The sequence below is a fragment of the Malurus melanocephalus genome, unplaced genomic scaffold, assembly GCF_030028575.1.
Source record: "Malurus melanocephalus ecotype Western Australia unplaced genomic scaffold, MMel_1.1 scaffold_111, whole genome shotgun sequence".
In the NCBI taxonomy this organism is placed as follows: Eukaryota; Metazoa; Chordata; class Aves; order Passeriformes; family Maluridae; genus Malurus; species Malurus melanocephalus.
The window spans coordinates 1,283,396-1,334,855 of NW_026623343.1; the positions used below are offsets into that span (position 1 = coordinate 1,283,396).

Below are 51,460 nucleotides of genomic sequence, written 5' to 3' on the forward strand. Positions count from 1 at the left end.
AAGCAAATACTAAATCATATGTGTGTGTCGTACATGCATTGATAAAATACATAGTGCGTATTTAAACTGAAGCTGAAACCTGCCTTTTTAAAGAGCAACTTTTTTGATTTGAGGACTGGCAGGAATGCCTCAAGGGAGGTGCATAATCCTTTCCAAATGTCCTGTGCAGGTATTATTCTCTGGGCCTGTGTGTACTGCAGTGAATTTTTGTCGTGAATGAGTGATTTGGCCACTTAAAGAAACACTGCCAAAGGTGTTGGCAAAAGCAGGGTTTAATACGARTTTGTGAAAATGTGACTAAAATAGTTTGATGGAGGGTTGAATCTATTCCTTATTACACAAGTTAAAACATCCCTTGGAAGAAAAAGTTAGAAGCAATTTGGAACAATTTACATGGAAGCCAGAAATGCAAAAAGAGTAAGAGTGCCAAAGATATGGATGCAAAGATAAGGTTAGCAGCACTTGATCATTTACTTTATGTACTTTAACATTTACAAAATGATTCAATATGATTCACTACAAATATAGCAATGGCTTAACTGTAGATTTGATATAGTAACATCTATACCATAATCAGTTCATACATGCACAGGGTGTTGGGTTGTTAAATGGGTAAAATACTAAGTAATAACCAGAATTCTGATTCATTCCCCTCATTTTTAATACCSTGAAGGAAGAGGGTCGATGGTAGGGCACCAGCCACACTGGCTGACCAGCAACATCCCACAGCAGTGGGGCAGTGCACTGCCATGACAATGCTGTGTTCAGTTTCCAAGTCTGTGTTTCACACCCTTGCARCTCCTGACCAGACCTTAACCTTGAGCCTGGCAGTGCCCTCATGAGAACTTGCAAGGGATTAATGATGGTGTCTGTAGATTCCCTGGCATCCCATCCTGCAGTTCCTCTCCAAGCAAGAACCATCTTGTGCTGGCTCTAACAGTACAGCTTAGCTTTTCTTTCTCCACAAAGGAGAGGTTATCTGCAGGCAGTAGAGGGATTGGATTTGTTTTTGCTRCTGAACTTCAGTATTTGTGATTCTGAATTCAATGCCAGAACAGAGGGAACGGAGGGAACAGAGATTTGTGCACCTCTAAAACCGGTCCCCACAACCCAAGTAACTCATGGGCATGCGACAATGTTTCTTAAAACTCCCTGTGCTCATTTGTGACCTAGAGCAAAACTTGTAGGATTAACATTTGTTGCAGTTCCTGTTTCCAGACYGTACAATGGCTGTGAGTGAAGTTGGAGTGATGTTTCCAAAGCTTCTCATTATCTAGCTGGGGCCTGTTCATGTTTCTCAGTATAAGCATGTATCCTCAGTTACAGATTCATTTTTGTAGTTACCTTTAACCTTGTATGTTATTGTCCAAATCCATAAATATTTCTAAAAAGATTATCTTTTCCTCCCTTGGCTCTCTTTGCCTATACAGTACTAATGTAGATTGAATCTTTCAGTTAAACCCAGGTACTGTTTGGTTTTGGTTTTTTTCATTCCATATGTGTGCAATCTCCATAGCTATTCTAGTAGACTTTTAAAGGCGTCATTTACTAAGAATTCTTCCTAATATTTTGACTGCTAACCACGGATTTTTTCCCCTTAGAATAGCTTTTCTAATGGAACAATTCAGAAAAAGCACTATCATCATATCATAATGTACTGTGACAAGAGCTGTTCAGCTTTATGTTTTGGCACTCAATGTATTCTCAGCTCTTCGCTGTGTCTGGCAAGATGTTATAAAGAAGAAGTTGACAAAAATCTTCATAGTAATAAATACAAGACAAATTGTAGCAGATCTCTTGCTGGTTTTCAATTGTGAAATTGAAATTTGTTTTCAGTTTTTAATGTGAATGTTTCTGTCTGACATCTTCCAACAGAAGGACAAGACACCAGCTGAAAACTTCCATGACTTGCAACTCCAGAGTTTCTGTAGACTTTTCCAAGATTCAGTAGAGCTTGTTTCTGTCCTTGGAAAGTAGGGACCAACTAACTCACAGAGAAACCCAAAATGTACAGAAATCATGGCTGACAGTAGAAGGATTTAGTTGTAAAACTTAGTTCACTTCCAAAAACTTAATTGAGTTGTTYGAATATGAATTACTTTATGGGTTTTTATATATGTCACAAATGAAGAATTTGTAAAGTTGAAGAACCTTCTGAATTTTCAAGTGCTGATGAGAAACCTTCTGTAAAGTGATCAGTAGAAATTATAAAAGCTTTTCTCTGAGTCTAAAGTGCTTGGAAATAATTGAAAATACAAATTTATGCTGTAGAAGCTTGTTCCTCTTGCTACATATTATTGTCGCTGCTCCTGTTTGGACTCTGCTGTAGTGATCCTTGCAGGGTGGATTCCCGGGAGGCCTGAAACCTTTCAGATCTTATTGCGTACATGTTTTCTTTTCTTGACAGAACAATATGAAATATCTGACCTTGCCCAGRGCAATATCATTAAAGCTAAACAAGATGACACTTGTTCTTTGTCTTGGTCAGGAGCTGTCTGAAGCATTTTCTGGGTTCTTGTGGAACAAGAAGAAAAAATTCAGACAGTTGAAATACATGTGAGGACAGATACCCAATATTTCTTATTTTAACACAAGCTACTATTATAATAGTATTAATATTATATATAAATCAATACACATGTTTAAAACAAAGAAACAGGGGTTTTTATAGCTCAGAAGCTCATCTTGATTTTTTTTTTATTTTTTTTTTATCATACAGGAAATTAAATTCAGACCTAGTATTTTGAAGAACCCTTTTTTGAGGATCTACTAATGTGCTTTGGGCTAACATCAGGTGACCAGCAGAGGTCTATCAGGATGTGTTTTTCCTCATATGAAGCGTAGGAGAATAAATGGAGCCTGGCTGATTTTACCAGCTGACACCTGCACATCTGTCAAGGGGACTGGGGAGCAGGAAGGGCCAGTGAAAGCCCACGGGTAAAGGGAGTACACAACAATTTTCTGCATTGAACACCAGAAGACAAAAATTAATTTTTGACAGACAGTAAATCTAATCTTCTTTTTTTTTTCCTTTACTTGTGGAGGAGCTCAAAACACTTCATACATAGGTCCTGTTCATGCAGCCATTGTGTCCATATACTTAACTGGGCAAATATTTTAAAGTCATTGTTCTCTTCCCCTCGTTTTCCCCTGCTTCAGGGGAAGTCAGTGCTTTGAGGGTGCATGCAAGCACTGCCTCTGGTGTGATGCTTGTGCCATCCAGTGACCTGGTGAATGCAGCTGCCAGTTTCAGCAGGGGCAATGCCCTGCTTTGGGCAGAGCTTTCCTTGCTTGCCCATGAGCTGTGTGGAGCTCCTTTATTTCAGTTGTCCTTTGTGCTTGCACAGGATCGGAGGCACAGAGAACTGAGGAGGGCAAAGAGCCTCATAAAAGGATTATTCTCCTTTCTGGATCACCTTTTCCCCTGCTATAGTGGCTGCTGTGTACTTTTCCCCCATACACCAGAGTTTTACGGGGCTGGAGTGCCATTCACAGCACACTTCCCATCCTGGAGATTGTAGTCGACACAGATGGCTCTTTGTCGCTGAGTATATGTGAGAGCTAAATTGAATGTGAGCTCTTGTCTAATATTTAACAAAGCACATATTGAGTTAATGACTAATGTGTCATTATTGCAGGAAGCTTTTAGTTCCAAAAGGTTAAGTGGTTCATTTGAATATTGCCCAAGTATCTTTGCCCTGTCRGGTTWTTTTTTTTTTCCCTAAAGTTAATTTGCTATTGTTGTGATCATGTCTGACAAGTGGTGGGTAAAAGCAAAGACAGGTTATGGAGGTCTGTTTCCATGACATTATTTTACTGGTTTGATTTATTTAGCTGAGCATTTCATTTGCCTGGGCCCTTATTCAGGGATTAAAAGCCAGCTTCGAGCATAGAACATCTTCCACTAGGAATTATTTGCATCAGTGGTAAAGGACCTGGGGAGAAGTAATAGAAAAGTGGCAAAGTTAATGGATCTAGAAGAGGTTACCAGAGTTACAAGAAAGGACTTGCTGTGTGTTCACAGGTAGAGGAGTAGGCTTAGGAATTACTGTTAATATAAAATTGGAGTGGTTGAGTACTAGTAAAGCACCACAGAAACAAATTTCTGCTTCACTGGTATTAATCATACAAGCTGTTTGTGACATACAGTCATGAAAATGGAAAAAAATATTTTTCCATGTTATTTTGCTTATGCTGAACTCTCCATTATTTGAATGCTTTTTTTTCAGTGAAAAGCAGATTTCTCTAAAACTAGTTCAGCACATATTTTTCTGTTAGTTTGTTGAGAAGGGGAACACATATACACATCAAACACRCACTGTCCTACTTTGCTGCTTTCCAGCACAGGAGCAGTATGTGAAGCTGTCACCTGAACCTTGCAGGACAAACACAGCTCCTGCAGTCAATCAGCCCTTCTTTGCCACAGTCACTGTAGTGACTTGGCCACCCTTGTGCAGAGTGTGACACCAAAGGTTCTCCTTTGGTAACACTGGCATTTTTAGCACGGCTTCTTCACAGGTCTGTATGCTCCAGCTGTATTTTGAACAGATTATGGGTATTTCTTACTCTAAATCTTCAAAATCTTTTTATGCTATGAATTAATGATAACCTCCTATGGCTCCACCTCTCTGGAAAGGAGATCCAACTTAATAAAGCAATGCAAATGCAGAGGAAGAAACAATCTTGCTTTCAAGATAGTGGGTGTAATTTTTTTTGTTTTAATTAGTTCATTTATTATTGTTTCTATATCAACTCCTTAGATTAGGCAAGCTTCTTTCTTTTAAGTCATCTAAACAATTTTTTTCTATATCATTTTTCTAAAGGCATCTGAATTAAGTTAGCTATTTAATTAAGACTTGCTTGCAACTGAACGTGAAATGTAGATAAATTGAGATACCTCCTGGATACACATTGTTTTTTAATTTGCAAGATAGAAATGAAGCTTCTTTTCAGTTTTCAATTCAATAATATGATCTGCCTTAAGCATTTGGTAGGGAGAATATCCAGGAACTAGACTGAGAACAAATATGTCTGTGTGCTAGTAGGGGGATCTAAATTAACAGTCATAAATTACTTGACATACTTGCAGGCTTCTTAGTCCAAACACCAAAAAGCTTGGACTTTAAATTATCTTTTAAAAGGATCTTTAAAAAAAGAATTATCTTTTAAAAACTTTTAAAGATACTTCTGTGGGCCTTTGAGTAACCTGCTGGGTGTTCTTGCAGTGGAGTGACTCTTCTGTCCCAAAGCACGTCTCTGCAGTGTTAGAGTTAAGGAAGAATTAYTAAATTCCTTCTTTCTCAAGAAGCAAAAGTATTTTCTCTTTGTTTATAGTATAAGCTGAAAATGTTTCTTCAAATCATTCTCAATGGCTCCCTGTGCATATTTTCAGCACAATYACTAGAATGAAAATCAGCTTCATATTTTTAACGTTCCAAGAATCCAGAGAACTTTGACATAAAAAATAACTTATTCTGCATTGTTTAAAGTACTCAAAGGAAATCTTTTCTTCAGGAAAAAAAATGCCAAAGTGTGCACTTTTGTCAAAGCCCTTCCCTTCCCAAGTCCAGATCTTGACTGACCTCCCTTTTTAGCAAAATCTCCATTATGGTTATCAAAACACTACAAAATCATATTTCTTTTCCRTGTAAGTAAGCTTTTCTAAACCAGAGTTCTCTGACCATCTCAGCATCGCAGTTCTGTAAAAAGATCAGCCCTCTTACTATGAGTTCGGTCCAAAAATAGGCATGAGGAAGTATTTTTGTAAATGTTATCTAATTCATCCAAAGGCATTATTCTGTAAGACCTAGTGAGCAAGATCTTATAGGAATGACCTGATTTCACTCCTTGTTCAATATCATCCTTTTTTCTGTTCGGTAACATCTTTTCCTGCCCTGAATCAGTAGATCCCTGCTTGTGGTGGTATCTCATCCCTCCTGACATCCAAAAATGAAACACATCATCTGCAAACCTCAGAGCAGGGTGTTTCACAGTGGTTTGGGCTGCCAGGCAAAGCACAGAGCAAAGTGAGCATCACAAAATGAGCAGTTCATTACCTTGGGCAAAGATTCTGAGTTATTCAAACAACCAGGGAGCAAATGTTCCTTCAGAACCCCAGGATCACTTCAGGAGAGACACCGGGGAAAGGTGACCAAAAAGTGCACCCACATTGGAACACACACYTCCTGTGCTTCAGAGCAGGATAAGAGAAAGGGGCTCATTTCAACAGACACCTCACATTTCAGCAGAGTGCCTCAACAGATGGATAACCCTGGGGATCATTGCTCAGGGATGCAGGAAGGTGGGCACCAGGGCAGCAGCTGTACCCACATGTGGGAAGTGAGGTGTGGGGGAGCTTCTTTCTTGTGCCTATCTTGCCTTGTGCCATGGGGCCAGACAATGCTGTGCTGAGGTGTGAAGCAGAGTGGCATCTGCTCTRCTTCATGGATCTGAAAATGTTTGCCCATTGGCATCATTCTGCACGAGGTTACGGGGTCGTTAATGGGTTTTACAGACCTAAATCCCAAATGTATWCAGAGTAAACGCAGCAAGCTGCCCTCAGCTGCTAACCTCAGTGAAAAGACAACACCCTTCTTTTCATGCTCCTCGGTGACCTAAAAATCAGGTCAGTTTTTGCGAGAGGGAAGCAGCAGAAGGTGAGTGGCAGAGTGAAGCTGCCATGCCCGTGGTTCAAGGCTGGCTGACACTGCTTTGCCCACAGCTTTCTCYGTAGCATCATGCTTGATTTTCCACAGGCATCTGTCCAGCCGCAGCGTGCTGAGTTTGCCTCTTACCATATGCTTCTCCCCTGTAAGCTCCGCAATTCCCACAGGAGCCGCTTCCAGACCGATTTCCAATTGCTTTGGTCCTTCTCTGCCAGCCGGCGATGGACGCGGCTGCTGCGGGCGGAGATGCTGCGGGCGCTCCCGGGGCAGGGCTGGCTCTGCCGGGCACCGCCCCCGCCGCTCCCAGCCCGACCTGGGATCCCGCATCCTGCATCCCACATCCCGCAGCCTGCATCCCGCACCCTGCATCCCGCACCCTGCATCCTGCATCCCGCACCCTGCATCCCGCACCCTGCATCCTGCATCCCGCATCCTGCATCCCGCATCCTGCATCCTGCATCCCGCATCCTGCATCCCGCATCCTGCATCCTGCATCCCGCATCCCGCTCAGCCGCTTCAGCACATGTGTGTGATTAATGGATTATTTACCTTTCGCTGCCTGATTATTATTTTTCTGCCTCTAACCTTTTCACTTTTGCAAATATATTTTGGCTTTGAAATTCTGGGGATTCCACTTATAACCTTTATGGTTATTGGTGAAGTAGCTATTATTGGACTGTTTTTCCCCTTCTTTCTAATTCTGGAGTTTAATTATATTTTTCCTTCTCTCTTTTAAGTACAGGTGCAGTAATTAATTGGCATTAAATCTGTTTCACGATCATTAAGTAGGCTCGTTATTGTCCTTTTTATATCTATTTTGGAGTTGCAAATARGTCACCTTTCTAATGAATCTGCTTGGGATAACTTTGCTGTATCACTGCCATAGTGACTCTGCTTGTACAGTCCCTGTCCCTTCCCAGCCACCAGCAGAGGGGTCAGAGTGACAAGAGGATCCCTTTGAAGTGCAGCCCAAGACTTGCACGTGGGATGAGGCAAAGGCAAAAGGGGAGAGAAAGACRGGAGAGATTTCACTTGGCTCTTAGGACCACCATTCTCAATGCCCCCGGGGCTTATGTGGGTGCCTTCAGCCAAGAGGGTAGTCCAAAAAGCTGAGTGGGCACTGTTTTATCTTATTTTTCCTCTTATTTTTCCTCTGCCTTTTCTTTCTCTTGCTCTGTTGTGCCTGTTCTGCATTCTCTGTGTAAAAACAACCAAATTGTGCTGAAACTTAAATAATAAGTTTAAGTCCTTAGAGCACTGACACTATTCAGATACAAGTTTGTTTTTAAACTCAGGCTTGTAAGCTCAGGACACCTGGATGACATTTTCTCTGTGTGTACTAATTTTTCAGAGTTTCTGAAGTACTATTGATGGCAGAATTTAGTGTGACCTTTTTTTAAAACACTGTTTAGAGGGTGAAACACTGGAGGTATTGATGCAGTGTGTGTAATTTCAGAAAGAGTGAATTAATCAGCTTTTGTGTTGGCTGTGCAGGAATGCAACATGCATGATTACAGACCACACASTTTAAAAGGTGGTAGTGGGAGACAGCAAACGGAATAGAAATGTCCCAAAGGTGACTAGGGCAAGGAGCAGGGAGGAAGAAGAGGGGATTCTTGGTAGCATAACTCCACAGTGTTAGAGCTCTTTTCCAGCTAAGGCTGGAAATTTATTCTCCATGATTTCAAGAGAGAAAAAATGTGCTCATCCTTTGGGCYGTATATCAGGTTTTAAAATTTTCTGGTAAGAACTCACCGAGTGACAAGCACGACCTGAATAAACATTGCCTCTGTGTGGTACTCACATCCTTATGCCATGAAAGATAAGGTCAGTTTTTTCTAGATGGTGTGGATTTGTTCAGTCTTTTCTTTCTGCCAGTCTTTTCTAGATGGTGTGGATTTGTTCCATGACCTTCACTGGCATCATCAGAACATGTTGCTTCTAAGGCCAGGTTTGATAATTTGATGGAGGAGACAGCTCAGGTGCAAGAGTAGTTGTCTGGGGCATCACCAARTAGGCTGAATGCCTACTTGGCATGTCAATCTTTCTTTTTTCCTATAATATTTTTATTTTTCTGCTGTAGGGTGCGTGAGGCTAAAGTTGATGCCCCTCTTTGGTGCGTCTCTTGGTCACTGTACATTAGGAAGATCAGTGTGGGTACTGTGCAGGTCTCCTGTGGGGTGCCCAGCCTCCCCCTTGCTGCTGGGGCTGGCTCAAAGCAAACCTCCATCAGAAAAGGCCGAGTAAGGGACAGCCTTGGAACCAGCAGGTTCTGCTGCACAGCTGAGCACGTGGCACCTTKGACTCTGATTTATGTGCCCACCACAGAGCTGGAGCTGCTTCTCTCTCTTCACAACACTGGGCATCTGAGGGGACAGAGTTAYACTGGACAGGACTGGTTATACTGGTGAGGACTCACAGTAGCACTGGTGCTGCCCGCTTTTTTTACACTGTGGTTTTATCACCTATTGGAAAGCACAGTCAGCAAGGGCACAGTTTTATCACAACCTCTATCACTTCACAGGGAGGGCATGAAGGAGAAATGAGGTAATTTTCTACCTTGGGTACAGTTTTCTTCCCCTTAAATGTTACAAAGAACAGCAAAGAAAGCTCTTTGTGTGTCAGAGCTTTCCCAATGCACTGACAGGAGGAGGACAGTTGGGTAAAGCTACAGCAGGTAATGATACATAAAATAAGCATATCAAAGCTGCTGTTTTTTGTATTATTTTCATTGCTGGGACTACCTGAAGAGGGCATTTTATGAGTTTTCTGGGATGGGGCTGAGCCCGTGCTACACGTAGCACACCACACTCAGGTGCTGGGTTATGCCAGCACTGAAGTATCTGGATAAGACATGATGAATAAATATGGAGAGGGCTTACCTGTTCCTCCACATCCCCCAGCTTATTCCCAGCAGATACTGGTTATTTATTGTGTGATGCAAGTCCACAGACAGCAGGACTGTCCCCTTGGCTTCTTCCGACCTCTCAGAGCTGGATAGAACGTAGCAGGACTGCTTACAAATGCCTTCAGGCTCCTTTTGGTGTTAGWGCAGTAAGTCGATCTATTAGATATTGTTTCTGTAGTAAAATCATTAAAGGCCACATTTCACCATAGAGAYTTCATTCAAGTAGTAGGCATGTGAAAATATATCAGCACAAAAAGATATTGCTACCAAGTTAAGAGATCAGGAATTGTTGTGTTAGAGCACAGCTTTGCATTTATTTAATGCAACATTGTTTAATAAAGTCAGGAATCTCTGTTTATTTTTACTTCATTTTTATCTCCTATCATTTTACTAAAGCTTAATATCAAACTGCACCAAATTGGTACAAGACTAGAGGTGAAAAGTCATSAAACCCAGGCAGAGGGAGCCCCCCAGGCAGAGCCCAGCCTGCACTGCCCCAAAAGCCACACAGCTCTGCAGCCAGCAAGGCATGGAAGAAGGTGTGGCCAAGTAAGGGAAAGTGGCCAGGGATGGACAGAAACCTGGACAGAGCAGTCAGACAGCCCTGAGAGCTGGAGCAGTGTGACTCAGTCCCAAGAGGGTGAGAAGGGGCTGKGTGTACGGAGCTCTGCAATTTAGGGAGTCATTCAAGTTTGCTCTGTGTTGACAGAAGACACAAGGTGGGGAATTTTCTTGCAAACCTCTAAAACCTTCTTCTTACTCAACCCCAGAGCTCCGTCCATTTTAAAATTGTTCTAGCTCATGATTTCACAAGGCCTGGCTTTTGCATTCAGAACCATCTTGGTACTTTTAAGGGCACTTGCTTTGAAAAAGGCCCTATCAGGTCGTCTTTTTGTCTGCCTTTGAATCTTGTCACAGCACAGCGTCAATCAAGAAAATCTTTCCCTTTTCCCTTCCAAATGGGGGAAAGTTATCAGCACAAGTGATTACTTGTATGAAACACTACCCATGTTTGTGATTTGACATCAGGCAGGTGGGAAAACCAAAAGTGTAGTGTATCGAGGCATCGATAATTAACAGCAGCTTAACAAAAGACTCCTCCCTCCTCTGGGACTCAGATTTCTTTGGTTTGTAGCTTTTAGTTTTGACCATCTGTCTGGTTTAGGATGGGACAGAGTTAATTTTCCTCACAGTGGCTGGTATGGGGCTGTGTTTTGGATTTGTGCTGAACACAGGGTTGATAATATAGAGATGATTTTGTTAATGCTGAGCAGGGTTTGCACAGGGCTGGGTGGAGCTTGGCTGCTGGCTGGGGTTGAAACACAACACAAACACGGTTGTGTGGCCATTCAGCATTACAGAACCAGCAAATGCAAGAAGTGCTCCTGACACACTGACTGGAGTCACTGGAGGGGATGTACTGAGCAGCTGCTMTCCAGAACAAGAGATTTCAAGCTGGTTTTGAAGCAAGGACACTAAAACGTSTGCTTGACAAATCAGCGTGTCACAAAAGGCCACAGCGATGCTTTGAAATGAGATATGACAAGTTAAAACCTAAAGATGGATCAAAAGTGTACAGAAATGAAAACCTCCTTTCACTTTGCAAATACAAATCCCCAGTGAATGAYATCTTTTTAAAAAGCAGATACAAATCCATCCTGTTCTCCTCCCTCCCCATCTTCAACTGCTTGTGATTCAAGTGGAAAGCCCCTACTTCTGTCAAACTCTGGGAGCTTTCTGGCATGACACTGCAGAGTAACCTTGTGTGTTAGAAGGACTAAAGGGATTGAAACATCTTTGCATGCTCTCTGTGACTTTCAAACAGATATAAAGAACTTGCATTTTTTTTAATATACTTCTCCAGGTTAGAGAGGCACCAAGTGCATAATCTTGAAGCTGTCACCATTAACTTGCTAGTTTTTAGAAACTCCCTGCTTATTTAATCTTTCTGTAATATTAAAAAAAAAAAACAAAAAAAACCCCAAAAACTAACAACCAAAAACCCAAACTATAGAACAAACTAAACCATTTTTTCAGGACAAATCTACCTTCTAGCCTTTTACCTTTCTTTACCAGAGAGTATTTTGGATGTTTAAGCAATATATTCCTCTGGCAAAGACATGGCAATAAGACACTTGGACCCTTCCCAGACTGGATTCAGGCTTGTCAGCACCAGTCTAAAACAAGACAAGTAACCTGACACAGGATGACCCTGCATCAAGTTGGGCTTGGACAACATCATCTCTGAAGAACCAGCYAGCCTAGATTTTTCTGGGTTTTTAGCATGCATTGGGATGGTCAGGCCCCACTCAGTGCAAATACCATGTTATGGGACAGTATCTTCAGGGTTTATTGGCAATTACAGGCATTGGTAATGATGTTCATGACTGCTATTGGATTTTTAGGCACCATAATCAGCCTTGTTATCTACTGAAAACCTGCCATGTGTTCAGCCATCAGCTTTCTGCTGGCAGCCCTGGCCCCTTTGACCCTATGCTGTCCTGCAGCTACAGTTGTTGCAGGGAACTGGACCTTTGGGACTYATTTCTGCCTAAACTCAGCTATACTCTATTGATTATTTGTCTTGGAAGGAGTTGCTATTTGGATGATTAGCATGGATCATTTTCTAACCACTGTCTAGAGGCAAAACTAGATGAAATCCCACTGTGCTGGAGTCACAAATGGGTTTTTAATGCTTTATGTTTTACCTGTCCTCCGATGGATGGATGGATGGATGGATGGATGGATGGATGGATGGATGGATGGATGGATGGATGGATGGATGGATGGATGGATGGATGGATGGATGGATGGATGGATGGATGGATGGATGGATGGATGGATGGATGGATGGATGGATGGATGGATGGATGGAGAAATGCAAACCAGGGCTCTCCAGCGTGTATTTCCTGCTGGCTGAGCTAATAAAGTCATGCTTGTTGTGGTTATGTAAGTTTTCCATTCCTTTCCCATCGTGCTGCACTTGCATCCCAAGCACCGTCTGTAAGAACATCCTGAGCACCCTCCAATGTTCCCAYAGCCTTTGCTTCAGCCAAAGGAACAAACTTCACCTGATAGGGCTGAAGAAACCTTGCCAAATGACCACAGACCTGAACTTCCAAACAAAACCCCTTCCCTGTAGTTGCCACTGAGCCRGATTTTTGGCACAGTGGGGCTGGAGAGCAGCTGAATCAGCTCACACCAGCATGTCCTGAACACTCCTTTTCTGCACTTCTCCTTTGTATTTCTTTCTCATTCCACTCAGAGATCACACCAGTTTCCTTGGCTTACCACAGACCCTTTACCAGCCCTTGCCCCCTTTCTCTCCTGGGGTTTCCTTACCAGCAGGTTCTACAGTGTCACTGTTGTGGCTCTGGTCCCTCCTGCTGGAAGTGGGGAGCACCTGGTCCCTTGGCCCTGAAGCCACAGCCATTAGTCCTGAGCAGTGAGGAGGAAGATGATGAAGACCTTCTGCACCTTCTGCAGAGTATGTAAGCACCAGCCTCACTTCCACATGTTAGGGATATGGACCAACTCTGTCAGTCATCCTGATTAATCCTCTATTTACCACTAGAGAATATTTGCTTGGCCATTCACACTCCAGGGTTTATGTATCTATGAATCCATGACAAACATAATTAAAAGGTTTTTTTTATTAAAAATCAACATATTTATACATTTGTACATTCCACATACTGCTGTATGTTCACCAATATAACCACTAAGTCCAAAAGCCTCAGCAGCACAGATTTCCATCTGAACAAATTTACTGCAGGGGAACTTCGGTTTTGCAATCAATCATACATTACAGAATGTTATTAACTTTTTTTTTCTTTTCCCTTAAAAAGTAGCAGCACATTTAATTACCAGTGTTCACAAGGCATAAGCCCCAAAGTGTTGTACAGCAAGAGAAAAATTAATTAGCAAATACAGGCAATAGGAAGAGAGCTCACAATGAAAACGTATTAGTTGCTGCCTGTTACGAACAGCAGGATGTTAATAAAACACTTAGAGCCATGCTGAATAGAGACTGCAGCAAACTGGGAAGAGTTATAAAACAAAAAATTACTTCTTGGTAGAACCGTATAAAACAAAATATTTTAATGTCGTTCAGGACAGGAGTCCTGCGAAGAACAGATGTTGTTATAAAGACCCAGCAGTCAGGATAATGCTTGTGTGTTTAAACATGTAATAAAGTTCTCAGAAAACATACACATACTCCACCCCTACCACCGCCTTTCCACAGCTCACATTAGCAGAGCTTCACATGGCTGATGTAATAAAGTGACATTTTACTCAAGACAGATGTGCTCAGGGGTCCCCCAGACCTCTCAAGGTTCACACCCATGTGAGTTAAGTGCTASAAGAGTGACATTATCAGGTAACAAAGGCTGGAAAGTTTCTGGAAATGGGAGCAGGGGGAGCAAAGAGAAGAACTCTCACTGCAACCTGGACTTGTCCACACCTGAGCCACCCCAGTATGGGCTGCCTGGRCAAGTCAGTTCATAGGTACCTGAGTGTGCTCTGTGTAACAAATCCCAAATGCTGATTTTCTCCTGGCTTTGACAATATTACATGAATACTGACCTTAATGTGACAACTTATTCATTTAAATAGAAGAAATTATTTCTTATGAATGTACAGCTGTGAATCTTATTTCGAGCAGAGTGCCAGATTGTGAACAATTTTTCTCATTAGGATTTTTCCTTTTTGACTTGGGAAAACCATGTATGATGACATACACACATCATAGGTAATTTTTATGTGAGGAAGTGTGGAGATATGAAGAAGCTTTAACAAGTGCTTTTTGTATGTACCATCAACTGTAGCAGTGAATGGTTAAAAAAAAAAGTCAGAGCTGCAGTATTGTGATAACTGGAGGCCACATGTTAGACAAATGTGTCTCAATATCTGCAGTCGTCAGTGTGAGAGACTAATCTCATTATGTCCCAAATCACAGTTACAGTGTCACATAAAAAAAATTGCACTTCTGTTTTGGTTTTCACACCTACAAAGTTGGAGGAGACTCATTGGAAAAAGTGAGAGATGAATTACAAATGATTTAGCAAGAGCTAAATTAAGAAGAAATATTCTTGCAGAATCTCTWCTCTCCAAGGGCAGGTCTAAGACACCACATTCTCTAAACCAGAGATAAAAACATCAGGCTTGAACTCCCAGAAAGCATTCAATTTCCTAACAAGAAGAATAGTCAGAGAAATATGTCTCTTTCCTGCCTCTTCTCCCTCACATATGCAATCAATTAATAACCAAATCTGGTTCCTTCTCTGTTCACTCCCTCCGTGCTGCTGCAGCCACACCAGAACTTACCATAGGAGCAATGCTGGCCCAGGATTTCAGGTACATAAACCAAGAATATCAGACTGACAATGCCAAAAGAAAGGAAGGAATGAATTCAGGTTCTCCAGAATGAAGCTCTCTTACCCAAGGGGTGTTGCAGTTATCCCACCTAAGGAAATTTGAATGCAGACCATTCATAAATTTCCTGGTGACAAAGCACAGAACCGCTCTGAACWGACATCTCCAGTWGAGAACTATCCCAGTTGCTCATGTRCTGGATACACATGGGAAGAGCATCATMCACCTGCCACTTCCCTGCTGAGATCTTGCTCTGCCTCTGCCTCACATGGGTTTTCTTTGCTTTATCCTTTAGTTCTCATGGGATTTCCATATTAATTCATTCAAATGAGTTCTAGTATAAAACATTATAGTAACAAAACAACAGGGAACAATGTATGAATCAGTATTTCCAGTCCACATTTGGGGGGACAGGGCTTAAAAGAACAAGGTGCCCCCAACCTAAATATTAACCACACTTTTGATTGCAAAAATGCTACCTTGCATTATTCTGATTTCTGTATTTGTTCTGTATGTACTGTTTTTGCTGCATTTTAGCCAAAGTACACATCTGCAAAAAGATATTGACTATTAATGAAGAATTGTTTAATCTTTTATAGACATATCTTTTCATGAAATAGCAAGTGAGGACTTTCCTGAGGTATGGAATGATATGATCTTTATTCCATTGCAACAGTAGTTCATCACTACTTCATGGCTAGAATTAGTCTAAATCATGGAGAGGGGTCCTTTTTTCAGTAAATACTAACTAAATAGAAAAATAGAGCACRCTGAGGATGCTGGCAGCAAAAGGAAGTATTTCTTATGAAATGCATGCTAATGTACACGAAAGGTTTATAGGGTCTTTGTAAAAATCACTTCCACTCCACAATTATTTTTAAGACAGGGGACCATTTTTCTATATGATCACAGCCAGTTGTACACACAACGTTCAAAACCCATGACTACAAGATAGAGAATCTGCTTATAGCAGTGCCACAGCAGAATCACTCATGCCAGAACYGAGTCAGAAATGCCCACACTTTTTTCTAAGTGCCTCTCCCTACATGTGGCTTACAAAGAATACAAAATTCCTTACTCAAGCTTTTAAAAACAARTAAAATTCAACACAACAGTTTTATTTGCCTCGTTTCAAAATCAGGAAGGAGAAAGATTCAAAGATCTTTTGCTTTAAAGCAAAGTACTCCCCTTATTGAGTACAGCTCTGGGACCCACAGTACAAGAAAGATGTTGAGCTGTTGGTATGAGKTGAGAGTAAGGCCACAATGATTMCAGGGCTGRAGCACCTCTCCTAYRCAGAGAGAGGCTGAGAGAGCTGGGGCTGTTCAGCCTGGAGAGAAGGCTCTGGACAGACCTTACTGCACCTCCCCAGTACCTGAAGGGATCCAGCAAGGGAGCTGGAGAGGGACTTTCTACAGATGCATGTAGTGATAGARCAAAGCTCTATAGGGCCTTAAGCTGAAGGAGGACAGATTTAGATCAGCTATCAAAGAAATTCTTTACTGTGTGGGTGGTGAGGCACAGGCACAGGTTCTCAGAGAAGACGTGGACACACCATCCCTGGAAATGTTCAAGGCCAGGTTGGATGAGGCTTTGAACAACATGTTTTAGGGGAAGATGTCCTTGCCTAAGGCAGGGGGGTTGCAATGGATGATCTTTAAGGTCCCTTTCACCCCAAACCGTTATATGTTTCTATGAGAAAGAGAAGGATATCTTTTTCCCCTGGATGAAGTCTGGTTGCCCCTTCTTGGAGGCAGCTTCCTAAGCCAGCCTTTGTGTACAAGGAGGCTGCATCTGGACAACACTCTGAGGCACATGGTGTGATTCTTGGGGTGTCCTGTGTGGGGCCAGGAGCTGGACTCCATGATCCTATGCATCCCTTCCAACTCAGCTTATCCTCTGATTCTAGAAACGAGCATGKGGACACTCCATTTTGCTGAAAGTTTCCACTGATTTGGGAATTCTGAAACAGGGAGCAGCCATACTAACTCAACTGCATGCTGATCAGTAAGCTTGGAATTTATTAGACCTTTACAGAATTAAAAGAAATGCTTTCACTTTGAAATACTTAACTTTTATTTAAAGTTGCCATTTTTTTRATCTCTCTTGGAGGAAGTTTTTTCTTTTAAATCAACCGCTTTAAAATGTTTAAATAGCAATGTGAATACATATGAGGGCAGTTAAGTAAGGGGTTTGTGTTATTTGAAAAACTTTAATTTACAGAATATTTAGAATATAACAAACCCAGTACCCCTGTAGTGCGCTTTTGTAGATTTCTTACAATTTTATACCTTCTTTCTGTGGTTTTGATTGCACAAAGTCATCCATAAGCACTAAAACCTATTTCTGTGGAGTTCCAACCTGCCTAAGTTATGTTATAGCAAACACTTAGCACATAATCTGTACACTTAKGTATCAGCTACATCTTAATCCTCCAAAGAAATGCTAGAATAGTAAGATCAATTTATTCAACTGTATGTACAATGTATTTGCATATTAATAAATAAATCAATATTAAAGTTAGGGTCTCTTCCCCCATATAAAAGTGACTACAGTCTGACCAGACAATCTTTCTTTTTTTTTTTTCTTCCAAGTTCACCTGTGTGATTGAGGCTATTGGCTTCCACTCAACATGTTACAGTAACTGCAGGAGCAGAAACCTAACAGAGCAGTGCTTACATTTAAATTCCATATAGCAGGTGGATGGGAGGGAGGTACTAAAAAGTGCATCAAAAGCAAAAATTTTGTAGAGCAAAGAAAATAATGTGTTYATAATGTGAAGTTCATAATGTGATCCTGGGGAAGAGAATCCAKCCCAAAAGAAGACATGCTGCAGCAAACTCTGTAATCGATGCATGTTTCTGTCTTCGTAGTAAGCTGCAATGATGCCAATCTTGTCCTACCACWCTTCAAGAATTCCAACTCCAATAGATGCCATCTTCCCCTCCACAAATTTATCAACACCACGGTCAGTGCAAAGTGACAATTCTTAAAATAACTGTTTGCCTTCACTCCATAACATTTGTCCTCACTGTGAAGAAAAGGCTMCTTTTCTCTTAAGTGTTTATTCCTGTACACAGAAGAGCCCATATTTGCACCTYTCCATGTCTGGTAGTGAATTTTCTATCTACATTCATTAGAAATCAAAAAGAAAAGTAGCAGTAYTTCATATTTACTGGAAGTCTTCCCATTAACCCAAAAACTAGCTGTCCATCTTGATTTACACTTAAAGTAGCTGCACTTTTTTCTTTCCAGCCCACTTTCAATGGGGTATAAGTCATGGGARCTGTGGGAATATTTCAAGTCTGATTGCTGGAGCTGGGAGAGTGAGGAGTCACATTGGAATTGAGGTGYCTGTTTGCAGCACAGTGCGTGTGGGCCATACTCCCGTTCGGGTATCTTACAAACACAGGCTCGCAGAAAGGATTTTGGCACACCTGACACACCTTTTTGTCGGAAAGAAAAATCGGGGCTCCTTTTTGTTTAACCTAAAGAGAGGGGAAAAAAAATCCAATGTGAATCTAACAAGAAAGAAAGGCAAATGATGGAGCATAATTGGAACTGCTTCAAATGGATAAAACAGAAACAATTTTAAGAATCTGCTGTGAACTCTAAGCAACGCTGCCCTATCTAGGAATAGAAGAAAGCTTCACAACTGRACTTACTATTAACAAAATCTACTACCAAGTTTCAGTTAATACTAAGTACTGGATAATTTCTTACAAATTTTGACAGGTGATGCTGTAAAAAAACTGAATTGGAAATTCTGACACTCCCTCCTAGTGAAAGAAATGCTAATTCACACTTGTTACAAGTTTCTGCAAGAACTTTGTTAATCTGAAAATCCCAGATTCACTTYAATTCAGCCAGAAGCTCACCAAGGTTTTTCCCATTTCAAGGCCCCAAGGCCCCTACTTTCTCTTTTGTATTACAGAGGAAACATACAATTAATTTTGAGTCTAGTAATCATGGCAAAAAAACCCTAATAAATGCCAAAGACATGAAGACAACTTTTGTGCTAATTCTTTAAACTTCTTTTGATTACTGTATATCAAAGGACTCAAGTTCTAAGCTTCAAAGTGCTTTTATTCAAAAACAGCCCAGCAACCTACCTTCTCGTACTTGTAGATTAAGTTTTCAGCTTGTGCTAACCCAAGTGCCACCTGAGYCATTCTTTTCGTGTGAATGCTTTGTCTCATTGCTCCAGCCAGGAAGGGAGAGAGAAGCTGCACTGACCAGCTGTCAGGCACCACCTGCAAAACCAGACCTGCATCAAATTCCGCAGCRTGGTTATTCAAGAGATCCACAGCAGCCATCATGAGTGCACAGTCYGAAGTGCCTGGAGTTAAATACACTGACAGCAGCATATGGAAAAGCCTCCGTCTGTACTGCACATCTTTGTTCTCAGAGTTCCATATACAGTATTCTTCAGCAGCATGGAAGTCCTTTAACTCATGGACRAGGATATGCAAAGCCTTCTCATGTTCTTCTAGTTTCCCATATAAAATCGCACTTTCCATATGAAGGTCTGTGCCCTGGATTTTGTCTGTTAAAYAAGAAACAAGGCAAAATTTGCTCAGTGGAATAAATAACTATAGAGAAGACAGATGCTTTTAGGTATAGCAATGTCCAGATGCTTGGAAACACATCTCTAACAAAAGAGTACCACAAAATATGGGACAAAGAAATTACTAAAAACAGGTAATAAACCGTTGTCACTGTCACCTTTTAAATTCTAGCAGACACTGCTACCATGTATRATAAACTGTAAGATGAAACTGCAATATTTTTAATCTCTGCTTCTCCCACTGTTATAGGAAGTCACAGAATAAAGTCCACAAGAGACAATAAAAATCAAATAGTACTTCCATTYAAGAAAAGGGCACTACAAACCCTCAATCCAGTTTAAAGTTTAAGTGKCAGCAATAGGCAGATAGAGTGACAAGTTCATCTGGCATGTCAAAATAAAGTAGAAAATCATCTCATTACGTATAGGTAATGAAGATTTGGCATCGGCCTATGTAAAATATATGGAAATACAATGTTTTTCTCACCAAAATATTTTTGTTGCCAGGGAGAAGCACACTAGCTTGCACTGATCTCACTTTCATGTAATRTAAGAATTGTCATGTAAGAAATCCTTTACTTTGGAGTACATGGATTTCAACAGAATAATCAATTTGGTAACTTTTCTCTGAAAACTTTGTTCGCAAACTAACAAAAAGGTGAAAAAGAACAAGAGTTTCAATGATGGTGCTATACTTGTACGTTACCCATCATATAATATTTTGCCGCTTGGAAAGGTAAGGAAACATTTAAAATTGCTAAATTTAGTTGCTACACAGCTATTTTTATTTCCACATACACTGAATTTTTTCCACTGAATTTCAAAAAATCATTTCWCATCTTTCAGTTCAATAACAAGTCAGTTTCCTTTCATCCACTATTCCATCCTTCCTTCCATTCTTCAGCCATAATCCTCYATACCAGAGAGGATTTAAACAAGTRGCTTGCTTAATTGCACTGCATGYTTGCATTCTAGTGGATGAAACATTAAAAATCAACTATCATAAGCACTGACAAAGGAAAATATTTAGCTCAGCTGTTGCTTGCCTTATACCAACAGTAACATGTATGTTGCTTTTCATTTAAAAGAATGCTCTTTTTTTTTTTTAACATGAACCCCAGACTGAGTTTCAGGATTATGGAAAACAACTTCTTGGCAATCAGATTCTTCATTGCTTCACTTCCATTTACTAGAAACAGGTTGCTTACAAAATAAACTTGTCTTTCATTTGCAAATGGTTGTCACAAGTTACATGCTCATCATTAAAAAGRAGGTGACTAAGAAAATTGTATGCAGATATTTGTGCTGGCCACTTGGTATTCTGTCTCTGCAGCAGTGGCAAACACACCCTTGGAGCTATGGAGACCAAGGACAACACCAACAGATTTGCTTTCTAAATTAACCTGTGTTAGAAAATACAACCTATCAAACAAACACACATAAATAGTCCTTGCAAGGACTATTGTTTTGTTTCCAGCTGGAAATAACACACAGCATTTATAACAGACAACATGCAACCTACCCAAAATAAAGCGAATTCTATAAAGATCAGATTTCTGAAGCAGACTGCGCAGTTTCAGCAGCAGTTCAGTTGYTTCTGTACAATTATCTGTGGTCATGGATTTCAGCTGAAGTATTGCCTCCAAGTACAAGACAGCTAGATGAGTATGGTACTTCTCTTTCTGCAGATGAATAGAACAATGTTAACTCAGTTTACAAAGACAATCTCTTCTTCCCAGCAATAACAGTGATGAGTATTTACTTAATTGCATAGAAGTATGTTTTAAMTTATTTAATTTGAAATAATCACAAAGTTTTCTTCCATGCAGATAGACAACTTAATTCAGAGCAGCCTCACAAATKACATTATGAGGAATCCCATATTTACATTCAGTTATGTCCTTCAACCTTTTCTATTTCTGCAATAAAATCTTACCAAGCCATCAGAGGTGGACAAGCACTCTGAAAGCACAGTGCTTTTTTTTGTTATCCACTATCCAATATTCATCAAAACAAGCYGATGATTTGACTGTTTTAAACAGTCTCACTAATTCATAATAATCTAAAAATTTTTAAAGACCAAATTGATTTATAACCCAGCCTTTACTAGCAGGTAGATTTAATTGTTAATTACTTTCATTACAAATATTTTAAAAGGCACCGTGTTTAAGTCAGAAAGTGTGTTTGGAAACACCTATGACACCAGACACTAGCACAATTCATCAGTCATGGTGCAAACACACCTGCAATACCAACAAGGGGGAACTGATGTGCATTTGAAGAATGTGAATTAGTGCACTGACCATCAGTTTTGCAGAGTTCTTTCACTGTTCATTTCCTGTTCATTCCAGGTTAAAGTAACTTCTCCTGTGCTTAAAATGTCTCCTATCCAAATACAACAGTTGGCTGCTTTTGTATTGAGCTAAACCCCCCCAAAGGTATAATACACTGTCACTCAGGGACCTGTGAATACATCTTCTGGGCATTAAACATCAGGACCTGTTTGGAATTCTAGTGAAGGGTGCCTGGTTTAATATGATTGTTAATTGTTCAAATCTCTCCAGAAAGACAGAATAAAACATTCTTACTAGTGAAACACTAAATTAGCAATTTTAATATATTGCTGCTAGAGTGCAATAGGAYCAGCAGTGCTGTTGATAATTTTTCTATGATCTTACCAGTAGAAGGTTTAAGCCTTATCCGTGAAATAGAAAAGTAAGCAACAACCAGATGTAAGAAACCACCCAAAGTAAGGGTGACATAAGCAACTGTCTTGCCATCACAAGTGTTAAAAAATTCAAAATCATGAAGTTGTCCACTCCTCATCTTTTGCTTTAATCTTAAAAACACTCCTACCCCACTCTGAATACATTTGAAAGACTTATTATGCCTATTTTCCAGATATTGCCTTTTYCAGGTTTGTTGATCATAATCTGCATTCTGAATACTATGCCTATTTTTAGCATTCTYACAGAACTCACCTCTATTTTTCTTTCCAGTACTAGATGTTCTAGATATCTGACACGTGCTTTAGGATATTTGTTAAGGCAACTGATGATATCATCTGGATTAATGCTGTTTTTCTCCTGTTCTTCCACAGGCCTTTTAGTGAAAATCTGTACACCAACCTAGAAAGAGTTAATYGCATTTAGGAACTCAATGGCAACCACTGTATTAAATAAATATTTAAAATGAAAAAGGAATATCACTATTGTTAATACRTTAYTCAGRAAGATAAACAGAAAACCCTRCCCAGCACCACAGGATTATACTACYCTGTGCTTATCGTGATCTCACTCACTCCTATTTAAACTACCTCAATTTGTAGTCTATATATTGTTCAGCTTATAAACCTTGGCTTGGGCACAACTCCCACAAAAAGTATTCAATGGATTTGCACAATAACAGAACAAGAGACTTCAGCCTTTGCAGCAAGAAACCTTGAATCAGAGACCAGAATGTTCTAAGCTTTTCACACAGCYTTTTCACACAGATGGAGCAAGAGACTTTTGTAATTACCAAACCAAAAGTTTAGAAATCTGCCATTACACAAAATAGCTAAGCTTAAATTAATATAAATTAGGCAGTGACAAGTTAGAACAACAAAGACTGTCTGACACAGCAGCAAACATTCAACTTAACTGCCACTGATGTCTGCCACATCCCTACTAATGGATGTTGCTTTTTTTTTAATTTCAGCAGATTAAGTTAATTCTTCTAGCAATGAAATTTTGTCTTGAATGAAGGCTATTTATCCCATGTCCTGGTGTACACAGATACCATCCATCCCCTTTAAAATAMGGAGCAGCAGCAACAGCTAACATGTCAGATGATTTATTTTAGATTTGAAAATTATTATACTTTTTGAAAATTATCTAACTCAATAKGAAGAAAACAGAAGAATTGCTGTTTTTCATGCCCTAAACTTTKTTATCAGAATAAAAAGAGGCAATTATGACTAGCACTTGCTAATAGAGGGACTTGGAAGAATTGAGAAACCTGGAAGTTTTCTTCTGCTGATCACTATTTAACTGGTATTAAATATGCTACAAAAAGTCCAATCAGCTATCAAGAAAAAACAGCAAATTGAAAACCCAAACAGCACTGCAGAGAAATACTGATGTTCTGTGAAAAATCTATTAATCACAAACCTCTTCATTTTTTTGTAAAATCCATTCAGAGTACTTCCACACTAGGTCTTGGTCTGAGCAGAATGTAAGGAAGTCTACTATGTACTCATAGAGATCTGAACGTGTAGAATCTTGAATGTCTCCATCAACTATCTTCACCCACAACTGCAAAAACATACAGATTAAATTGCTTAAAACACATCATAGGTATTCCACCTCAAAATTTATGTAASCTACTAAAAGACTTAGTACAAGACTCATGCAATTAGAAAGAGTTGACAGGAACACCAACTGCAAAGAACATCACTGGTCACTCACTTTTGCCATCACACCCTTCTCTTGCCATATTCACYCAATTCAGACCCCATACCACATGGGCTCTCATTCTGAAAATGACTAAAGRAGGTACACTAATCACAAATAAAATTTATGTTAGAAGTAATTTTCTCCAATGCATGGCATACTTTTCGTGTGTTCTACGTGTGCAAGATTAAAAGCAAATGATACAAGCAATTTAGAAGAAAAACTGGTTTTCTGCTTCTSTTTCATTTTGACTGAAGAGCTACAAATGGTACCACATGGTAATGTGGTATTATTTTTATGTACATTATAACTGGAATTAAAATATGCCACACCTAGCAGACCAGTTTAGCAATAAACCTTGTTTTTTTTCAGCATAAAGATTCTTGAAGATTTCTTGCACATGACAAATGTACATACTATTTTTGTTGCCCTTACAAAATTTCTGCTCAGGCCATTATTACTATTTATRTAACTAACTTGAATGCATCTGATGGAGTTATTGGGATTAATGTGCTCAAAAAGTCACACAATAAGGCAAAGATAATGGATATGGTCTGAGACACACRTTATGTACTCATCAAGAACACTTTAATTTCTCTAGATGAAGTTTTKCAGACAGGAACAACAGAATCATTCAGTCTGCAGTGGACAGCCCACTGCTAGTATTAGTGACATCAGATGGAAGGTGCCCAAAGGGATTGCTAACCCAGCTGAAACACACAGGTCTTGCAGAATGTGTTCACTCTTCATCACCAGATAAGGAAATAAATTCTCTGTTGCTATCAGTGTCTGCCATGAGATTGCAATGCTGTTTTGCTGTGTGCAAACTGATAAATCAGCMGAGTGCATACTTCCAGAGTCCCATAAATACCTTTTAAAGTGTTTGCTTGATTATTTTAGCACTTCTGTCCATCTTTAGGAGTACACACATATGTTCTGGTATGTATAGTTTTGCTTTTAAAAAATAGCATACAAGCATGTAAATAGCTGTCAACTTCAGTTAGCTCTTCAGACTTTCCACATCTAGTATATTGATTTATYCAAGGAAGTCTTAGTATAAGTTTCAAGTTTCTCACATACACACATATACATATATATACACACACACATACACATGGCAGCTTTTCAAACAGATAAATTAAGTTTTATCGAATTGTTAAAACACTTTGGAATGGTTTACAGATTACACTATAAGTTTTATTCTAACCTGAAGTGCTGCAGCATCCTGACCATTGTAGTGATACAGGAGACCAAGTGCAAAATACCTGTAAAGAAAGAGAAAATAATATTAAAATTGCTAGAACTTTCCCACTGATTGAATTATAGACTGATTAGCACAGAGGACAACAAAAAATGGCTTACAATGACATATACATGGCCATGCTTACATTGAACAAGTCTCTGTAGGCTGTTTTCATGAATCAAAGGAGAGAAGTTCTGCCCTAAAAGTGTGTCTCTGTCACTCCTGTCCCCAAGASAGCTTCCGCTCACTAGATCCAACTTACACAAAGTATGTGCCCAATTAGAGATGTTTCCCACACTGTTCTGTCAATTTTATGTACAGACTTAATGCACACCTCCCAGTACTATACCTCCAATAGTTCATCAGCTGTCATTAAACAGAATTTTATTAGGTGTTTATTTAAAATTCTGTTTTACTATCAGAAACATTTTTCTTTACTGTGGCATGGAGTTAAGTCAGGCAAAGAAGAGCTTTGTACAGTGCCATTACAGAGTGGGTTTTGTGTACTCTAAGAAAAATATAGCCAAGCTCTGTAATGGCTGTCCTCATGGAACACTGTCCTAACATTCATTCAATTCACATATGAACAAATTTGTCAACCAAACCACACTTTCCAAAAGGTTTTAACAAAACACCTGAAATAACCGAAATTACCCTAAATATAACTAAAAATAACCCTTAAATACAATGAAAGRCTCTGCCTCACCACTGCAGTTGCTACAACTACACTACATAGTTGAAAGCTAGAAATGAAAACCAGGACAGACACATTACCTATCTACAAACACACCACACTACTACAYACACACATTGGCCTACCTGGAGTTTGTATTTCACACATTTACTATCTAATGTTTCCTCCTTAATGAGAGACAATTTTCTGCCTGCTGGCATTTCTCATTTGAAGTCATTTGCAGTCACCTTAAGGAACCTCCTTTTGGTCAATCAGTGGAACACAGAGTTTGCAATTTAGAAGTAAGAGCTCCATCCCTGAATAAACAACTACCATTTAAAAGCCACTAACTGATTAATACCTTCTCCTAACGTAGTGTATGTTTTAAGGCATCTTTTCATTTTGTCTGTGTACAACTACTGCAGCTATTCTACTCYCCCCTTTATCACAAGGGCAAACAATTCACTTTTTTATCCTCAACTTGTACCAATTCTTTATTATTGTGTTGGATACAGAAACTTTAATGGAGAACTCTGCATCTACCAGGATAAGACAAAATCCATTTCCTTTACCTCAGACTGTCAGTTAGACTCACTGTCTCAGACTTCTTTTCACCAATATTTTTAGATGCTAACAATGTTAATTCAGACTGAGTTGTCTTTTGGACAAGTATAAGCACAGACACTACAAGTACTTGAACACATTGTTCTTGAAGCCAAGAGCAACTAAGACAATTTTCTTTCTTGTCTCCAAGGTGCAATAACGAAAAAAATCCACTCACTTTTTGTGTTTTTCCAGCCARGCAGCACTATCCGTTAAAAGACAGAAGTTCTCAGAAACCAGGAGATCCAGCAGGCTTTCATGATTTGCCTCTGCATACAGCTTGAGTAACGCTGTGTCGATATCCTCCTTGTAGCCATTTGCAACCTCAGTGCTGCGRACTTCATTCAAATAACTCATGAGGAATCGTTTGCATTTTGTCATCTTCTCCTGGTCCCCTTGGGTCAGCTGGTTCAGGTCCGCGTACTCGTGCAGAGGGGGATGAGACCGGATAAATGAAGAGGAAGTAGGCAACAGGAAGGGGTAGAGAGAGATCAGCTCCCGGACATCAAGCTGGCCGCTTCTGCAATTACAGTGTCAAACTAGATGAAGCAAAAAGAAAGAAAAAGTATACATAGGCACAAAAAAAAAGTGTGCTCACATATGCTTAGAGTTAGGACACTAACACAGTCAGTTTCTGAATTTCTTTTTGCTATTTCTTTGTTTATTTATCATTCTTTTTCCTCCTCTAGACATTGAAAGCTCTCAGAATTTGGAGACTGGTCAGCCTTTTGCTTTTGACCTTCCACAGTTGTTCTCTGGCATATACAAAAATCAGCTGAACAGCCCTACAGCAGTCCTACGACTTCAACCATGCATTATGTGAGTTAGTCTTCTGATGGCAGAAAAAAAAAAAAAAAAGAGAAAGTGTATCTTTCAGGCAAGCCACAAAAGACTGTGTCAGTGTAATTCTGGTAGAAAACGGCAACTTCCTATACAAAACTTAAGTCTTCAGACCATATGTTTGGATGATGAAAACATTCTCCCCAGCCCTGAAATGCACCAGATTTCGCATTTGGCTCTCTTCTTACAGAGGTTCTGTAGCAAACCACAGATAGTGTTTAAATGGATGCATAAACAGTAAGTCTGTTTTACAGGCAGAGGCCTTGAGTGTACAACTATGGAGGCTCCTCGGGAGTGGCTTTTCCACTTCAGGTGTGAAGGACACCCTGTACATTTATTTAGCAGCAAGTTGTAATATAGATAAGCCACAAAAAAAAAAAAGTTAACCGTATTTGAAGAAAGACTTTTTTTCCCTCCAAAGTTCTTCCCTGATTCCTTTTAGAACAAAAGCTAACTCACAACTTGAATAATATCCACAGGCTACTCAAAATTTGTGCAGAAACAAAGCGTCTTAATAAATCTGGAAAAAWTCAAGTATAAACATTGGTTCCCTTGCTAGTTATGCTGTCAAGTATTTGGAGATGGCCTAAGTTTGACTTGGAGACTATGACTGTTGAGATGGATGAAGTTAAAAAATGCCATATTTAATATGYCACTTTTAATAAGTTTAGTAAGTTTTAGAACAACTTCTACAGTAGGTTCTGTGTCCTTTCCTTACCATCCAAGTTTTTCTAGATGATGTAGTAGTCAGCTACTTTACCTCTGACTTCACAGATTCTGGCCTGAATGATGATCTGTTTCCAAATGGAAAACCAGCTTTCAATCTGGGCTAGCCCAAAGCCTGGGCTGTGAATCACCTTGGTTCTCCCAGCAGGTCTGACTCAAGCTCAGTTTTTTACAGTTTGCTCTCCTCACAGCAGTGGTAAGTAGCAACCTAGCAGCCTCCTTAAAAGCACCACATGATCCACAAGCTTCTTCYGAAAAACACCAAATACTAAACAATGACCCCACCTGCACAAATGCCTAATATTCTGCTCAAGGTTTATGGCTCCTGGGATTTGTGGATGTCTTGTGGATTTTTCCATCACATCCAGACAAACCCATTTTAGAACCGCTATGAAGGACCTCATCTCTTTCGGAAAACATGTCTGAGCCTTCAGCTTCTAGGAACTCAGGCTCACCAACATGCAGACAGGAATTTATGACACAGTAGAAAACAAACTCTTAAGTTGAGACATCAGTGTTGTGAAGCAACTTCCCTTCAACCACTTCTGCATTAGTTCTCTTTGGGCTTCATATATACAAACAATGCAACAGGCAGAATCTACAAGTTTTCAGGAAACTTAGGTCTAAATTCAGACCCTCGTGTCTACAGATGTCAGAGATGCCAAAGAAGCCTACAGTGCTGTTTTGCCTAAATTACCACTAGTTGTATTGGAAGCTTATAGTCTTGAATCACATTTAAAATGCAAATCCCACATCATTCCTACTTCTTATTTCTCCAGGTTTAAGTACCAGCAACTTTTTTAACCTTTTCAGTGGAGGAGAGACTTACATTTTAAGTCTCCCTACAGGTTTTCCCAGGTGAGAAATACTGTGTAAAGAGTTAATATTTTTATTTGTTAAAAAGAGCAAAGTCTAGAGAAGTTCCAGTATCTGGGGTGAAGGGAAGCAATATCTAACTAGTAAACACCAAAGATAACTGGTTTCACTGTGACATCCGCCAAACATTCCAGTAAGGCACCTAGAATTCAGCAAATGACCTCCTAAAAAGCACTGTTTGCTATAACTCTAATGATAGGAACGTGAAATAGTGTAAGTATAAATCACAACTATATAACATGATTAAAATTCTGTTATAATGGTTTGTCAGACCAAAGAAGCCCTACTGCTGCTTCTCACTCAGTTTTAAGGTTAATGGATCTAGATGAGGAAAATTATCCTCCTTTYGTTGAACTATTTGAGTTTCAATAAAGCTACCCCTTTCTTCCWTTTTCTCAACCTTCTTCAGTATTCAGAAGCATGAGCATTAACCACAAGGAATTTGGCAAATTATTCTTCTTGAAAGTTCCAGTCTTTTTAAGAACTATGAATTTAAGCATAAGATGTAACAGTTTCTTGCCAAGGCTATCCAAGAAGAGTAATAATGCAAGAAAATGAAGACCTTTAGTCCAATGTAATTCCCCTGCTAACTTGTAATTGTCAGATGTTTTTCAAATAGTGAGACAATCTCACTTCATATTTAGCCAAAAGCGGTCCATGTACCACACCAAGATCTCTGAGGTACTGCTGCTACCCTGTTTCGCTGCTTCAATCTGTCTTTTCCCAGCTAGGTACCAAATTTCCCTTTGACATTAAGACTGAAGTCATGTCTAAGACAAGGCTGAAACATCTGCAGAGCAATACACTGGGATGAGAGGAAGTGATTTCATAGACTGCCACTATCTTTCCCATTTTTCCTCTGATCAYCAGTTAGTTTAAAATGAACAAGACTGATTGAGACTGTGTCAGGACACACACAGATATTACTCTAACTGGGTGTGCTGAAAATCACAGGACTGACAATCTGGCTGAAAACAACAGGGCTGAAAATCAAGGAACCTGAATTCTATAACAAGTTTTTTCAGAGTCACCAAAGTACTCTACTTAGTTTATGTATGGCTGGACAGAAGAAAAGCACAGAAACTTATTCTGGCTTTCTTCCCTGAGCAGACATCAGCAATTTGTGAACTGTTGTTCTGCTTTGGAGTTGCAGCTTTTAGAGGAAGTGAACATCCTGGGATGCTGACTCAGTTACAAAACTTGTGGCTGGACAGCACATTTTCTCATGAAGCATGTTTGTTTCTACAGAGGAGTTCCCACAATCCTATTCATTAAAGCTAATTTGTAAGAGGGACTGGCAGTTGGATGGAGGACGCATAGATATTGGCTCCTTCTACAAGGTGGCGCAACACCCCACAGGATACCTTTCCCTCTTTTTACTGCTTTTAAAATACAGTTAACTATGTATAGCTTGCACTCCTACTTCAGATACACAAGTGTCTGAAAGATTATAAGGGTGAAGAAAGACTGCAAGCTGCTCACTAATGACAAAAATTACTAGGTGACAGAGGAAGTGATTGTGGCCAGAACAAATTCTCACTAAATGCTTTACAGGCCTTTCCTGTCATTCCCTTATGTTCATTCAGTGCACACTGCTTATCCAAGCCCAGTGTCTCCCATTATACTGGCGAGCAGAAGAGAAAATGGCAAAATCCCTCACCAGTAGCAACATTCCTCAAAAGCTTTCTTTCCTCAATGCATTTCCATTAACCAAGGACAAYTTTTCTCCTACACTGCAAATATGCTTATGATATACTGAAAATTGTCTAACCTTAATCCTATTCCATAGACTCTAAACTGATTTAAAGTGAATTTCAGCAGGTAACAAGGAGAGTTATTTTATGTGGTCAGCATGCATTCCACTAACTACAGGGAGTGCTGCATCACAGAATGAGGCATGGCTAGCAGAAATGAAATTATCAGGTAGAATAAAGATAACAAGCAGCATTTTTTGAATGAAAGTGGAATATCAAGGTCAATTTGTAAACAWGTGACTGCTGAAATGGCTAAATCGACAAGGTTAGTACAGACTTCAAGAACAAATCTGTCTTCTACAAAAGGTTTAGCAGAACAAGTGTTAAAGCAAATTCAGTATCAGCATTCTCATAAAAAATAGTGTGATTTTGTTAATATTTAAGTTGTAACAAATAGTTAAATCATACCTTTTCTTAAAAGTATTAAAAAAGAAAAGAATAGAGCAATGTTCACGCTGTAAATCACAGCACAGACTCAACAATAAAGCCTTCACCTTCATGGGCATAARGTAAAAAAACCTCCATACATATAACTCAAATTCTTAATGCTACTCTATGCTAGCATCCAAAAGAAACCCAACCAGTTGCATTAACTCTTCAGTGATAAAGTTGCTTCAATGTTACTCTGTTCTTAACCCCAACAAAACCATTTTATTACAGTGAACCCACATCTACATCAAAAAACATTAAAACAACTAAGTTTTTCAAACCAAGAACACTACCTCCTTATTTAAAGAAAGTAAATGATTAAATTTCTTGTCACACAATTACCTGAAGAGTTCTTTTGCTTCAAGGAACTGAAGCTGTGCAAACTGTATAAAACCTGCTTGCTGCAGGATTCGTTTGTACATTACCTACAAAAAAGAAGGGGGGGAAAGGGTTTATTATATTTGTATTTATGTAGTGCCAGTTACTACACCAATAGCTATCAGCCAAAAAGCACAGAACATGATCTTCAACCACACCTGTCAAGTCACAGGCAAAATAAAACTCGATCCTCTACATTTTAAATTATGCACCTGAATATATTGAATCTGCTGCCCAAACTCAGTTTCTTACACAAAYGTGTGAACACAACACTTCTCACAAGTGCTCACTAAAAGCAAAGTCAACAAACAGCAAGTTTAAGTTTTCTTTTTCAAATAATGACTCATCTGACATCACACTGACTTGCCTAAAATTTTTTGAATTATTTGCAAACATAAAAGCCAATGTTTATCTTTGAAGCTYCCCATGATTCATTCAATGTACCATAGAAATATGGTTAAAAACCAAGTAAACCATATGGAAAGCTATTTGTTATCAAGCTTTACCGTTACGGTCACACCTAGACAGAAAATATTTCAAAGAAACTCACTAGAAAGAGAACACAAAAACTACTTTAAATGATAGGTAGTTATTAAATCTGAATGGTCAACCAACTACCAATTACAAGATTAAATTAAATCCTTGTGCTTAGAATATTTCCAACAGCAAAAGGGAAGTACTAAAAKCAAGCAACCTAAACTCTGCTCTGCAGAGCATTCCCATTTGAGACAACACTGTGCTTTGGCAAATACAGCCAGCTACCTTCACATGTCCTCAGTTTTTTCCTTCAACTTGCTCAAGTGTGCACAGCTTTCTAAAGTTTCACACTGTACATGAAGGCTATTACTAATAGCACACTTAAAAAAGTATTTCTATGAAAATACCCAGAGAAACTACAATACAATAGGAWCATCTTCCTGACAGGAAGTGCTAAGAACAGCAGGCCTCAAAGTACAGTGGACTGATATAACTGATGATTTCTGATTAAAGGTCATGGATTTACCAACAGAAAAGCTTGGTTTCAGTACATTTAGTCTGTGCATGCTTTACAAATGGTTTGTCTTAAGGAAATCCATAATCTCTGTTGGTAGCAAGTCACTAAAATGATTTGTAAAGTAATGTGACTTTTCTTGCTTCCCCAGGGCACAGAAGAAGAGGGAAAACAGAAAGAAATGTTATCAGGCACACTTTTTCAGAYAAATATAACAATATAAAATTAAATGAACAATACTACATGACATCTTTATATTAACTAGTGCTTTACATTCAAGTGTAATAATTAAAAATACAGTTAAATAAAAGAAAATTATAGTCACAAAGTAAAACTTCTTTAGGTGATTAACTCACAAAATAGCCAAAATATTTTGGATTTCTGACAATGGTATTACATCAATGCACAGTAATCTGATGAATACTCACCTGGTCACATTCCTAAGGACACTGTTGAAGGATTTCAATCTGCAAATATTTGCATCTTGTGGCAGAATAATAACTTTAAAATCCAGCCTAACTTTCCAGGGAAAGTCTTCTCACCCTGCTCACTAGTATTAAAAGTATCTAGGCTAGGGCTTCCCCCCCACCAGCCTGTTTTCAATTTTTGCAATGGAATGATCACTAAAATTTACTTATTTAGTCAATTATGATATTCTAATAAAGTTTGAATTAATGTAAGACATTGAAAGCACTGCTGTAATTACAGAGTGTAGTCTGTACAGCATCTTTTTAACAAAAAGTTGAAAAGAACTCATTGATAGTGTAACTATAGCCTGAAAGAATCAGTTTTAAATTTGATCTAATAAAGTGGTATTCACTTTCATTTAAATGCTGACATATCTTCAATTCTCCCTTAAAGACRTGCAACAAAAAGTTGTAGAATACCTACTGACAGACACTATTCGAACTTTTTAAAGATGCAATGAAGAGAGAGGCATCTCCAGATAAATTTTTAGTTGACAAGATACTAAGATGTCCCAGTGTAAAGATTATGGAAGGAAACAGAGCAGACTGTGGAAAATCCAATATTTCTTTTCTCACAGATTTTTGAGAGTGGGCTAGACCTATATGTCAAACACACACAGGTAACTTCTGTTTAGAGAAGTTTACCTTCAGTTCTTCCAGATCTGTTTGTCAGAATACTGCAACAGGCTTCTTAAAAAGGTATTAAGCTACACCCAGTTGAAATTCAACACATGGTTTAGTCCTGGTTTAGTCCTTTGTAATTTCTGAAGAGTCACCATAGGACTTGCAATTCTTTAAGGGAATTCTGCACTGTTGACTGAATTCAAATAAAAAAAACATTAGCTACAAAAACGTGATTTTTTTTTTTAATACAAAATTAATTTGTATTAATTCACATCTGAAAAAGCAATAGCAGACAGAAAGATGACTGCTGAAACTATGGTTGCTGTAGTGAAGCTTTAATTCTCTCAGCTGCTAAAAAAACTACATGGTCCTAAAGAATTTTTCTAGAAAGCCACTTTCTCTTTTGGTCAGATTTGGATGCAGTTAATATGTTTGAAACAAAAAAAAAAATTAGGAAGGGAAAAAAAAAAGAAAAAAAAAAAAGAGAGATACCTATGAAAGATGTGTGTCAATCTAACCAAGGTCTTCACTACCATCAACCATGATTTCTGCAAACGTCAGCTGTCCTGAAAAATTAATAAGTAGTATTCAGTCATTTCATGGTAGCATGGTAGAAAGGCCTTTGTATTCTTCTATCAAAAATGACATCCAGCAAAGCCATCTCCTTGGAACACTGTTGCTTAGCATTTTTTACCTAGCAGGAATTCCTGATGCTCAAAAACAAAGAMATTTTCCTCTGGTATGGCAGAGCTAAATTTGCAGTCTGCAGGGACCACAGGTTAAACAATAGGTTAGAGCTACCAAGGCATGACCTGCTATTTTCCAATAACTAAATATTGACTGTAGAAATAATTCTAAGAGTACACTACTTCATTGTTGCTATTCCACCATGATTCTGCATTACCACAATATATGTATATATTTAYGCTGATATACAGAAGGTGTACACGTGCAATGACAAGTATTGAACTGCGGGSACAAAAAAACCCCATGTCCTCAAGATCTACCCTACAGTGCCCTGACTGAGTTCAAGTCACACATGAGATGGCATCAGTCATTGCAAACTGTAAAACTAAAGCATCATGTGACAAAGGGGACACTATACTTCATGAACCAGGCAATAATAATCACTATTATGTACGGATAAATTATAGTGGCTGGATGAAGTGCCTAACTGCCAACTGTATGCACTCCTTCCTACTGCTTGCACCAAATGGCAAAATAAGGCCTTAAAAATGTCAGCTGCTCAGGATTCAGTAATACTTGCAAAATAGGTACATGAAGATATCTATCAGAAGATACCTATTATCTAATAGGTATCTATTATCTGAGGATAACCGTCAGAAAGAAGTTAGAAATGAGTGACTGTGTGATCAGGTAAAGTATAGCAAAGGAATGTTGCAAAAAACACATCTAAGGCTTTTAATTTCATTGAGGTCCATCAGATTTATGCTACACAAGACTACAGTAAAAGAAAGTCTGAGGTGCCTGCAATAAACCTGTAATGACAACACCAGGTATCAGAATTACTTTAGAAAGCAAACTCAACATGTTACATTTCCAGCTACAGATAAGCTCTGAAAAACTGGACTAACGTCTCAACAACTAAGACAAGTTGAGTCATTTTAATAGGAGTCAGTGGGAGACTCCATCAATTCAAATTGGTTAATATCAGTTTGCAAATATGCTCCAGAAAGAGAACATGCTATTTGGCTTGCAAGTACTATGTTTTCCGGTTTTCAGCTGTAGCATTGACTTAAAGTAACTGAACACCCTTAAAAGCACACTTAATTAGAAAGAACTTGCAATATTCTAGGAAACTAATTTCAGGAAGATCAACACTGTGCACTTAAGATATTTGTGGAAAGAAAGTAACTTAAAGACTGAAAAATTCTAAATGCATGAAAACTGAAGAGGAATGAGATTCYACATCATGTATTTTAGATAATGAATTGTAGTTCATGCTGTGGCAAAACAGAGAGAGTCATCTCCCCACTAAATCTACATAAACTGGAAAGAAGTAATTGGAAAATTATAGGTCATCACACATAGAAGACATTGATTAGATCATGCATCCTGCCATCACAGCAAGATTTTTGTTTGCTTCTTCAAACAGATTGGAAGGGAAAATTTGATAGTGAAGATGCAAAGCAAAACATACTGGAAACAGAACTCTGTATTTGCCTTTTCAGCTTCAAGTGCTTTCAGGTAGTCGGACCTTCATAGAAGGATGGGAACACTTTTTGCAACAAGCTATTTAGATCCATCAGTCTCCCAGCTGTTCGTTCAACAGAGGAGTTAAGGATCAAAATGAAAGCTGATGCAAGTTTCAATTAATTTAATGATTGCCATTCAAGAGCCTTGACCGAAATTGAAATGAAAAGGAATTAGAAGCTTCTTGAAATTTTTGAAAACAAAATCTCCTGATAGTCTGAATTATTTTGAACCATTGCAATCCCATATTTTCCACAGTTGGTTCCAAACTTTACACCTATCTAAACAAACCAGAAGTAACACAACTGTTTTAATGGCAACAAAATGTACCAAAGTATGTTWAAAAAATGAAAAACATAGATTTTCTGCAGGTTACAGATCAATTTTCCTTTTACAATAGGAAAGAAACAAAGTCAAATATTCATTTACCAACTCGATGAGCAAAGATGCCATGCTGCTTTTTCTAATTCTCTAAATGAGAACAAATACAGTAGAATATGTATTGCAATATAAATAAGAGGTAGAAGGGAGTGAGTACAAATCTCTAATCAACACTGTAATCAAAGAGTTGTAACACACTTCACCACACAAAAACCTTTAAATTGGAGTTCCACAGCAGTACAAGTGCTACTTGTAAGAGCTTGGAAGTAGGATGTATTTGCTTAAGATTTCCCATCACTTAACTTCGAAGTTRTATTACTGTGTAGTTAAGGATACAGTGAGAATCTTCGATTAAAAAAAAAGTGAAATGTCAAAATTCTAATTTGAAATAAAGTATACATTTTTGAACAGCAATAGCAAATAATAACTAAATCTAGTAATAAGGAAGCATCCCATTGGATTTTCTGTCACTAGGTTTTTGGTTTTGTTTTCAATTCTCTCAAGTTACACACTTGAAAAAATTCATCAAGACCCCAGAAGACCAACACCATTCAACCCTGCCCATGTCACTGCCTCTACAAATATAAACCAATTTATCAGAGTATCTATTTCCTCAGGCTGACATCATAAAAATMAAAAAATACATATCTTCAATGTAAATTCCTTCCCCACCCTCTCCAATCACTTGACCAATGGAATACATGACCCTACCATGAAATTTACTTTTTCATGAAAATTTTAGGAAGGACAGACCTGAAATTTCTCTTTTGGAATATTCCTTCGAGCTCCTTTTGCTAGAACAAGGGCTTCTTCCACTCTGTGGCTAGCTAGAAGATCCTGAATCTGTTTTTCCAAAGGTAGTGGCACCAAGATATACACACCCTTGTTAGTAGCAACAATCACCTTTCCTRGACAAAACAAACAGATATATTCAATTTACAGCCTCTACAGAAAAAAAAAAAAAAGCGATTTCAGAAATAAGTTTTAAGATACACAGTTTAAGATACAGGAACCTAAATAGTGTTAAAGTCTCAAAACTGACCCTTGCTGCTACCACATTTACTAGACAGTACAGTTCACCTGTAAATTCCACCTCAAAAATACAGTGATAATGGTAAATTTATTTAGTTACAGCAGATTTTGGTTCACTCTAAGTAAGAGAAAATGGCTATAACCACTCATGATGAACTAATCTGGTAAGGCCATTGAAATTATTGCCAAGATTCCAGAGAGTAAGAACTTTKAACTAATTGATATTTCCCCAGGCTTGCATTTGAAAATTGTAAGCTGTACATCAAATCTAGCAAGTAACATACAGTTCACAGAGTTACAGTTCATAGCTTTTCTCAAGAAAAAAAAAAAAAAGTAGCATAGTACATTCCACACTTTACAGTTCTCAATTGAGGTACAGACCAGTAGATATTTTTGTGGGTTTTTTAACAATTACATGTAAAAGATCAAATTTTAAAACTCTTGCACAGATACTTTAAAAATTATTATTCTTTTGTATTCCTTTTCAATATTTTGAATTTTGTCAGAAGAGTCAATGGACAAATATGTGTAGGTCACAATTATTGAGTTGTAGCATTAAGTCAACATTGCTCCTTTGAAAGAAATAAGTTACAAGAAAACTCTCCAACTCCACAGACTCCTACCCAATAATTAGCTTGAAAATTAGAACACATGTAATAAGCATACATTTTGTTAGAAGTGTGGAATTTTGTACTACTGAAATCTTCAAGGAATCTAACCAGGAAAGCAATTGCAATAAAAGTATCAACAGTCAACACGCTTGTTAGATACTTTGTTTAAAAAACAAACCCAAGTGACTGCAGAGGCTGTTCCAGAATTACTGATGTGACAAAGTGTCCTTTTTAATACCTTCAAAATCCTGTAGAATRTGACCTTCTTTAAAAGGCAGGGTTTGCTTTTGCTGCTGGTCCAGCATGCTGTGCACCGTAATGAACTCCTCATCGAGAGCAACCACGTAAGGAAAGCACAAAGCTGCCCCAATCACATTCTCTGACCAGTGCACTGGGGCKCGCTGTGAAATCCCATCTACAGTAGCAAACATGCCTACAAAAAGGGGAAAAAAAAACCTGAGGCTCATGCTAGTTGAAGACTCTTGTTTTCCCAACACAAAGCATGGGTACCAAGGTACAGCACTGGAAAGTCTCAGAGCAGATGCAGTATCAGGCAGCATAATGACAACACATCAACCTCCCTGGACCTGACAGATACATTGTAATTCAGCTAATTCAGTTCAATTTTTTTTTTTCTTTCTCCTTCAGCATAAGGACAATAACAAAACCTGAGCAGAGATAAATACTGAAACAAACTAGCAAGAATTATTCAAGTTTAGTAAGTTTAATGTTGCAGGAATTATGCCATGTAATCTGAATACATTTCAGAACAGCAAAACGTATTGAGACACAGATTTCAAACAATCTTGCMTTAGTAGGAGCTGCAGACCTGTACCACCTGACCTATCTGGCAATGCAAATGTGTTTGTTCTTGTAGTGTCAAATGTCCAAAGAACATTTTAGTGGACACAATAGCTTACTGATACTTCTTCACTTCTGCTACAGCCAACATTTTCAGAGAACAAGGGCCCAGCTCCTTGGGATGAGTCACTTCCTGCGAAGCATCTGTGTTTTCAATCATTTGAAAAAAAAGCAGAGGCTGTGTATAAAGCAGCACAGAGTAAAGACTTTATTATCCCAGTGATAACGCCTATGCTGTCTTCAAAATAACCAGATTAAAACTTCAGTGAATTTGCAAGGAGGGTCTTTTTTTGTCAGTACCTTTCCTCAYGTCTATTCTGTCCTCCACCCTTCTCCTACCTTAATGGACTTTGAAATTGCTTTTGGACCACGTGCCACTGGTTCTGTTCATGCTATTTGGTATTTCCCAATCCTGAGACATTAACTGAAGAAAAAATTTCAGGCAGAATTTTCAGGCCTAGTTCAGTAACCATTTACCAGTTGAGAAATTACCAGTGGAAACTTCTGTTCTAAATATGAATTCATACCCCTTAAAACAAGTATTCTCATGCCATGAAAAAAGACATGACCACAAAAACTGATCTTTGGCAGCAGTGAGCCACTTGACAGCTGGCAGAATAAGTCTGAGCTCTAAAGAACTGAAGAGATTAAAAGATTATGTTATTCAATTTACAAAATCTCTTCCAAACAGAGGATAATGAGGCAAGGCGAGCTGGGTACAAGGACCATCTTGGAATGAAATAAAAAAAAAAAAAAAGGGAAAGCAGAGAAAACAAAACAGAAGGTTGTAGACTTTTACAGAACTACAATGTGGAGACTAAGCTTCTGGATCCCACACAGCAGCTTTCAACGATCAGCCCTTTCCCCTTGACTAAGGATTCTTTTTCACTACAATGATCAGCTTTTCAACCAGACTACCTTACAGAACATACTTCCTGGGTGATAATACATAATGACCCTAAAATTTCTCTTTAGAAATTTCTCTTTTGAAAATACTTTCTGGGTCATAACAAATAATTCCTAATTTGTTCTATAGATCTTGATATTCTTRAGGCTCAGAAGTAAAATTTTATGTCAGGCAAAATGTACTGTCCACTTTTAAAGGCTTTCAGTTGTTACTCTGTGCTATAATCCCATTTCAATATATGGCAGAAAACCTGAACTAATTCTTAAGCTTTTCTATTTCTATGAAAACCTGAACTAATTCTTAAGCTTTTCTATTTCTATGATGTTCTAATAGAAATAATTATAACTTTTTCTTTTAAATGAAAGAGCTCTTTTTTAGGTAATTTTAAACATCATTTTTTAAGTGAAAAGGGTGAAGTGAAAGGGTGTGCATTTAAATCAGTATCCTTCTGCATCCCTCTGCCCTCAGTAGCTAGGGCTTCTGTGGCAGAATGATGCATTTTCTATCTTCATMCAGCTCTCACCTAAGGATAACAATAAAAATCACTACAGCCAGAAACCACAGCCTTTTTATAGTACAGGAATGCATCTGACGAAACTTGAGATGAGGCTGACAATCAATTCTGTATTAAAAATTGCATACCCTACCCAAGGTTTAGAAGAATTACTTAAACAAAGCTACACTGTTTTCAGCATCAAGAGATACAGAAATGTTCTGCTGCATCTGCAGACTTGTTGAACATGCGCTCTTCCCTACCATCCATGTTGTTAAAATTATGTTAGTATTGACCTCACATTGGCCCCCTGGGGTACAAGACTAATGACTGTCCTACAGCTGCACTCTGTCCTGCTGACTAAAAATCTTCCAGGCAAGCTTTCAATCTACCTCAACTGTTTCTCCAGCTCATTCTTCATCTGTTTGTCTGCARAAGATGTCATGGGAGAGAGCATCAAAGCCTTGCTGAACTTCACAGGAACACTGCTCTCCCTTCATTCACCTAACCAGCATGTAATCAAGAGAAGACAATCTGGTCAGGCACTTTCCCCTTTTTAAAAGCATATGGATTACTTAAAATCACATCCTTGCCCTTAGTATATCTGGAAATAGCTTTCAGGATTTTCTCAGATCACCTTCCCAAGGATCAGGGTATGGCTGGCTGCACTTCCCTGGTCCCTTTCTCTTGATCACCTAAGGCAGGAGTGAAAACATTTGTTTTCTTCCAGTCCAGAGGAACATCCTCTGATCAGCATAACCTTTCAAAAATAATAAAGATTTGCCTCATAATGACTTTGACTATCACCCTCAAGCATTCATGGGAACATCCCATAAGGTCCCATGGATCTGTCTGTCCAATTTATATAAATCTTTCTCTGCTGAAGGCAGGCTTTTGTGGTTCCAGATTTTCCCACTGTTCCTAWGGGCTGATGATTCCTGAAACAAGGTCAAACCAGTAGACTGACATAAAGAAGGCATTAAGCACCTCAGCTTTTTCCACACCCTTTAGCATCAGATCTTTTGCCCCMTTTACCAGTGGGCATACATTAGCCTTCCTGTGCTGATGATATGCTTGTAGCTCTTCTTGTTGCCTTTCATGGTATTTAGAGTCAATGCCAGATGGACATTGGCCTCTGCCCTGGTTTTGGATAGAGTTAATTTTCTTCTTAGCAGCTGGTGTTTTGGATTCTGTATGATAAGATGCTGGTAAGATGTTCAACAGAGCAAACCCCTTTATTAGCTCCTCAATGCACACCAGAAAACTCCTGGTTGCCATCAATGCACACCAGAAAACTCCTGGACTGCTTGTCTCCTGCCGTGCTGCCCTCTTAGCATGTACTGGGGTGGTTCAAGCGCACCCTAAAAACCAGGGCCTGCAAATATAGATTTCTTCCTGTTACCTAAAGAAGGTTTCACCTAAGTCTTCTTCCTGATGAAGTGGTCTGTACCAGGCACTTACCACAATGTCACTCATGTTAGTTTGCTCTCTAACCCAAATCCACAAATGCTCATCCACCTCCTCCTTTGTTCCAAGACACCCTATCACATCTTCCTACTGCTCCCATGKAAAGGGTAACCCCCATCTCAGCTGTTAACACATAGCTGTGCTGATTTCCCAGAAAAAGTGAGAATGCTTTTACTACCATGATGTTTTGTAAAGACTTCTTTCTCTGCATATGCCTGAAGCAGAACTTCTTCAGCTCTGTTTGCTGCTTATAAAGTCTCTTATCACACCATCTTGCACCAATTTGTTTGCCAACACAGCCTACCACCACCACGCCTAATCTAAATCCAACTCACCATTTGCTCACTCAAGTTGGCAAAAATGCTTTTGCCTCACTTGACCTAGCAGATCCCTTCTCTTCCTTAAATAGGGATCCACAGTCTTAAAAGACAAAACCCGTCACCACAAGTATGCAATCGGTTGGTGATCTGCACAATCCATGTACTCCTCCTCAAGATGTTCTTCCTTAACAGCAGGATTGATGAGAAAACCCCCATCCCCTACATGGGGGAGTCTCCTACTACTCTTACTTGCTAATTCCTCTGGTGCTACTGCATTGTACAGGCTCAGATGATTTGTTGGGCAGAACTTCCTGCTTTTCATCTGCTACTGTAAGCACTGAACATATTCTATAGATACAGATCTGCAACCAGAAAGGGAGAATTCTTCCTATTATGAGAAGAGACTCAGCCCATTCTTCCCCTCCATACTGCTGGAGGTTCAAGGCTCATGCCTGGATCCTGGAAAAAATTCAATGTCCTTTCTGCCATCTCTGGTGCCATGAACTCTGCTGACCTCCTACTGCATCTCGTTTGCTTGGCAACCAAAATCCTCAACCAAGCACACATCTCTCATGGACAAGGACATTTTTCCTTGGTCCAGTCTCAGCAAGAGGCAGAAGACACTCTGTTCAGCTCAAGGTGTGAGGAGCTGCACCTTCTGTTGGGAGCTCAGCCTGAGTCGACACGTCATATGTTTTGGGGCAATTGCTCCAGCTGGTGTTAGGAGGCAAATCCTTTGCCAATATGAAGAAGTGTCTGCTGTAATTTTAAACACTTAATGCCTCTGTATAGCAGGAAATCTGGTTAAAAACATGCAACAAGAGCTTCATAAACTCAAAAACTGAATTTTGGTAAGCACAGTTTCACACACATCAGAAACAATTGATTTTCAGTTGTAAATTTACTARCTACTGGACAGAATAAAGAATCTTCCTCCTCCTTTTGAAAGAATGAGGTAAATACYGCCTGAAAGTAAAGATGACAAAGTGCAAAATGGCTAAGTCTAAGGATCTGCTATGAGCAATTCCAACAACCAGTTTAAAATCCGGAGTCCAGATAAAGAAAAAATTACATAYACAAAAAACGCAGAGATGTTTTACTTTGATTATCATTTTGAGCACATGTTTTCTGMCAATCTAAACTCCAGTCAACTCAAAAGCAAACTAGTACAAATAAATGTCACTTCAAACACTCTAAYGCCAAATATATTAATGCAGAATATRTTCACCTCTGTAAAAGAGGCTGAATTTAGCATGGATGCTCTGCCGAATAAGCATGCCCTAATCAATTAGACATACAAAAGGAAATCAAAAYTAGACCTGAAGATTTATATCAAGCCTATTCAAGTCCATTCATTTTACAGCAGAGGCCCACCTGAAGTACCAAGATTCACAATGCTTATCTATTATAAAGATGCCCAACCATCTTCATAACTTCTAAGARACAAGTGTTAAAGGCACTAGGAGTTTTACCAAGGAGAAACAGCAAGATGGATAATACTTAGCCAAAACATCAGTGGGGAGGGAATTGAGAACAGGAGATTAGGATACATCCACAAGCTGAATTAAGAAAGGAAAAACTATACAATTGATAGCAAACACTCTAAGGTCTCTGAGGTAGTACAAGAAAGACTTTGCCTGTATCATGAGGAAAAGCATGGTTAATAACAGGTTCAGAGCAGCAGAAGTGCTCTTGCTTCAGATCTCCCATACCTGACATTCTAACCCCAGGACATTCTACTTACACAAGGATGTTGGACTTCGTAAGTAACCTTCTTTTCATGTATCTGTCTAACAGGACACCAGACAAAAGGAAAAGTCAAACTACACAAAACTCTGATTTCTAACTAAATACACTTATTCTCTTGCAAGTATACTCTTAAATTTAAAAAAAAAAAAAAAAAAAAAAAAAAAAAAAAAAAAAAAAAAGAGAAATTACTTGAATAGAATGTGGTTAGACATCTAAACAGATAAAAAAAATTAAGACCGGAATCTTCTTAGAAAATCAGCTAATTCAAAAATTTAAACTTCCCTAGTGCTACTAAAACACCTCATGTCCATAAATATATGTCCACATTTAAAACAACTAAGAGCTTTAATAAGAAGTGGGCAGCCAAAATGATTTTGAAAAGCCTTATATCTGAAAAAAAACCAAATTCATTTTTGAACATCTTTAACTCACATAAACTCATATTCTATTGAGAGTCTCCTTCTTTCAAGAAAAGCTAGTGAGTTAGTGAACATCTTACCCTCTGGTCACGAAGCAAGACTTCAATATATAAGCACACTTGATTTTCTTTGGAATTTATATTAAAAAGCCAAAATCTGTATTCAGAACCTAAATGAATGAACTTTCTGTCATGCTATCCCTAATATGTCAGGGAAAATACATAACTGTATCTTCTAAAATGAGAGTCATATGGCAAACAGCRTGAAAGCATTCTGCCTGTGGTCTGTCAACTCTGGGATATTGCAGCTTTTCCAAAAAAAGCTCAAGATTACGAACCTCACAGTACACTGTTGATTCAGACAGATTACAGTAGTCCTGACAAGAGCATCATTTCACATGAYCTAACTTCACATGATCTAACTAAGGTTTTGCAATACTTAAAAGATCATTTTCTGTAACAAAGTGCTGAAAAATACTATTAAAGGAAATGGGAGCATAAAAACTGGGTAATATCTGAAAACATCTACAGTCAGGACAGTAGTCAGGACAGCATTTACTATTACAGGAACTAGGATGCAACTTACTTCCTCTAAAATTTCTTACTAACACTGTAGTATAACGTATTTACTTGTCAATCTGTTAAAATCTAAAATGGACTTCGTATGAGCTCCTCTGAATAGCAGCTGAGGAAAATATTAACTCATCTACACTAATTTAACAATTYTGTAGCAACACAAACAAACCCAGTCATACTAGTCACTACASAGTGTCTGTCAGACTCTGAAGTTTCACTTGGTATGCAACMATTTTTTTACTAAGGGCTACAAGATACTAAGAAATGAAGCTCCCTACACACATGATTAAAATAAAATAATCATAGATTTTTGTGCATTAAAAAACCAGGAGTGTTATAATAGTACAAGTACCAAAAATTTACCATCTCCCTTTTTATCTCATCATTCCAATATAGACCTGTGAAGGAAATCATCATTATTATGCGTAACAATTAGTAAAGCTTTGCTTMAAAAATTGAGAGAAATTAGGAGAAGTTAAAAAAAAACTGTAAAAAATTAAAGTCCTTAGTCTCACCTAGGCCTCCGGGGCCAGCCAACAAAAACTCTTGTCTGCCTATCCTTTTCACAATTGGCCGTTTCTCATCACTGCAATAAGGAAATAGGTCCTGGGAGACGCCAGTATTATAATTCAAAATTATATACTGTGTAGTAAGGGCAAGGCATAAGTAGTAACCATCTACAGCCACAGCACAGGGTTGTTCTGGAGTAAACACTTCCTTCACTATTTGGACTCTGTCTTCAAACACCATGAACATTTGAATCGTCCGACGCTTGACCGAGATAATGCAAACTTCAACGCAGAAAGGATCCCCACTCACAGGGTTTTCATTCAGCGTGAACGTCACAGCTCCTTTGATCCTAGCACCGGTGGGGACAGGTTCCAAGTTGATCATGTTCACTAGTGTTATTGTATTGTCACAAAGCACAAGGAGTCTGGTGAGGGCAGAGGCTGCTTTCAATTCACTCACAGGCTTCTTCAAGCCCAGGTATTTGTGTARTTGCTTGGTGGCAGCAAAAGTTACTTTTCCAGCAGTTGATACCTTTTCATCCAACAGAAAGTGATAGATAAAGCAGTCGTTGGTTCCAATATAGAGGTTCTTCCCACAACACTCAATGCACTCGATGTTGATGTAATTTTTGTCTCCCATTAACATCTCCCGCTCAACAGCAGAAACGAGCTTGAAAGCTTTGACGCTCATTGTGTCTTCCGGGTGATCTGATAAAAGAGAAAAAAACCCACTATTTACTTCAGCACATAGAATTAAATATCAGAGGTGGGTATTTAACATTCACCAATGGAAAAACTTAACTGCTGTATTTTTTAATAGCCTATACTCTATTTCCAACCTGACTAAACAAACCAGCAAGCACATTAATAACCACAAATTATTCAAATTTTAATTAATCAAATTGTATGCTTTTACTTCTAACCTATTCTGAAACAGACTCACAACAACACCCAGCTWTTCTGAAGTGATGCTTTCTCCACAAGTCACCAGCATGTTTTTGGCACTCTCAAGACACTTGGGTTATAATAACTTACAAGAGGTTACTGCCAGTATCTTAGTGACTTATAAACCTGTCATGCACAGGTTTCTATCACCTGTACACGAAAACAGACAAGTTTCAGGTCTTAGACTTCCAAAGAAGYCGCAAGGCATTTAGTGCTACTAGTTAATATGTCATGTTGCTTTACACTCAGTTGGAAGCCTATTAATACAGTCTTTTTGCACAACACCACAGGTATATTCCATTTTAACACGTATTTTATATTCCTTACTCTCCAGCAAGAGAAATACATACCTTCCAAGCCAGTTAAATAATAACTTAAACAACTTACAGCTCATAATAAAAATAGTGGTTTGGGTTTGTAGCTTGTTTGTCTTTCTAAAATATCTGCAGATTGCATGGCCCATAAAGCATTCATTAAGCTCAAGATGTAATATCACAGAAATTCAAAGTGTTTGTTCTCCACTAGCAAAATCACTTCAAAAGTCTGTCTTTAAGTGCTAATCAGCACTTCTAATATTTATTCTACAAACTATACCTACCCTTCTGCAATCAAGCACTGTCAAGGGATAGATGCAATTTWTGCAGCTAATAGTATTGTGCAATTTTATTATACTCCAGAGTTATGTTATTTTACAAGAAACCAGTAAACAACTGTGCTCAACACTCCAAAGAAGAGCAGATGAGAAACCGCTGACCTTATTTAATCAACTTTTAATTTGTCATGACTACCTGTAATGGTCACTTAGCCAACACAGGGGAAGGCACAACACTAAACATCTTGAACATACACAATTACTCCTAGTTTACATGTAGAATGGGGATACAAAGCATCAAATGAAATCTCTGCGGACCAACAGAGAAACCAACATCAACAAAATGCTCCTGTGAACAAACTTGAAACTAAACACAGGCAAAACAAATTTAGTTTCCAATTATTACATCTAACAAAACCCTTTGTTTTTGCAAAAGAATACTAAAAACCATGGCAAGAAATTTTGATAACTGAGAGAGAAAAGGTGAGGTACACAACTTGCAGGTAATCACAAAATAAAATTGTATCAGGCTAAAATTATGGCTAGAAGCAAACCATATTACCAAGATACAGTGGTAAGCATTAATGCCAAATACTTCAGAGTTTGTTTTCAGGTTTTTTTTTCCAGAAGTTAAAAATATTTTRGTTTGGGCTTCCATGACATTTTCAAATTCCACCCTCACCTGGAGTGTAATTTAGTGTTATGACTGTCAACAAAAAATGCCGACCAAAAAAACCGAGGAAGCACTACAGAAATAGCTTAGAGTAAAATGATAATGCAAGTCTGGCAACACAGCCGTGTTACCCTCCAACACGATCAAAAGAAACAYGGAATTTTAAATTAGAGAGGGCTGTCCAAAGGTCAACTGCCAAAACAACCCCAACAGTTTTTAAGAGCCTGTGTGTAGCCTGAAGTGATAAACTACTGCCTGGAGAGGTCAGGCAGTTTATGTACCCGAAGTTGCCAAGGACTTAATGCTCCTGTAGCTCAAAGTAAACATATTGATGTATGCAACCAAGAGAAATGCAGAATTTTGCTCCTGACCAAGATGTGTTAAAAAGCCCAAAAGAATTTCCTAAATGAAAGCAGATGAAAAGTAAAAGAATTAATGAAATCTTAGCAAATATATGTCTCCTGAACAGAAAGCACAAAAAATCCGTAGTACTACATAAGTCTGGTAATAAAGGAATAAAAACATTTGTTCTAGAAAAAAAAAAAAAGCTGTGAGAAAAAGCTTTTAGGAACAGTCAGTGCCAACACTCATGACCTGAATGTAACTTCTTTTTTAACATTTATCTTGTTCTCATTAATGAAACCTTAGGGCCTGTGAGCACCGTAAAGGAACATGCTCTGCAGAGCATGCCGTTCCTTTGAAGTGCAAGAGACCACCCCTAGTTACAGATAGYATTTTTTATAGTAGTTTTAGATGTTCAGAACTCCGGAAAACAAGATAATGGGGATGTTTTGCTGTCAAAGCAAAATAAAGTAATAGTCAGGAAAATCCTCAGTCTAGTAGACACTGGTTTTTAAGCGCACTAATAACCCTGCACGCASTCATTTCCTGTAAGAAGTGGGAAGCAGCTCTGCCCCTCTCCTGTTAAGCAATAACCTTGCCTTACATTGCGCTGGCCCCTGCCTTGCAGAGCAGCACCCTCCCTACCTCACCTCCACACCGCTCCCTCTCCGGCACACACTCCTACACCCTGGGCGGGCTCTGATTAACCTGTGGATACGATTCTCCCGAGCCGAGGTGTTGAACCACTCCAGCCCCCGGGAGGACGGGGATGCGCTGCCGTCCCCTCACACACACARCACGCAGCCAGGCCCGGCACCGGGCGGCCCCGGCGCGCCCGCCTCCACCGGGCCGGACACGGAGCCTCTCCCGCCCGCCCTCCCTCCCTCTCCCAGCACCTGCCGGCGCACAGCGGGAGCCGGGCCCGCCGCTCCGGGGCCTCGCGGTGCGGTGGCGGCGGCCGGGGCCGCCTCGGGGCGCGCTGGGATCCGCCGGCGGCGGGCGAGGGGGACGCGCCGCTTCCGGTGCGGCGCCGGCCCCGCCCCGAGCCCGCGTCACCAGCCCGGGCGGCGGGGGRACCGCGTCCGGTCACGTGCGGTAAACCCGCCCTCACCCGCCGGGAACACGCCCGAATGCTGCTCAGGTACAGCCGCAACTCCGCAACCGAGAGAAGAGATYAACRCACTTATTATATRTATTTATTTTATGTATTTATTAGAGAGTTATTATATTTACATTTACTCTATATAATTGTTATATATGTGAGATTATATGTATGTTATATATTTATAAAAGAGATTATATATGTATAAGAGATTCCAAAGAKTTGGGATTATTGCAATATTAATAATAGCAATATTATAAGCCATATATATATATATATTTATATTTCTACATATAGATATATATACTTTTTAAAATTTTTTTTTCAATATGAGACTTATTTTGGGAACTACTTTTTTCACACTCCCACAAAATGCTCTCACTCAAATTGGACTTAATAATAACAAAATTATCTATTACAAGCGAATTATAATTTTGCTATTTTATATATATATATATATATTTTATATATATTATAATTACTACATAACTCGTATTATAAGAGACTTACATAACTCGTATTATAAGAGACTTATACTATTCTTTATATATATTATATATATATATATATTCTTTTATATATTCTTTCTATATATTATATAGCTCTCGTATATTATCCATTAGAAAGATAAATTACTTGTCGGTAGAACTGCCTTGTTAAAGTTTAGGGCTTGGCATGCCTCAGTGAYCTAGGAGGTTAACAAAGCCYGGGGAGAAGGGTGCGCTATTGATAGTGAACACAAAGAATGCGGACTTTATGTGCCACGAAGACATTTGGTGGAATTCCAAAGACAAGGAAAGAAACTAACAAACTAACAAAACCAGCTCAGCAACTCCGCTGAAATCAGCTCCGACCTGGTAAAAGGTAATTCCAGCAGGGGGAGAGCTACGATCACGGATTCACGGCCACCAAGAAACCCACCGGCGCAAGAAAAGAGGAAGACTGAGCATGAGGGCTAATTAGCATGAGAAGTGAGGGAATCATTAGCCGATAGAAGACTAATTATTAAAACAACAGTGTAACTTGTAGCCAATGAGCAGCAATACCTTTGTTTGCTAAAATATATAAATAGAAGTTTTGATGGTCATCGTGTGCTAACCCGATTTTTGGGTTTGCCACATAGCACTCCTTTCTGCACAGAAATGTAAATTACTCCAATAGCTCAACTCTGTGTAAATGGGCCTCCTTCACACTGGTTGTAAGAAGCTACTTTGGGACAATACATACAGCTAATGAACAAAGCAAAGAGGAATGTATCGAAACGGAKGTAAAGCTTTGTTCTTCTAATTAGAAAATCTTAAATAAGAAAAATAATGGAAAATGGTACCTGGTATCATTTATTTTTAAATTACCCTATTCCATTAACAAAACATTAAAAAAAAATATGTCTACTGTGAAACACAATAGAATAAYTCATCAAATCTATGAAAACAATGCAGCTTATTATTCTATTATTTTTACAGCAATTTAAAAAGAAACATTACATTTTTATCAGACTGTTTACATTTCATCCCTATTAGAACTTTAYTGTGAGAGGACATGCTTTGGTTAAACAAAGAGGAAGTATAATTTTGGGTACAAATCCTTACAAAGTAAATAGCAATACAAGAAAATCATGGGGTAACAATCATGATCGGCACAACTAATTTGGTTAGCAGGGATATGTTTCTGTGAGGATAGAACTTACAATATACTTTAGGAAGAGGCAGATGATCTGTTACAGTTTTCAACTGAATTTTCAAGAAAGTAATTTAATTCATTGAAATAAGTACCAAAATACAGGCTGAACATTCATTATATTCATTTATAAGATGACTTGAGTTCAGTTGATATAGTGACACAATTGGCTGAGGTGAGAAATTAATAAGGAAATGGAAATAGAACTAGTCTGTAGTTATGTGCCTACCGGGCACACAACTATGAAGTTGGGGCTTTGGGCAGTCAGCAGCCCTGGCACCCAGCCTGTGCTTCCCATCGGACGCAGCTTCCCTGAAGAGGGAAAGTACAAGGGAACAAATAGTATACATTACCAGRAGACACTTTTGAGGAAGCCATATGACATAAAATTACTAGTTACTTGTACACTTAAATGATTTTTAAATAGTGAAAATTTGAATTTATGCTCTTTGAAGTTCTGCATATGTGTAGCTATAACATGACATTCGTAGTTATGAATCTGCAAGTCCTTCCACATGAATGTATTTATTGTTACATTGTTGCTTGTGCATCRTAATTCTGTAAAATGTGTCTACTGCAAATCACCTCTAATTTTATATTGTAACAACTACACGATTATATACTCATGTAACCATTTGTAATTCCCTATTCTGCTTTTAAACATGAAAGCGGATGATAACCTCCAATGGGCAGGCAGCTGTTTTACTTTGGAATTACAAAGCAACTTTTGTTATTGCATATCAAGTGGCATTAACGAGTGAGTGTTGCAGCTATGGGCAAGATGGAGATTCTGTTTAATTCCGTAGCAAAGTTCTGGCATGCAGCTGTACAAAGGGTTCATACTCTTGTATGYTGACAGAGTGACAATAAAATAGCTGTTCTCCCGGGTGCTATCATCTGGGGGATGATCTCACCTTATCAGCAACACCTAACTCCCTCAAGGGCAGAGAAGCATTGTCGAGAACCCTAGAGAAATAAGAGAGCTGTGCAATCACCAGCTGTATGAAGTTTAACAAGGGCAAGTGCTGGATTCTGCAC

The 51,460-nt window shown here is 38.8% G+C and overlaps 1 protein-coding gene across 2 annotated transcripts; it reads right to left on the bottom strand.

The window, feature by feature from the left end:
• Positions 1-14,296: 14,296 nt before the first annotated feature.
• On the bottom strand, positions 14,297-48,652 carry TGFBRAP1 (transforming growth factor beta receptor associated protein 1). Of its 2 annotated transcripts, none has more exons than XM_057369468.1 (12): positions 48,540-48,652; positions 45,098-45,799; positions 38,030-38,224; positions 36,902-37,056; positions 31,436-31,518; positions 26,647-26,988; positions 25,157-25,214; positions 23,668-23,811; positions 22,498-22,644; positions 21,039-21,198; positions 19,062-19,495; positions 14,297-18,437 (listed from the first exon to the last, which is right to left on the bottom strand). In XM_057369468.1, exons 2-12 carry the CDS (start codon positions 45,780-45,782, stop codon positions 18,249-18,251), a joined length of 2,592 nt encoding a protein of 863 aa, XP_057225451.1. In that variant the 5' UTR covers positions 45,783-45,799; positions 48,540-48,652; the 3' UTR covers positions 14,297-18,248. The 2 variants fall into 2 exon arrangements, with proteins under 2 accessions (XP_057225451.1, XP_057225452.1); XM_057369469.1 differs by lacking the exon at positions 48,540-48,652 and adding an exon at positions 48,352-48,489.
• Positions 48,653-51,460: the final 2,808 nt, after the last annotated feature.